Source organism: Budorcas taxicolor, chromosome 1, assembly GCF_023091745.1.
Source record: "Budorcas taxicolor isolate Tak-1 chromosome 1, Takin1.1, whole genome shotgun sequence".
In the NCBI taxonomy this organism is placed as follows: domain Eukaryota; kingdom Metazoa; phylum Chordata; class Mammalia; order Artiodactyla; family Bovidae; genus Budorcas; species Budorcas taxicolor.
This window is the reverse complement of record NC_068910.1, coordinates 182887533-182945726: the sequence shown is the minus strand read 5'-3', so window position 1 is coordinate 182945726 and position 58194 is coordinate 182887533. Positions and strand designations below refer to the sequence as shown.

Sequence of the window (58194 nt, the reverse complement as noted above, 5' to 3'; positions counted from 1 at the left end):
TGAAGTAACTGCTGTTCTGCACAGGTGCAAATGGCCGTGCTTCCTCGTGGGACACGAGTTCTGAAAATGTTGGCATTAGTATGTTCTGAGGGTGAGGGTTTTGGCCCTCTGATCTCAAAAGGTCACCCATCAGATACTTGAGCAGGCCCAGTGGAGGGCTCAGTGGTGTCAGTGGATTTGAACTGGATGAGAGGTGATTCTGAGTTCCTGAAACACAACTTGAGCACACATACTAAGGTGCCTATGTTGGAGATACTATTTGTAGGAGGTGGTGAAGGGAGTCTTTGTTTTTCGATTAATTACTTTTGGCTGTGCTGGGTCTTTGCTGCACATGGGCTTCTCACTGCGGTGGCTTTTCTTGCTGAGGAATGCGGGCCCAGGAGCTGTGTTTCTTGAGCTTAGTTGTCCCTGGTCATGGGGGATCTTCCTGGCCCAGTGTCCTGTACATTGGCAGGTAGATTCTTAACCACTGGACCACAGTGAAGCCCCTTTATTTATTTTTTAATAATACACAAGATCAAAGTATTTTTTTTCTGGCTGTTTATATAGATAAATACACATACTTAAAGACATAACAAACTAAATACAGTTCTGAGAGGAAGAGAGAGGATTATTATATTAAAAATGTTTTTTTATGAGAAGAGTACATTTCCATATTACTTGATTTTAAAAATCAACAAAATACTTGCAATTTTAAACCCTTTTTTTCATTGAAAAATAATGAGAATATAAGTATCTTCCTTATAAGCAGCAATTACTAAATTCTACAAAGGCTAAGACATCTAGGCTGTCATATTACTAAGTTTTTCACATTTGTGAATGCTCTGGTTAGCTTTAAGAGGAAGCTAGGAAAACAGACCACTGCTTTGGGAGATTTATATGTCACCAGCAGATACTGGAAGAAATTCAGAAAAGCTAGGCCTGGAGGAACCATGGTGGGTGGAGAAATCAGCCCCAGGAAAGCAAGCGTCCTTTGGGAAGCAGCTGAACAGGGTTACGGGAGGACCCAGGTCATGTACGACGGGTTTCATGAAAGAGGAGCTAGGGATGGGCTCTCTGGCCTCAGTAAGGAGATTCAACTTGGTTGGAGCAGTTGGATGCTGCAGTCACTCATATTCCTCTGTGTATGGAAAAACCTTACAACCTTCCCTGCCACTGTGTCTTAGACTAGCTGTCATAGAAGGGTCTACCCATCAGACAGGGGGCAAGATGCCCTTAAAAGGACTTTCAGATGTTCCTTTATCTTCTATAACTTCTTTTCTCTTTCTTTTAGGCACATTAATTTAAGTCTGGAATACAGATAATAGAAGAGCCATTGAGCTGGCATAGTTTTCCCTCAGTAAGTTACCCCAGTAAGTTCAAAGACATCTACTGTATTCACTTCAAACAGATCTATCTCCAGTTCTCACTCTGCCATTCACTAGATGTGTGATTGGGAATGAGTTGCACACTCTTTCTGAACTCCCATCTTTCCTACTTGTAATATGAAGGTTATAATAATTAAATTTCAGGGCTCCTCTTCCAGCCTGACACAGTGTAGGCATTTAAAGAAAGTTAGCATCCTCTCCTGAGACAATGAAAACGGTGTTAGTAAAATGTCCATTGTTTCTTTGTTTTCTTCTCAACAAATGACTAGAACTGACTTCCATTTTGGGAGTTGGGGTGGGGAACATTTTGTCTTGGGTAATATACTCTATGGCTCATCCATAGGGGGAGAAGGCAATGGCACCCCACTCTAGTACTCTAGTCTGGAAAATTCCATGGACGGAGGAGCCTGGTAAGCTGCAGTCCATGGGGTCTCTAAGAGTCGGACCTGACTGAGCAACTTCACTTTCACTTTCCACTTTCATGCATTGGAGAAGGAAATGGCAACCCACTCCAGTGTTCTTGCCTGGAGAATCCCAGGGACGGAGAAGCCTGGTGGGCTGTCATCTATGCGGTCACACAGAGTCGGACACGACTGAAGTGACTTAGCAGCAGCAGCAGCATCCATAAGGAAATCTGGCTTCCCAGGTGGTGCTAGTAGTAAAGAACCTACGTGCCAATGCAGGAGACATAAGAGACGCAAGTTCAATCCCTGGGTCGGGAAGATCCCCTGGAAGTGAGCATGGCAACCCATTCCAGTATTCTTGCCTGGAGAATCCTATGGACCGAGGAGCCTGGCTGGCTATAGTCCACAGGGTCACAAAGAGTCGGACATGACTGACGCACACATAGGCAAATTATGTTTGCAGTCCTGTCCTTCTTTTCCTGCTTAACCCTCAGTGGGTTAGTTTTTTGGCACAGCAGAATTTGATGTTGGTCATCATTATTTGACTATATTCTTGGTTGGTAGCCCAGAAACATAATGTGACAGATTTAGAGAAGCTTCGTTGAATTTTGTCCCAAGATGTGAGCACAAACACCTTGGACAGAATTTGAATTCTCCTCTGGTTTTCCTCTTTCATAGCTGAAAATAAGTTGAAGAAATAAACTGAGCACATAAAACTATGCATAAAGACCCAATGATAATGGAACTTTATGTTTGTAAAAAGCTTTACAATATTTAAAATACCTTATAGAAAAAAAAAATTTACCCAATGTAATCTTCAAAACACTGTCCCCTAACTTCCACCCCTCATACTTGTTTCACAGTTGAGGTGTGGACAGCTCAAAAGGTCAGGTAAGTAGCTGCAGGATGTAAACTCCCCAGTTATGAAGCCAAGATTCAAATATAAATCACTGGACTCCAAGTCAAATGTTTCTTTCAAGTGACCTTACTTGTCCCCATAATTTAGCTCAGTTGGTAAGGAATCTGCCTGCAATGCAGAAGACCCCAGCTCACTTCCTGGGTTGGGAAGATCTGCTGGAGAAGGGATAGGCTACCCACTCCAGTATTCTTGGGCTTCCCTTGTGGCTCAGCTGGTAAAGAATCTGCCTGCAATGAGGGAGACCTGGGTTCAATCCCTGGGTTGGGAAGATCTCCTGGAGAAGGGAAAGGCTACCACTCCAATATTCTGGCCTGGAGAATTCCATGGACTATTTAAGTCCATGGGGTCTCAAAGAGTCTGACACGACTAAGTGACTTTCACTTTCACATACTTCTGTATATCCACAAATGTTAAATTTTGCTCAGAATGTATGATGCTAACCATATCTTCCAACAAGGCAAACAAATGGAATATAAATGGTGTGGGGACAAGACAAGGAGTTTAAAAACAAGAGGAATGTGCCAGCAACTTTCACACCCATTTCTATTTTTTCTATTACATTTACCAATAATCACTGTTTGTTGAAACAGCCATCAGATTTTCCTTAGCTGCCTTCTAAATGCTGGTTCTAATTGTGTCGGCCAATCTGGAAAGGGAAGTTTACTAAGCTGTTTTTCTAGAGGAGGAAACTGAAACTTGAGTGCTTTAAACAACTTTCCAAAGCAAGTAGGTTTTGGGTTAGCCAAAAGGCTCATTTGGGTTTTTCCATAAGATGTTTCTGAACAAACTTTTTGGCCAGCTCGATATTAAAGCTAGAATTTAAATGAAGGCCTTAAAGGCTGGTGGATGGTCTTACTACTAAATGTTCTGCCTTGTAATCTAGATTACTCTGTAGCAAACTATCAACTAGGATATTGATACTAGAGGAAATTCAGTAAGTAGAAGAGTTAGGAGCCAGGACAAATGGGTGCACTTGAGATAAAGCCCTGTGTCCTTTTTGGGTTAAGACTACAGAAATTGCCAGCTTCCACAATATGGTCTAGACTTCATGAAGGACCAGATGTCCACAAAACAAGGCATAGAAGGGCATAGAGGTAAGATATGGAGGGCCAATGAGAAAGAGAAAAGCAGCCCCTGACTCAGAATTGGCCTGGCATTCACAGGTAGGCCTGGTGTTCTGTTGAACATAATTTCTAGAACACCAACATCAGACAACACCACTGGTGACCAGGATAGATCAAGATGAAAACAGGACCATTCCATAATCATGTCTGAACACACACGAGGGAGCATGAACACTGTCCAGACCTTTATAGTAACCAAGCATTCCCTTATTCTGGCCAGAACTGACAGCTACTTCTTTACCAATTACACCTTTGGTTTTAACCCTCTTGCTTAATAGACGAGATTATGAAGACATCCAATGGTAGAATTATCCCTACTTCCTTACTGCATTCAATCCAGGGCAAGGCCTTGTTTCCTTCCACACCCTCTTAAATCACTTAATGCAAGTCTTAATCCTGTAACCTCCCGAGGGCAGAGGGTCCTATCTTGCTCATTTCCCAGGCTTATTTCTAGTTTTGTTTTTTTTTTTACTCCCCTGGATCTTTCGATAATAACTTTTTGTGCCCCGAGGCCAAGAGAACTCAGTAGTATTCAATGAGTAGGTTTCTGTATTCTTCATCTACAGAAAAAAACTCTCAATTCCCAGCCTTAAAGATCTCCAACTTCAATGAGTACCTTCTGCTGTACCCAACGTTAAATGCTGTGGTTCTGCAAGTGGAAAACCAGAGTCTCATGAAGATAAAAGGGTGGAGGGAGAGTTCAGAAGTTGCTTTCTGAAGCTCTCAGGCCTCCAAATTGGTCTACAGATAAAAATAAATTTCTCCAAACATGTCTCTGTGTGGATTTAGTTGCTTCAGTCCTGTCTGACTCTGCGATCCCATGGAATGAAGACCCGCCAGGTTCCTCTGTCCATGGGATTTTTCAGGCAAGACTACGGAGTGGGTTGCTGTTTCCTTCTCCAGAGGATCTGCTCAACTCAGGGACTGAACCCATGTCTCCTGTGTCTCCTGCATTGCAGGCAGACTCATTACCCACTAAGCCATGGGGGAAGAGCATTGCTCAAATATATAAACCCCAGTGCCTAGAGTGACAAGTTATAAACTCTTCTACCACCAGAGCTCCAATATCTGAAGCCACATGGAGAGAACTATAGGACTAGATCTGGGTTACACAGAAGCTGGCTGACAAATTTTGGAGACTATGAGATAAAGATCTCAATATTATTGTGAATCTCTGGATGCTGTACTTGGGGGTTTCCTTGAACTAGAATTTCCCAAGACTTTCAGTGAAATGTTTTTTTTTTTTGCTTTGTAATCAGTATATTAAAGAGACATTCATACATTTCAAGAATTGCTTAAATTCTGATACCATATTTAAGCTTGTGAACATATGACTTTAAACATACAATTAAAGCTATTCATCATAATTTGCTATACTACCAACATTAAGTTACAGTTGCTCTGGAGCATAAGTTAAATGGTATAAAGTAAGCCTGCAACATACCTACAAAAACACCGTCCTATCTTATATATACAAATTACTTCTCCATGTAAAGTTCTCATCACTCTAACCTCTAAGTTTCCCTGCTCCAGAAGTCACTACTCTAAGGCTTACTGTGGTCCAAAGAGAAAAGGTGGGTGGGAAGTAACCAGGACCGATAGTTTTATATTAATAAAAGATGACACAGCAGAGAGAATGCAATTCTACAAGTGCAAGCCCTCAAGAAGCAGCATATTATGATAAACCCTTTCTTTAGAAAGGTATCATTTCTATCACTGATACCACAGGCTAAATTAAATTATACAGCAGCCATCTTCAGGTAACAGTTGAGGCAACAGAATAAATGCAGAAGCATTATACTGAATCCCACTTAATACAACTATACAGACCAACACTTCTCTGCAAATTAAGTTCTTTGTTTGACTGCCAGTTAAATACAGTTTTAATTTCATAGCTTAATAATTAAGGGTCATACACTGAAGTCAATACATATACCTGGCATTTCAGTCTAAGCTATTCCATGTACATAGCTGAAATCAATTACAAAGTATGGCCTGACAAATGCTATGGGAAATTTTTTAAAGTTGTTTTCACAAGTATTAAACTTATCTTGCACACTGAAGTCATCATACATACAGGGCAAAATCAGAGCTTTTATATTCGAGTTTATTCTTCATTTAACTTTTAAACACTGCTAAAGTTGAATATTAAAACAAAAGCAGGTAGTGAGCATATTATGATTATAGTCCTTCACTCAGTCAGTACTGCAAATAAAACACCAGCAGTGAGTGTTATTCACAGGCCCTACCAGGAGGTCTGACACTGAACGCCACCCTGAGGATGCTGTTCATCATCCTCATATACTTCTCCATTGTAATGGCGCTGTCTGTCCTGATTTGGATCAAAGTCCACTAATTCTACCTGGTCTATTTCATCAATATCTTCTACTTCCTTCCTCTCAGGCAGAAGTTTTTCCAGCAAAGAGAGTTTATCAGGAGAGAAAAAGCCATTCTCAGGAAAGTTTACCTTAAATTCAATGATTAGGTGACCCTTTTCATATGGCCTACAATAAATTGGCATGCCTTCATTTAGCACACACTTGATATTTTCATGCTTGACAATCTGACCTGGATGAGAAGTGATGACTATGGTTCGATTGTGAAGAGTAGATATTGGCTTCTGGAAGCCACACAATACCTCAACCAGCTGTATCTCCATACACATGAAAAGGTCTTCTCCTCCAGTAAAAACAGCATGGTCCTTCTGATCTAAAACAATGAGAATATCTCCTGGCTCCAGTCCTGGTTCTTGGTCTCTTTCACCAAGGAATTTTATTGTCTGGTCATCTTTCATGCCTCTGTCAATATGAACTTTTTCTTTTCTAGAACTATCTTCCTTCCGTTGCAGCTTTTACATCTATCTTTAGGACTGATCCGCTCCCCTGGCCTCGGCACTCCATGCAGACAGACTGAATTTGCTGAACCATTCCAGGTCCTGTCTGATGAATCCTCATTTGCATTCCAGTACTTCGACAGTTGGGACTCATTCTACTGCTCCTTTTACCACCTCGGCCTTCACATTTGTCACAAATCATATTCTTTTGCAAGGCTAGTTTTCTTGCTGCTCCACTATATAAATTTTCTAAGGTTATTATAGGTTGATGTACAACGTTTTTACCTCTTCTCTCTCTCTGCATCCTGCCTCCTCCTCCAAAAAAACATAGCAAAGATGTCCATGGGGGAGCCAAAACCACCTCCTGCTCCACCTTCTTTAATTGCCTGTTCTCTTCCTTTGTTATCATATAATCCCCTTTTCTTCGCATTAGAGAGCACTTGGTAAGCTTGAGAAATCTGTTTAAACTTCTCGCCTTCATTTGGATTCTTATCAGGGTGGTACTTCAAGGCCAGTTTCCTGTAAGCCTTTTTCAGTTCTTCTTGGGTGGCATTGGGTTTGACCTCCCAAATCATCATAGTAAGTGGTTTCTTTCACCATTTTATACAGGCAGTGTGCGGCCGATGCCGGTGTCGGGGACACGAAGGAGCGCGTTGCTGTGCGCAGCTTGGGAAGTCGCCGCTCCTCTGCCTCTCACCGAAAAGTTCCGTCAATGAAACATTTTGTATGAAAGCCACAAATGATAGTTAAAGATCCAGGAATTGTGAGAATCTACCTTGGTGAACACAGCTCATACCCTGGAAAGTAAATTTTTCTATTCTGTATCATTTTAAGATTTTACCAGGATGCTCCAGTATTCTTGCCTGGAAAATCCCATGGGTGGAAGAGCCTGGCAAGCTACACGACTGAGCGACTTCACTTTCACTTTCATGCATGCATGCTAAGTCGCTTCAGTAGCGTCCAAATCTGTGTGGCCCAATGGACTGTAGCCCATGTTATTCTCCGGGCAAGAATACTGGAGCGGGTTGCCAAGCCCTCCTCTAGGTTATCGTCCCAACCCAGGGTTTGAACCCACATCTCTTACATCTGCATTTGTGGGTGGGTTCTTTACTGATAACACCACCTGGGAAGCCCTTTCACTAGGATATCTATCCTTAAACAATATGTTGTTTATTTTTGAAGAAAAAATAATAGCAAACATAAACCTGTTTGTGTTCGGAAAGGGCAACAGCGCCACTATTTTTCCTGAGAGAAGATAAGCTGAAAGTCTCTGGGTCACAGTCTGGTTCCACTCCAGCTCTCAGGAGTGGAGTGCCCTTAGGAGATCCAAACCATGAACAGAAAGAGCAGGAACATTAGCAGCATATGGTTAAGCCAAACCAAATACAGATAGAAATTGCAGCCAGGCTTACTGGCCTGAGGTCAAAACAGTAGGATATTGGCATCAGAGTTCTTGGTGATGACTGTCCTGGGCATTTCTGTCTCTCAAGGCATACTATTCCAGTGGGCTGGTTCCTTTACATGTGGTGAACAAGTTTTATTCTAGAACGTTCTTTCCCTTCTTTCAGGGGCTTCCCCTGACCTCTCTCCTATGCTTTGTCTTTTGTTTCCTGAACCCTATCTTTTCCTCTTCTTGGAGGAAGAATAATTCTTTCATTTTGGTGAAGTGCATTCTCTCCTGGGGGGCTTCCCGTGGCTCAGATAGTAAAGAATCTGCCTGCAATACAGGAGACCCCGATTTGATTCTTGTGTCAGGGAAGATCCCCTGGAAAGGAAATGGCTACCCACCCCAGTATTCTTTCCTGGAGAATTCCATGGATGGAGGAGCCTGGCAGGCTACAGTCTGTGTGGTTGCAAAGTCAGACATGACTGAACGACTAACACACACATATCATAGGAATAATTTCCTTCAGAATTTAAAAGGCACTGCTCCACAGTCTTTATCTAATAGAGCTGTTCAGAAGCTTAAAGCCAATATTCCCTACATTTTCTATGTTTCTATGTGACTTGTTCTTTTCTCTCTGGAAGCATATAATCTATCCTCTTTCAGTTGGGGAGAGGGTAGTTTAAACTTCATTTGGTCTATTCTTTCCATCTGGATACTCATGCTCTTCAGTTTCATGGAATTTTCTTGAATTATAATGATTTCTGCCCTCCATTTTTTCTGTTGTAGAAATTCCTGTTATTTAGTATTCAACTTCTCAGACTGACTGGTTCTCTATTTTTCTTAGTTCTCACACCATTAAAAATATATTTTTTTCTTTCTGCTCTAATGTCTGAATAATACCTTGACTTAATTTTCCCAGTCTTCTACTGAGATTTTGTTTATGCTATCTTATTTTTAATTCCCCAGAGCTCTTCTTTTGTCCTATGAATATTCCTGCTAAAACAGCTTTCTTCTTATTTTTTTTTTTCATGAGCACAGAATCTTCTCTTATCTTTCTAAGGAATGAGTGATAATTGTTTTTTTTTTTTTCTTTTAGGCTTTCTTTTCTGCAAGTTGGTTGCCTCCAAATTGGTGTTTATTTAAATTTGTTTTGATCTCTGTCTTTGCTGTAGGAGGCTTTCATCAGATATCTGGGGATCCTTGTCTGTCTGCTGATGGCAATGAATGGAGGAAACAGCTGACTAGAATTGAGTGTGTGTGTATGTATCTGTGCGTGTGTGTGTGTGTGTGTGGTGGGGGCGGGGGGAGCTTATAGGCTCTGAACTTCTCTTCTGGGTGAACTGGTCGAGCCATTTATTGAGAAATTTCAAATATCATTATAACATTGAGTTCGCCAAAAATTATTTCTGGTTTTCCCATACCAGCTTATGGAAAAACCCAAATGAACTTTGGAGCCAACAAAATGCTGTCCTATGTCTACTGTGACAAATAACCATGAACTTAGTGACATAAAACATACATTTCCTGTCTTACAGTTTTGGAGAGCAGAGAGTCCAAAATCAGTGTCTCTGGACTAAAATCAAAACTTCAGCAGGCCCGGATTCCTTCTGGGATCTCTAGGCAAGAAGTCATTTCCTTGGCTTTTCCAACTTCTCCAGGCTGGCTGCATTCCTTGACTGACCCCCTTCCGTCCTCAAAGCCAGCAGTGCAGCAACTTCTCTCCTCTCCAATTCCCATTTCTGTTCTTTCTGAATCTGCCACTCTTGCCTCCCTTGTGGCTACATCGGACACATCTGCATAATCCAGGATAATCTCCCCATTTTAATGTTCTTAATTTGATCACATCCACAAAGTCCATTTCAAGGTAACATATTCAAGTGCATGCATAGCCGCTCAGCCATGTCCAACTCTTCGTGACCCCCACGGACTGCAGCCCACCAGGCTCCTCTGTCCATGGGGATTCTCCAGGCAAGAATACTGGAGTGGGTTTCCATGCCCTCTTTCAGAGGATCTTCTCAACCCAGATATTGAACCCAGGTATCCTGCATTGCAGACAGATTTTTACAGCCTGAGCCACCAGGGAAGCCAAAAATTGCCATATTCACAAGCATAACGATTAGGAGGTGGACATTGCAGGGGTGGGGATATTATTCAGCCTATCAGGCTTCCCTGGTGGCTCAGACAGTAAAGAATCTGCCTGTATTGCACAAGACCTGAGTTCTATCCCTGGGTTGGGAAGATCCCCTGGAGAAGGGAATGGCTATCCACTCCAGTATTCTTGCCTGGAGAATCCCATGGGCATTGGTGGGCTACAGTGCAAGGAGTGGCAAAGAATTGGACATGATTGAATGACTAACACTTTCACTTTTCACTTATTCAGTCTATCACAGTAAGTATCTATATTTTCCTCTTGTACTGGCCAGACTCCTGGGAAAGAGACTCCAGCTTGGAAAGTACAATAATGGCTGCTGTTGTGAGATCTTAGTGGGATGAGAGGGCTTGGAGATGGGTGTGCCTGTATAGTCATCACTAAGGATGTACCAGTCCCTTAATCTCTGGTTTTGGTGTAGCAGCCCTATCTTGGGTGAACCTGGTTCTCCAGTTCAGAGACCCTCTATTTGACCATTTCCAGAGAAGATACTTTCAGATGTCTACTCCTTCCCAATGGCTTGCGGTGCAGAGGGGACATAGGGATGCACCCAAATCTTCTTGTTTTAGAGGTCTTCTTCTACTTCCAGTTCCAGAGGAATCTGGTGCTATCCACTTGGGAGTATTTTGAAGATTTCAAGATATAAATCAGGTTTTCTCAGTTTCCCCAGTGATAGTTTGGGATTTTCATGTTTTTTGAGTTGTTTTTTTCAGTTACATCTCATCAGTATGCTTCACAGCTTCCAAAATTATATTGCTGTTGTCTCCTCCCATAATTTCCCCATATTTGTTGGCTTATGTCTTAAAAAAGAAAAAACTTCTTTATTGTAAATCTAATGTAATATTAGGCAGGCATGAAATTAAATGTGTGTGTACATGTGTGCACTTGTATGCATGTGTGTGTTTTCATATTAACCCAGAAAAATCTTTTATTTTGAATTGCTTATGTTCCTTGGGTCAGGCATGGGTTGGCTCTTACTTGAGTGGCCAGGTTTGCAAAACCTTCCCACATGCCCCATTACACACCCTCAAGCTTGACTCTGTGCTTAGGTTTCCTGCCAAGACTGGAATCTTGTCCCTAATTCCCATTTTCATCTCACAAAGCAGGAAGCAGAACTGGCTGGAGTCTTGCTGAATATAAGTAGTGTTTTCATAATACTAAACTTGAATTGCTTCTACTCCTTTTAGTTATTCTTGTGTTGTTGGAAGACGGTATTTGCTATGACCATTGTGTTCTCTTGGCAAAACTCTGTTAGCCTTTGCCCTGCTTCATTTTTTTACTCCAAGGCCAAATTTGCCTGTTACTCCAGGTATCTCTTGACTTCCTACTTTTGCATTCCAGTCCCCTATAATGACAAGGACATCTTTTTTGGGTGTTAGTTCTAGAAGGTCTTGTAGGTCTTCATAGAACCATTTAACTTCAGCTTTTTCAGTGTTACTGGTCGAGGCATAGACTTGGACTACGGTGATATTGAATGGTTTGCCTTGGAAACGAACAGAGATCATTCTGTTGCTTTTGAGATTGCATCCAAGTACTGCATTTCAGACTCCTTTTTTGCCTATGACAGCTACTCCATTTCTTCCAAGGGATTCTTGCCCACAGTAGTAGATATAATGGTTGTCTAAGTTAAATTCACCCATTTCAGTCCATTTTTGTTTACTGATTCCTAAAATGTCGATGCTCACTCTTGTCATCTCCTGTTCGACCACTTCCAACTTGCCTTGATTCATGGACCTAACATTCCAGGTTCCTATGCAATATTGTTTTTTACAGCATTGGACCTAACTTCCATCACCAGTTGCACCTGCAACTAGGCATTATTTTTCTTTGGCTCCGTCTCTTCATTCTTTCTGGAGTTATTTCTCCACTCTTCTCCAGTAGCATATTGGGCACCTATTGACATGGGGAATTTATCTTTCAGTATTATATCTTTTTGCCTTTTCATACTGTTCATGGCGTTCTCAAGGCAAGAATACTGAAGTGGTATGCCATTCCCTTCTCCAATGGACCACATTTTGTTAGAACTCTCCACCATGACCCGTCTATCTTAGATGGCCCTATGCAGCATGGCTCATAGTTTCGTTGAGTTAGACAAGGTTGTGGTCCATGTGATCATTTTGATTAGTTTTCTGTGATTGTGGTTGTCTTCTGTCTGCCCTCTGATAAGGATAAGAGGCTTATGGAAGCTTCTTGATAGGAGAGACAGACTGCCAGGGAAACTGGGTCTTGTTCTGATGAGTGGGGCCATTCTCAGTTCAGTTCAGTTCAGTTCAGTCGCTCAGTCGTGTCCGACTCTTTGCGACCCCATGAATCGCAGCATGCCAGGCCTCCCTGTCCATCACTAACTCCCAGAGTTCACTCAGACTCACGTCCATCGAGTCAGTGATGCCATCCAGCCATCTCATCCTCTGCTGTCCCCTTCTCCTCCTGCCCCCAATCCCTCCCAGCATCAGAGTCTTTTCCAATGAGTCAACTCTTCGCATGAGGTGGCCAAAGTACTGGAGTTTCAGCTTTAGCATCATTCCTTCCAAAGAAATCCCAGGGCTGATCTCCTTCAGAATGGACTGGTTGGATCTCCTTGCAGTCCAAGGGACTCTCAAGAGTCTTCAACACCACAGTTCAAAAGCATCAATTCTTCAGCACTCAGCTTTCTTCACAGTCCAACTCTCACATCCATACATGACCACTGGAAAAACCATAGCCTTGACTAGATGGACCTTAGTTGGCAAAGTAATGTCTCTGCTTTTTAATATGCTATCTAGGTTGGTCATAACTTTTCTTGCAAGGAGTAAGGGTCTTTTAACTTCATGGCTGCAATCACCATCTGCAGTGATTTTGGAGCCACAGAAAATAAAGTCTGACACTGTTCCCACTGTTTCCCCATCTATTTCCCATAAAGTGATGGGACCAGGGGTCATTCTCAGTAAATCTTTAATCCAATTTTCTGTTGATGGGTGAGGCTGTGTTCCCTCCCTGTTTTTTGCCCTGAGACCAAACTATGGTGGAGGTAATGAAGACAATCACCCTTATGGCAGAAAGTGAAGAACTAAAGAGCTTCTTGATGAAAGTGAAAGAGGAGAGTGAAAAAGTTGGTTTAAAGCTCAACATTCAGAAAACTAAGATCATGACATCCAGTCCCATCACTTCATGGCAAATAGATGGGGAAACAGTGGCTGACTTTATTTTTCTGGGCTCCAAAATCACTGCAGATGGTGATTGCAGCCATGAAATTAAAAGACTCTTACTCCTTGGAAGGAAAGTTATGACCAACCTAGATAGCATATTTAAAAGCAGAGACAGTACTTTGCCAACAAAGGTCCGTCTAGTCAAGGCTATGGTTTTTCCAGTGGTCATGTATGGATGTGAGAGTTGGACTACTGAGTGCCGAAGAATTGATGCTTTTGAACTGTGGTGTTGGAGAAGACTCTTGAGAGTCCCTTGGACTGCAAGGAGATCCAACCAGTCCATACTAAAGGAGATCAGTCCTGGGTGTTCATTGGAAAGATTGATGTTGAAGCTGAAACTCCAATCCTTTGGCCACATGATGTGAAGAGCTGACTCAATTGAAAAGACCCTGATGTTGGAAAAGATTGAGGGCAGGAGGAGAAGTGCATGACAGAGGATGAGATGGTCGGATGGCATCACTGACTCGATGGACATGGGTTTGGGTGGACTCCGGGAGTTGGTGAGGGACAGAGAGGCCTGGCATGCTGCAGTTCATGGGGTCACAAAGAGTCGGACAAGACTGAACGACTGAAATGAACTGAACTGAATGAAGACACCGGCAACCTCCTTCAAAAGGTCCTGTTTATGCACTGTCACACTCAGTTGCCTCTGACCCTGCAGCAGGCCACCGCCAACCCACGCCTCGGCTGGAGACTCCTGGACACTCACAGGCAAGTCTGGGTCAGTCTTTGTGGGGCCACTGCTCCTTTCTCCTGGGTCCTGGTATGCACAAGGTTTTGTTTGTGCCCTCCAATAGTCTGTTCCCCAGTCCTGTATAAGTTCTGGCAGCTCTATGGTAGGGTTAATGGTGACCTCCTCCAAGATTACTTATGCCACACCCAGGTCTGCTGCACCCAGAGCCCCTGCCCCTGAGGCAGGCCCCTGCTGACACTCAAACACTCAAAGGCAAGTCTGGCTCAGTCTCTGTGGGGTCTCCTGGTGTGCACAAGGTTTTCTGTGAGCCCTCCGAGTGTCTCTGGTGGGTATGGGGTTTGATTCGAAACAGGATTTCATCCCTCCTACCATCTTGCTGAGGCTTCTCCTTTGTCCTTGGATGTAAGATATCTTTTCTTGGTGGGATCCAACATTCTCCTGTGGATGGTTTTTCAGCAGTGAGTTGTAATTTTGGAGTTCTTTCAGGAGAAGATGTGCCCACATCCTTCTACTCTGCCATCTTGTAGATGTCCTCTGCACGTAGACATCACCAGATGGTCAATACAAAAATTAGATTGATTATAGTCTTTGCAGCCAAAGATGGAGAAGCTCTATACAGTCAGCAAAAACAAGACCGGGTGCTGACTATGGCTTACATTATTGCCAAATTCAGACTTAAATTGAAGAAAGTAGGGAAAACCACTAGACCATTTAGGTATGACCTAAATCAAATCCCTTATGACTATAGAGTGGAAGTGTCAAATAGATTTAAGGGATTAGAGCTGATAGAGTGCCTGAAGAACTGTGGACGGAGGTTGGTAACATCATACAGGAGGCAGTGATCAAGACCATCCCCAAGAAAAAGAAATGCAAAAATGCAAAATGGTTGTCTGAGGAGGGCTTACAGATAGCTGAGAAAAGAAGAGAAGCTAAAGGCAAAGGAGAAAGAGAAAGACATATCCATTTGAATTCAGAGTTCCAAAGAATAGCAAGGATGGATAAGAAAGCCTTCCTCAGTGATCAATGCAAAGAAATAGAGGAAAACAATAGAATGGGAAAGACTAGAGATCTCTTCAAGAAAATTAGAGCTACCAAGGGAACACTTCATGCAAAGATGGGCACAATAAAGGACAGAAATGATATGGACCTAACAGAAGCAGAAGATATTAAGAAGAGGTGGCAAGAATACACAGAAGAACTGCACAAAAAGCATCTTCATGATCCAGATAACCACGATGGTGTGATCACTCACCTAGAGCTAGCCATCCTGGGGTGCAAAGTTAAATGGGCCTTAGGAAGCATCACTAGAAACAAAGCTAGTGGAGGTGATGGAATTCCAGTTGAGCTATTTCAAATCCTAAAAGATGATGCTGTGAAAGTGCTGCACTCAATATGCCAGCAAATTTGAAAAATTCAGCAGTGACCACAGGAGTGGAAAAGGTCAGTTTTCATTCCAATCCCAAAGAAAGACAATGCCAAGAATGTTCAAACTACCACACAATTGTACTCATCTCACATGCTAGCAAAGTAATGCTCAAAATTCTCCAAGCCAGGCTTCAACAGTGTGTGAACTGTGACCTTCCAGATGTTCAAGTTGGATTTAAAAAAGGCAGAGGAACCAGAGATCAAATTGCCAACATTTGTTGGACATCGAAAAAGCAAGAGTTCTAATAAAACATCTACTTCTACTTTATTGACTACCCCAAAGCCTTTGACTGTGCAAATCACAACAAACTGTGGAAATTTCTTCAAGAGATGGGAATTCCAAACCACCTTACCTGCCTCCAGAGGAATCTGTATGCAGGTCAAGAAGCAATAGTTAGAACTGGACATGGAACAACAGACTGGTTCCAAATCGGGAAAGGAGTAGGTCAAAGTTGTATATTGTCACCTTGCTTATTTAACTTATATGCAGAGTATATCATGCAAAATGTCGGGCTGATGAAGCACAAGCTGGAATCAAGGAGAAATATCAATAACCTCAGATACACAGATGACACCACCCTTATGGCAGAAAGCAAAGAACTAAAGAGCCTCTTGATGAAAGTGAAAGAGGAGAGTGAAAAAGTTGGTATAAAACTCAACATTTGGAAAACTGAGATCATGGCATCCAGTCCCATCACTCATGGCAAATAGATGGGAAACAGTGGAAACAGTGACAGACTTAATTTTCTTGAGCTTCAAAATCACTGCAGATGGTGACTGCAGCCATGAAATTAAAAGATGCTTGTTCCCTGGAAGAAAAGCTATGACCAATCTAGACATCATATTAAAAAGGAGAGACATTACTTTGCCAACAAAATTCTGTCTAGTTAAAGCTATGGTTTTTCTAGTAGTCACATGAAGGGGTAATAGGCAGGAAGGCCAAGGGTCTCCAAATGGAGGAAATAGGCTGCAAGTGTCTCTTAAAATTCTATGTTTTCTGTATTCCTCTTAAAATTCATGGTTCTGTGGAACCATGATGACACCTGGTTCCACCAGAACTTAACTTTTCTCAAACCTTGGGCTGATAATAGCTCAACAAACCAGTATTCATATCAATTGTTTTATGGCTGGGGGATGACAAACCTCATGCCATCCTATCTCAAAAATGCATATTGTGGGAGAAGGGCCTAGTGAAACTCCATCAGCCTTGAGGTGTCTCTTATCTGATTAATAGCTTTTTAACAGATATAAAACATCTGGCTAAAGACTAGCAGAGGGGCACTCTCCATCCCCCTTCTGATGTCTATGTCAGAAACTTTCTCTGCCCTCTTTTCACTTTAATAAAACTGCTATACAAAAGCTCTTGAGTGATCAAGCCTGGTCCCTGGTCCCGAAGCTAAATCTTCTTCAGAGATCACAAATCCAACATCGTTTACCATAAGCTATCACATGTTTGGATGTGAGAGTTGGACCATAAAGAAAGCTGAGCACCAAAGAATCGATGCTTTTGAACTGTGGTGTTGGAGAAAACTCTTGAGAGTCCCTTGGACTGCGAGGAGATCAAACCAGTCCATCCTAAAGGATATCAGTTCTGAATATTCATTGGAAGGACTGGTGCTGAAGCTGAAACTCCAATACTTTGGCCACCTGATGAAAATTGACTCATTGGACAAGATGCTGATGCTGGGAAAGATTGAAGGCAGGAGAAGAAGGGGACGACAGAGAATGAGATGGTTGGATGGCATTGCCAACTTGATGGATATGAGTTCGAGCAAGCTCTGAGAGTTGGTGATGGACAGGGAAGCCTTGGCATGCTGCAGTCCCTGGGGTCACAAAGAGTTAGACATAACTGAGCAACTGAACTAAACTTAGTTTTTCAGTGAGATGGAAGTGTATTGGCCAGAGGCTGGGGTTTTAGGAACCTGAGTATGACGGCTATTATGTTCACAGTCTCAGAGCGGGCGAGAAAAGCTGGTCTCTCCTGCACTCTGTCTAGCCTAGCAATGCCTTCTCTTACCTTTACCTGCATTCTCTCCCCAAACCCTGTACCCTGTGCGGTTCCTATGACTCTGTAACGTGACTTCCTTCTGCTGTCTGTCCTTTCTGCTGTATTTGTGGCATTTCCAAGTCCAGCCATTTCAAGTCTTCTCTAACTGCACTTGGATTCAGCTTTAAGTCACCATGGTTCTAAGAGCTTTATATGTACTAACTCAGTCTTTGCAACAACCCTATTATTATTCCTGTTTTACAGATTCAGAACCTGACACGCAGAGAGGTTAAGTACACTTGACCAGGGTCACCCATCAAATAAGGCAGAGCCCAGATTTGAATCTGAGCAATCTGACTCCAGAGTACATCTTTAAACCACGATGTTTAGGCCACTTATAAATCTCATCCATGTGTCAGACACCATTTTATATATATATATGTATGTATAAGTATTTATGATATAATTATATATATAAATACATCTTATATATTATATAATAGAAACATATATATAATAGATAAAGTTACTACACCCAGACACACACACACACACACACACACACACACACACACACACTCATTTAACCCTCATAGAAACTCTAGATCAAGAAAACGAAAGGAAAGATATTGAAGATATGAACAACAAAATTAGCAGCTTACCTGATGGACACTTATAGAATCCTATTCCCAGTACTTAAAGAAGACAAGATATTTAAGTACATAGAACACTTATAAATTTCAGCCAGAAAACAAGCCTTAAAATGTTCATAGTATCAGAATCATATATGCCACATTCTATGATCAAAATACATATAAAGTGGAAATCTCAAAAAATAACAAAAACTCATATATTTGGGAATTTTAAAGTACATTCATAGCTTGAGCAAGAAATTATAAAGAAAATTAGAAAATATTTATAACTTAATAACAAGTTAAAGACATTTCAAAGCTTGTGAGATGCAGCCAAAGTAGTACTTAAATAAAAATGAATAAACTAGTCCCACCCTTGCCCATGGTTTCACCTTCTCATTTTCAACTGAGGTTTGAAAATATTAAGTGGAAAATTCAAAAATTTAATTAAATACGCTTTAAATTGCATGCTTTCTGATCAGTGTGACGAAATCTTATGTGGTCCTACTCTGTCCTGCTCGAGATCCCCAACCATTGACATCATCCACTCCCTACATCTGATCATTATTGATATTATCATGGCTCAATGATCCAGATAACTGGAAACAGATGATCTGCCTTCAGAAGATCAATAGTAGCCTAACTCTATGTCACAATCCCTTCATCATTCACCTTATCACATCACGTGGTCATTTTATTTTCTCATAAGCAGCAGCAGCAGAAAGGTAAGTACAGTACAGTAAGGTATTTTGAGAGAGATCACATTCACAAACTTTTATTACAATCAGTTCAGTTCAATTCAGTTGTTCAGTCGTGTCTGACTCTTTGCGACCCTATGAATCGCAGCACAGAAGGCCTCCCTGTCCATCACCATCTCTCAGAGTTCACCCAAACTCACGTCCATTGAGTCGGTGATGCCATCCAGGCATCTCATCCTCTGTCGTCCCCTTTTCCTCCTGCCCCCAATCCCTCCCAGCATCAGAGTCTTTTCCAATTTATATGTTGTTATAATTGTTCTACTTTATTATTAGGCATTGCTGTTATTATTATTATTATTTTTTACTGTATGTAGTTTGTAAATTAAACTATCATAGGTTTATAGGAATAGGAAAAAAACGTAGGCTGTATAGGGTTCAGTATTACCCATGGTGTCAGGCATCCAGCGGGAGCCTTGGAGTCTATCTCCTGCAGATAAGAGGAGACCACTATATATATATATATATTTTTTTTTTAACTTGTTTTTGACCGTGCTGGGTCTTTGTTACTGTACACAGGTTTTCTCTAGTTGTGGCGAGTAGAGCTTACTCTCTAGTTGCGGTATGCAGGTTTTTCCCTGGAGTGGCCTCTCTTGTTGCAGACCATGGGCTCTAAAGCATGTGGGCCTCAGTAGTTGTAGCACACAGGCTCAATAGTTGTGGTGCACGGGCTTAGTTGCCTCACAAAATCTTCCTGGACCAAGGATTGAATCCATTTCCTCTGCTTTGGCAGGTGAATTCCCAACCACTGGATCATCAGGAAGTCCTGGGGCCACTTACATGCTTAAAAAAAGAAGAAAAATAAAAAATTAATAAACTAGGCTTTCAATTTAAGTCAGAGAAAGTACAATGAGAAAGAAGCAAGGAAAATAAGAGAGAGATAATAAATATAAGAGCGTAAATGAACAAAATAGAAATCATTCTCCATTAGGATTAATTGGTGATACTCAACCTCCCTGAGACTTAAAAAATGAAATAAATCCCTTCTTAAAAGTGTAAGGAAAAGGTTATCATACACAGTTTCATGTCTAGTTCTTTCCTATTTTAAGGTCCTCAAACGGATTTTTCAGAAAGGATTAGAGGATACTTGTTTTTTTTTAAATGACATTTATTTTTTCTAATTCTTCAAGTAATGAGCAATATGAAGAAAAGAAATACAACCCATAGTTGTCATTAGGTGATAATTATTACTCATTAACATTTAAGTATTTTTTCTGTGTGTCTGAATGCTTGTACATGTCCACATGTAGTTACATGGTGATTTGAAAATTTGGGTTTAAACTGCATAGAAAGATTTGTATACAGATGTTTTACTTAAAGTCACATCATCAGCATATACTCATTTTTGGCCATACTGCCTGGCTTGTGGGATCTTAGTTCTCTGACCAGGGCTTGAACTCGGGCTAGGGAGTGAAACTGTGGAGACCTAGTCACTGGACCACTAGGGAATTCCTAGCATATACTCTTTAAATATAAAAAAAATTTGTATGGCTGGTTAATATTGGATTTACTGATAGATATACTGTACTGACTGTGCCCTTCTTGTGGATTACCTGATGGTTCAGTGGGTAAAGAATCAGCCTGCAATGCAGGAGACACAGGAGAAGTGGGTTTGATCCCTGGGTTGGGAAGATCTCCTAGAGGAGGAAATGGCAATCCACTCCAGTATTCTTGCCTGGAAAATCCCATGGACAGAGGAACCTGGTGGGCTACAGTCCATGGGTCGCAAAGGGTTGGACATGACTGAGCAACTAACACGTTCTACTTTCTTTCTTCTCTTGTTGTTAGAGAATATTCCCAATTGGGAATATTGGGAAGTCACTCAGCTGACATCGATTTGTCACGTGAGTGTGTGTTCCTCGATTCTTTGTCTCGTCACAACAAAGACTGGGAGTGACGGACATTAAAGCCCCCTCGGCGAGTCACAGCTCTCAGGTCTTGGATAGACCATGTTATAGCTCTCAGGTCTCAAATGGACCGTGTTATAGCTCTTAGGTAAATCAGTGTTACAGCTCAGTGTTACAGCTCTATTTTATTTAGAAGATAGCAGGAAAATCCATCTTCGAGGAGTGAGGGCGCGTCGATCTAAAGACACGAGAAGAAGAGCGCCCCAGCGCGTGGGAGAGAGAGAGATGGCTCTGGCTCCTCTATTTATATGTTTATCTCTCCCTGGGCCTGTCCTATGTAAACTGGGCCAGCCAGGAGCATTGTTTGTTTTACCTGAGGTCCCCACTCCGGTCCTCGGACCTTCTTTTGCTTCATTTTCGTGGGCTTTTCCCTTCCTTGTCTGTGGCCACCGCCATTTTGGACTCCTTTTCCCTGTTCCACCTACCTAACAGATGCATGGCCCACTCCATGTGTGGTGCCATACTGGATCTAAACGCGACTCAGAGAGTCTTAATGACAAAACTGGTGGTGCTGGCCTGCTAGAAGTTCACTTCTAAGAGGAGTCTTTCAGAGACCTGAAAAACGAGACTGCTGGATATGATGAGCTTGTGGGCATGATAAAGTAATCAGAGACACTCTCTGATGTTGGCTTCCTTCCTTACCTTTAATTATTTTCCTGATGGCATTGTCTGCATTGCTTCATTTTTGGTTTTGCAATTCAAATTTTCACGGGAGAATAACCACCAATCTCATTTGGACAGTTGCCGGGAGCCAGGGTGAGGAATCCCACCAGTGACAAGGTCATGTGGCAGAGATCTGATGGGAGGCGAGTCAGATCTCAGGTTTTCCCCCTGGTATTTCCTGAGCACGTACCCAAAAAAACCAAAGTCTGCCTGCCTTTGTACTCTGCTTTTCCACTCTTCTGACACACTCTGGAAAAAGTCAACTCAGAGCTTTAGTCTTCTGCATTTGAAAGGGTGTTTCAATCCAAAAACCCCTCTGATGACGTTCTAGCCTGCCTGCAGGACTTGTACAGCTGCGCATGTGATTGTTTGAGGCCTCCGGACTGCGGGAGGCACAGGAAGCTCAAAACATCCTAGGAATGTAGGGGCTTCTGAGGAATCAAAATCATTAGAATAGGACTGATTAAAGGTTTCATTTTTTGAGCCAATACTTGCTGCCAAATTTTCATATCTTTCATTTGTAGAGATAGTTGGTATATAGAAAAACAGGTAGTAGACCTTGTATTAGCAACATTAGATCTTTGAGTTAAGTACTTTCTTTGTTATAACCCACTGCACCTTTGTTCTACAGGAAAGTAGCTTTATTTAGTACTTTGAGGGTGATGCAGAGTAAAGAAAAAACACTTGTAGGGAAAAGGAGTTTTCTGGTTGATAGACAATTATCCAGGAAGAGAGCCATAAAAATGTTAACAGGTCTCTTGGACAGAAGATATGTAAACCACCTGAGACCTTTTGTATACGGGAGGGTATGCAAAAAGAAAGCCTGGTCTCAATGAGGGTCAGGACTGCTGCCCCTGCATAACTCTGCATATTCCACTATTTCTTTATGTACAACTTGGGGTATATAAGCTGATTTTGCAAGTGGAGTTTTTAGAGTCTTGCACCAATGCTGGGCTTCCCCATGTCGTTCTTTTCTCCCCTTTTTCGGCTGAATTCCCATCTGGAGCGGGGAGGCTCACCACGTCTACTTACTTGCCCTAGCTTCTAAGACCCACGCGAAAGGGAGCCTAAGGCGGGGCACCCTTTGATATTCAAGTGGGCGCTGGTGGCCTAATGTAGATGGTGCAAACCTCTTGTCTCGAGGTTTTATTGATTTTCCCCGTAAACCAAGTTATTCAGCATCTTTTTCTCCACCTAATTTCCTACTATACTATTTCTTCCTAATCTAATCTTATATTTCTATATTAATAAATAAATAAGTTTCTCCTTGCCTACGCCGTTCACGCTTTGAATTACCCTGGATCCACTGGGGCTGGACCCCGGCAGACAGTGTTTGCCTTTAGTCTAAATCATCTGCCACTAGAGTAACAAAAGGTTGCCTATGACTTGGGTGCTGGTCCCAGTTCTGTTAGTTAGGTCCCAGACATGGGGACCTAACACGGCTTGCTTTAGGATGCTCACTAGCTTCAGCAAAGGCTATGGACAGGGCAGCTTCTTTAAAAAAAGGTATAGGTATCCAACACGGCTTGCCTTAGGATGCTCACTAGCTTCAGCAAAGGCTGTGGACAGGGCAGCTTCTTTAAAAGAAGCTATAGGTTGAGCTATAGCTATTTCCATGGTGTCTCAAAGAGTCAGACATGACTAGGTGACTGAACAATGAACAAGAGGTTGAACAGGCACCAAGGAAAGAGCCATTCTCCAGACTGCTGGTTATTATTGCACAGCTTTGGCACAGAGTAGGTGCTGGTAGAGCAACACTGACAGTGTCTGGAGAAAGGCAATGGGGAAGCGACAGAAGTGTTAAGGCCCAGTGGACCTATGATGGAGACAGATATTCAGGGAAGCAGCCACAGAGAGCAGAAGAGCCTGGCATGACTGTGCAACGTCAAGTATCTCTTATGCCCACTTTGTGCTAGGCCCTATGGATGACGGGAAAATATAAGACATGACTACTGTCCTCCAGGAGATTATAGCAAGTATAGGTAGAAAGCTCATAAGTTTTTAAAAAACTTAAAAAAAATAAATACAGTAGTGGTAACTTCCCATGACACAGGTATCAACTAGTCAGTCGTCACTTTCTCTAAACCACTGAGCGTATCCTCAACTGCTCATATATTTCAAGTCTACCTCTTGTAGCCCACAATAGTCCCCACCAGGAGTGAGAAAATAAGGCCAAGGGCTCAGTTAGATTGTATAAGTTTATATACAACTCTTTTTCTTGGCTAATCTATCTCACTATTTTCCCCACTGAACATTGACTGAAGTGTTATTCTGTGATGTTTACAGACAGTCAGTGTTGGAAAACATTTGGAAAAGCATATTCCTTCAAAGTTTGGAAAAATAGCAAAGTTTTTACAGTAAAAATATGTTTTTTTTTAAGTATTTGAATAGTAAAAAGTAATTTAAAAAAACATGAAAAATGTAGAAGAGTAGGAAGGGTCACCTGTGACCCAAATCAACCACAGCTGACATTTTTGTGTAAATCCAGCTAGATTTAGTTCTTATCCCATATTTTGATTGTTTTGTTTGTTTTAGATAGTTATGCTTATACTGCAAATATAAATTTGTAACCTGCTTTTTCACTACTACAACTCATAATCTTTACTTATTATTTTATTTTTTTGGCTGCTCCATGCAATGTGTGGGATCCTAGTTCCCCAACCAGGCATCAAACCCTTGCCCCCTGCACTGGGAGCTTGGAGTCTTAACCACTGGACCACCAGGGAAGGCCCCAGTACTCATTATCTTTAAAACATCATTTTATATCATATTACAAAGAATGTACCATGCTTTATTTAATCCTTTCCATAAAGTTCAATTTTCTGGGTATTTCTAATTTTCCAGAATATTAAATAACATTCAAATATATGTGTTTGCATAAAATTTAATCTTGTATTCTTATTTATTTTCAGAGTGAAGTTTATTAAAGTTGGATTTATTTGATTTTATTTGATCAAAAAGATATGAACATTTCAGAAGATCCTGACACATATAGCTTTGAAAAAACTTTTAAAAGGAAGGACAGCATTCCAGTGAGGACAGCAAACACCATCTGGAGGGGAAAAAAACATTATTTGAATATGACCCTCAAGTCCATTCAGAAGACATAGGTCGATGGCCATATCTTGATGAAGAAAAACATTCTTGTCCTTATTCAAATGATTCCAGGCTATAAAAAATAAAGAAAAACAAAGTGAGTAAAGTTGACTTGATTAATGATCCATAATCCAGGTAGCAACTTAAACTTATAGTTTGCATTCTAAATGTGATAGAACAGGAAAATATCTATTTGAAATTACTAGAAAAGGTATTAACCATTATATGTTGTTAAACAAGATGCAAGTTGTCTCATTCCTGATTTCTCTTTAGTCTGAACTTGCTGAATAGTTTTAGCAGTTTCAACCGTAACTAAATTAACATTAATATTTTCGCAGATGAAACAGAAGTATTGTCAATTCAATAGGATAAAGACATTTTTCCCTTCTTCAAAACCACTCACTAATAACTCCATAATAAAGAAAGATTATTATGAATAGCTGAATGTAGCAGCATTCAAAAGAGAAACTTCTTCACTGGGATTAGTTTGTGAGCCTTCGACAATTTTATGAACAGGGACATTCTTAATGAATGGTCGGATTTCTTTGAGCTTTGAGTTATTTCTACATAGAAATGTTGCTCATTCAAAACATTTGTGTTGTTTTCACCACGGAACACAGAAGATGATTTTACAGTTATTCCTTTGGTTCAGTCCATTTAGACAAGCCAACAGACACACTGGAATATAAGAAAAAATTGAGATATTAGAGGCTGAGTAAAGATGAGGACAGTAGGAATGGAAGGAAAACGATGCCATTCCAAAAAGTCTTCCAGCAAGACACACTGCATCCTGGACAGCGGCGGTAAAGGAGGAGGTACAGGTGCCAGTGGGGGTCTGTTACCTGGATGATGACTGAATAGGTTCCACAGAGAGTCTTGGACAGCTGAATGACCACTCTGATGAGGCAGACAATCACTTGAAGTCCACTGAGAGCTATGAGAATAGAAAATAAGATGATGTTCCATTCCACTACGTGCGCGGGTTCCAGGCACTGAACCCATTCTCTGGAATCTGTAAGGAAACTGAGAGAGAAGAAGGAGTTGGTCAACACGACGCGTGGCCAAGCTTAAAGACTTGATCCAAGGAAGAAGGATGTAAGTTTTCATACGTTTGGGAAATTAATGTATATGATTAAAATATAATTATTAATAATTAAAAATAATATTATTCAATATTAATTAATCAAATTATTCAAATATAAATATTGAACATGTGGTATGCACAGCACTGGGCTATGTTTATTGTGAACATGCTTGCCTCAGACAATTCTAATTCACTTAGGAGGCAAGATGCTGACTGAAGAATTCAACAGCAATGAGAAGCTGCACATGTCAACACCAAGAGAGGCAGAGATTGACTATTTCCTAGGAGCCCGAAGTTAGCCTGGGCTCTCAGGGACAGGGCTGAGCTAGCATTGCATATAAAGTAACAAGTGGTAAAACAACAAAGAGAAATGACGTTATTTATTCCTATACTCTGTCCCAAAGCCCTTTATAACAGCAGTTCTTAAATTTGAGCATGCATGCATATGTGCTCAGTTGTGTCCGACTCTTTGTGACCCCATGGACTGTATCCTGCCAGGCTCCTCTGTCCATGGGATTTCCCAGGCAAAAATACTGGAGTGGATGCCATTTCCTTCTCAACCCAGGGACTGAACCCGAGTCTCTTGTGTCTCCTGCTTTACAGGCAGGTTCTTGCTGAGCCACTGGAAAAGCGTGAATTTGAGCATACATCGATTGTCTGGAAGGCTTGTGAAAATGCAGATTCCTGGGCCCCAGCCCAGAACTTCAGATCCAGAAGGTCTGGATGGGACTAGAGGCTGTGTTTCTAAATTCTCAGGTGATGCTGCTGGTCTGGGGTCCACTGTATGTTCTGCAGCTTTTAAGAAAATTGAGCGTATGAAGGGAAAATGCAAAAGACCCAGTAGTTTGATTCTTCTAGCTAAGCACAGGATTCTGAGGATTAAACCACCTTCACTTTAAGATAATCTTTAAACCATGCTAAATTATCCTGACTGAGTTTTGCCCACTTCCAGGTCAGTTATGGCCATTAGCATTTCTCCAAATGTGACACTCTCTTTGTTGAACTAAATTGAAGTAAAAACTGATCGCTTAAAAAAAAAAATCCCCTGAAGAAAAGCAATTAAGTCCAATTACAGGGCAGAGTTGTTTGTAAATATCTTGTTAATAAGCAAGATGATTTTTCCCAAAGCAGCCATTCAGGCAACCTTGGTGCCAGCCAAGTGGCACGTAACTCTCCTTCTTCCCTTTCTTCATTTCCTTTTCTCTATGTTCTGGGACATTCAGAGGCACTCTTGAAAATTTCTTAATATTGCTAGTGGGTGTCTCAAGTGGTAAACAGTAGTGAATATGGACTCACAACTCCTGAATCTGTAGGATCTAGGGTGAGGAACTTTACCTCTTGGATCTGGACAATGGGTGTAAAATACCTAACCCTAGGATTATTGTGAATATTTGAGGAGAAGAATGTAGAAATGCTTTGGAATCTATAAAGCATGATGCAGATGTAATTTCCTGTGATCATTTCCCAAGAGCCACTTCATACACCCTCTTAATCCTAGTTCAGTCTCAGCCACTAGGAAAGATAATCACTTCAAGATCCTTTCTCTAGACTGTTCCCAGTCTATCCTTTGCACAGATCATCCAACACCTTAAAGGAAGATGACTTGCAAGATTTCTATTTTCAAACTAGGATACGGTCCTGTTTATTTTCCTTGTATAAATAGAATGAGGCATGAGTGCACTAGCAGGGTCTGGGAAGCAACAGAGAAGTTTGCCCTGATATTCATTCTCTCCACAATCTCTATACACAGTTTAACACAGCATTTACTTCATTATGTTATAAATATATCCATAGCTTTATCTGTGTATCTTGTTCCTCACTAAATAGTGTACTGTGAGAACACTGTAATGATTTATCCGTCTCTGAACAGGCGCATCTAAGGCCTAAGGCAGTGCCTGGCACATTGCAAAGATCAACAAATGCTTGTTGAATGAGACTGATTCCAGATCCTCACTGGTCAGGATGCCAGAGGCTGAGCCAATGGCTGAACTTGCCCGCCACTTAGCAAATGGAAGATGTCACATGATAAAGAAGATTATGCAAAGCCACGACTTTAATAATAAAACTTGGCATGTTGAGAGATTATTACATTTAATTTGTGCTTTACTTCTGTTTAATTTTCAATTGTGAAATGATGATTACATCCAGTTTACAGAGTCTCAGAGATATCCCACAGCTTTTGTCTAAGCCCATACAGTTTGCAAGTAGGAGATGGGAAGGCTTGAACCCAGATTCACAAGCATAGAAGCCCTATGCTCCAAGGGAAATGTACATTCTAATGCTGTCATCTCAGCAGAATGTTCTCTTAGGTTTGTGTGAGTTTCTAGAGGGAAGTGAACCTGTGTGATTTATTTTTGATTCTCTAGCACCTAATCCAAGGCCTGGACATAGCAGGTGCTTAATAAATATTTGCTGAATAAATGTACATATGAATAACCAGTCTGGGGGGAACTTCCCTTGTGGTCCTAAGACTCCGAGCTCCTAATTCAGGGGACCCAGTTGTGATGCCACATGCCATGACGAAGATCAAGGATCCTGCGAGGTGCAACTAAGACCTGGCACAACCAAAAAATACATAAAGTAAAAATAAATATTAAAAAAAGAACTGATTTGGGCAACTTTTGCATTGAAATTGGAGCCTTATTTGGTTTGGTGGTGGGGAAAAGTTTAAGGGTTGATGGCATAAAAAATGACTCTTTGTACCCAGTGGGACTTTCTACATTAAGGTCCCCTTTCCTGAGCCCCTTCAGTCCCAAAGGAGTGTCTCCTTCAAGTGTTCAGAAAAAACCTGAAATAATTTTCTATGTTCTCAGTGGAGGAGAGCTCTGCTCACAGCATGCGGCGTCTTGAGGAAGCTTTAGAATAAAAGCAACTATGGGCACAGAAGAAGTTGTGCTGTCCAGCTGGATGAGGTGAGTATATAAGGCCTGAAATGGATGTGAGCTTTGTTTTCCTTTTTAAAATATTTATTTATCTACTTTTATTTTTGGCTGCACTGGCTCAGTAGTTTGTCAGTTAGTTGTCCCAGGGCATGTGGGATCTTGGGCTTCCCAGATGGCTCAGTAGTAAAGAAGCCACCTGCCAATGCAGGAGATGCAAGAAACTTGGGTTTGATCCCTGGGTCAGGAAGATCCCCTGGAGAAGGGCATGGCAATACACTCCAGTATTCTTGACTGGAGAATCTCATGGACATAGGAGACTGGTGGGCATGAGATTGCAGAGAATCAGACATGACTCAGGATGTACCCATGTGGGCTCTTAGTTCCTAGACCAGATATCCAACCTATGTCCTCTGCATTGAAAGTTCGCTTCAGTCGCTCAGTTGCATCCAACTCTTTGTGACCCCATGGACTACAGCTCTCCAGGCCTCCCTGTCCATCACCAACTCTTGGAGTTTGTTCAAACTCATGTTCATCGAGTCAGTGATGCCATCCACTCATCTCATCCTCTGTTGTCCCCTTCTCCTCCTGACTTCAATCTTTCCCAGCATCATGGTCTTTTCCAATGAGTCAGTTCTTTCCATCAGGTGGCAAAAATATTGGAATTTCAGCTTCTGCCTCAGTCCTTCCAATGAATATTCAGGACTGATTTCCTTTAGGATCAACTGGTTTGATCTCCTTGCAGTCCAAGGGACGCTCAAGAGTCTTCTTGAACACCACAGTTCAAAAGTATCAATTCTTCATCACTCAGCTTTCTTTTTGGTCCATCTGTCATATCCATACATAACTACTGGAAAAACCATAGCTTTGACTAGACAGACCTTTGTCAGAAAAGTAATGTCTCTGCTTTTTAATATGCTGTCTAGGTTGGTCATAGCTTTTCTTCCAAGGAGCAAGCATCTTTTAATTTCATGGCTGCAGTCACCAACTGCAATGATTTTGGAGCCCAAGAAAATAAAGTCTGTCACTGTTTCCATTGTTTCCCCATCTGTTTGCCGTAAAGTGCTGGGACCAGATGCCATGATCTTCGTCTTATGAATGTTGAGTTTTAGGCCTTCTTTCACTTTCATCAGGAGGCTCTTTAGTTCTTGCCATTGGAAGGCTCTTCCTGCATTGGAAGTTGAATTCTTAATCACTGGACCACCAGGGCAGTCCCATGGATGAGACTGAACAATAGAACCAGTCATGGGGAAGAAGGTGTAACTTCCGCAAGGAAAGGTACATACCCTCCCTCATTTATTCTGTTAGAATTCTGAGCACAGAATGAGACAGGGAGAGATTCAGTGGATCTCTCTTGTATCTCTGTCCAGGCCCTTCTTCTTCTCGAGCTGAAGGGCCTATGAGTCCAGTACAATGCCAGTGTGAGGCATTCTGTAATCCAGGCTTGGGTCCCTCAGCACCTGACTGAACTACCAGCCTTCAGAGCAAGACCACCCCTTGGAGTCTTCTTTGTGACACACTCAGTAAGCTCCTGGCTGCTTCCACAAACTCTTGCACCTACTCTGTCCTTGGATCTCAACCGCACTTCACTGCCCATCCTGCCTGGTTCTATCTCTGTGTGGCTCCAGATGGTATAGCCCCAGATGGCACCATTTGAGGGCACTGTGATGCTATCCCAGCCAAGCCATTTTACATCTGTAAGAGTCTACATGTCCAATGTGCTTTGGCCACAAAACAAAACTGACTTCTCAGAACAACTTAGATCCTCAAAGCTCCAGCAATTGCCAGACCACAATAACAATTAATTAGTTCTGCAGTAGAGCAGAAACATGGCTTTCATCTGGAAATGCTAATGACAGCGTCAACATGCTGTCATGCATGTGGCATTAAAAGACTGGAGGAAAAAAAAAAAATATATATATATATATAAACAATGACTATGTAGGAACAAATTGATCAGGATATCACTAAACTATTAAGAAAATTCTGGACTAAGGTAGATGCACAGAACCACAAAGTGATCATGGAAAGTGAGTCTGAGCATGAAGTCAGGTGTTTCTGACTTTCAGATATCCTCCCAAATCAGGGAATTATTCCTTACCGTCCTGCAGTGCCTTCAAAGGCATACTCCCAGCCATCAAGAGTACGGCAATACGGACCTTGAAGAAGGCCCAGAGCAGATATGACCAGGCAGTATCCAGAGAAAGCAATTCCAAGAGCAGAAAAGATCATCGACAGCAGTGTCTAAATTAAACATAGAAGGAGGTTAGTGCCGTAGAATGAGATAAGAGGATATTGTAAGCAAACGATCAGATAGGTAACCTTCCCCTACTCATCCAAGCCTATTGCAGTCTGTGCAATACCAATGTCCACAGAAAAATAGAAACATTTAATCCAAACCCACTTGATCTGAAAAATAAGTTTTTAAATGATTTTTTTCCTTGGTAGTTCACAGAGAAAATTAGTTAATTTACTGAATTTCTTCCTTTTTTTTCTGGAAGTTTGATATCAAAATAATGATAAACTCATACATGAATACAATGAAAGGATGTGTATCAATCAATCTATGCTTGTTTATCGAAGATGTTATTTCCTAGGTAGGGTGGATTCGCTAAGAATCAAAAGTTATGATCCTTGTATTTCTCTTAAGATCATAATTGAACATTTTCACGTACAGGAATATGCAGGGAAATAGCAGATGTTAGCCTATATGGTCATATTTATACTCAAGTGAGAATGGATTGATTCTCATTTGAGTAGAAAGAATGAGCAATGTTTACTGATAGATCTATACAAGCTAAGTTGTGAGATTAAGTAGATTGGTCTGATCTAAATGGGAATTTCACATCTCTACAAATGATCTAATTGTGTTCCTTTTTATGGCTGCGTAATATTCCATATATAAAATAGATAGCTAGTGGGAACATGCTATAAAGCACAGGGAGCTCAGCTTGGTACTCTGTGATGACCTAGAGGGTGGGATGGGGGTGCTGAGAGGGTCTCAAGAAGGAGGGGATATATGTATATATATACACAGCTGATTCACTTCATTGTATAGCAGAAACCAACACAACATTGTGAAGCAATTTTACTCCAGTAAAAAGAATAAGAAGGAATTCCTGCAGAGGAGTAGAGGGGAGTTTATTAAGACCTTATGGGCATGGTGCTGATACTGAGAAAACAGGGTCGACAGGATACGATCCAGCTTATAAAGTGAATGCAGCTTAGGAGATCCAGGCAAAAGATAGCCTTGGATGCTGGATCAAGGAGATCAGATGTCATCCTTCTGGGCAAGTGGCTTCTCTCCTCCCACAACCTTTCATTAAAAAATTTTCAAGTTTACACAGATGTTGAAAGTATACTACGCTTTACTTAGACTCACCTCTTGTGACGTCTACCACTTCTGCTTGCTCTTCCTCCCTCCTTCTCTGTATGTATATGTACATCTATACACACATCAATTTATTTATCTAAATATACATCTATTACATTTTTGTTGCTTAACCATTTGAAAATAGCTTGCAGGTATTGGGATATCTCATCCCTAAACACCAGTACTTATCTTCCAAGAAGAAATATATTCTATTACTCTGCAATTGGTTTTCACTTTTTTTGTATAGGAGCCAAGGAAGGTTTATGCACAAGGCTACATCTCTTTAATTTCCTTTAAACTATACTGTTCATACCGACTTTTTTTCTTTTAGGATATTGAATTATTTTTTAAGAGTCCCAGCCAGTTTTCTTGTAGAAAATCTCACATTTAGGGATTTTCTGACTGTTTCTCACAACTGGACCTGGATGAAACATTTTGGCAAGAACACTTGATCTGTGTGTGTCCATTATGGGCCTCTCACTGCTACTGATGATGCTAAATTTGATCTCTTGATTAAAGTGGTGTCCTTTGGATCTATAAATGGTATTTTCTACTTTGCAATTAGAAAGTAATTTGTAAGCTAGTACTTAGATACTGTCATATCTTGTTCCCAAAAGACATTTCAATGGGTGGATTTGGCATCTACTGATCCTCATACTCACCGATCACCAATCATCATAACCAGTGGTTGTATTATGTGCTGTACTTCGTCGCTCAGTTGTGTCTGACTCTTTGTGACCCCATGGACTATAGCCCACCAGGCTTCTCTGTCCATGGGGATTTTCCAGGCAAGAATCCTGGAGTGGGTTGCCATGCCCTCCTCCAGGGGACTTTACCAACCCAGGAATCAAACCCAGGTCTCCCGCACTGCAGACAGATTCTTTATTGTCTGAGCCACCAGGGAAGCCCAATGCTGCTTTCTAATTCTATCATTTTTCCTACATTTGTAAGTTATCCTTTTTCTGCACAGAAGAACTTCTATTTCTTGTTCCTCTTCTCTGCCTCTCTCTTTCTGCTTTATTGTGGACTAATGGATTTTCTAATTCATTGTGTTATAACTCATAATTGTTATTATTTTCGGTGCTCAAATGGCCCAAATATGACCAGTGAGAACATCCCTTCAAGTCAATCCCTGTGCCCTTAGACATATGCCTGTCATTCTTGACCCCATCCTTGCTTTCTGACACAAGGTATCCCTAGATCTGGAAGGTGGCACTAGTGGTGCATGGGGATGATCCAGAGAGATGATATGGGGTGGGAGGTGGGAGGGGGTTTCAGGATTGGGAACTCATGTACACCCGGGGTGGATTCATGTCAATGTATGGCAAAACCAATACAGTATTGTAAAGTAAAATAAAGTAAAAATAAAAATTAAAAAAAAATGTACAGTGTGAAAAAAGAAAAAAAAGAATCCACGTGCCAATGCAGGAGATGTGAGTTTGATCCCTGGGTTTGGATCTATAAATGGTATTTTCTACTTGGAACATTCCCTGGAGAAAGGGAATGGCTACCCACTCCAGTATTCTTGCCTGGAGAATCCCATGGACAGAGGAACATGGTGGGCTATAGATCATGGGGCCACAAAGGGTCAGACACAACTGAAGCAACTTAGAATGTAGACCTGGAATAGCCCTTTTCCCAACAAGACATAGGATTAGCTTGGGCAAGGAAGTGACATGAGCCAATAAATTATTTTGGAAACGTCTTATAACAAGGGTAGCCTAACAACCAGAAGTGTGTGAGACCCAAAGAAGAATTCCAAGTAGAGAAAACTTCAAGTCGTGTTGACAAAGACATGCACTGGATGGAAAGACATTAAAGAGGCAATGAGTAGCTAGAGATGGGCTGAAAAAAATTCTAAAGTTTGGGACTTGAATGAAAAAGAGACAGAAACTGGGGTGTCAAGAAATGTAGTTTGGTTAGGGAGAAAATTTAATTTAGTTTTAAAAATGTTGATTTCAAGTGAGAGTAGGATGGTGAAACAAAAACATGCAGAAGCCAGTTGATAAATTCAAAAGATGAGATAATTAAAAATGAGAAGAAAAAACCTGTGATTTGTGGAACAAAAGTTATCTCAAATTATATTTCTTCGTTTAGAATTATTTGATGAATGTAACATTGATATCAGATATGCAGATGACACCACCCTTATGGCAGAAAGTGAACAAGAACTTAAGAGCCTTTTGATGAAAGTGAAAGAGGAAAGTGAAAAAGTTGGCTTAAAGCTCAACATTCAGAAAACTAAGCTCATGGCATCTGGTCCCATCACTTCATGGCAAATAGATGGGGAAACAGTGGAAACAGTGGCTGACTTTATTTTTCTGGACTCCAAAATCACTGCAGATGGTGACTGCAGCCATGAAATTAAAAGACGCTTACTCCTTGGAAGAAATGTTATGACCAACCTAGATAGCATATTCAAAAGCAGAGACATTACTTTGCCAACAAAGGTCTGTCTAGTCAAGGTTTTTCCAGTAGTCATGTATAGATGTGAGAGTTGGACTATAAAGAAAGCTGAGTGCTGAAGAATTGATGCTTTTGAACTGTGGTGTTGGAGAAGACTCTTGAGAGTCCCTTGGACTGCAAGGAAATCCAACCAGTCCATCCTAAAGGAGATCAGTCCTGGGTGTTCATTGGAAGGACTGATGTTGAAGCTGAAACTCCAATACTTTGGCCACCTGATGCGAAGAACTGACTCATTTGAAAAGACCCTAATGCTGGGAAAGATTGAGGGCAAGAGGAGTAGGGGACAACAGAGGATGAGATGGTTGGATAGCATCACTGACTCAATGGACATGAGTTTGGGTAAACTCCAGCAGTGATGGACAGGGAGGCCTGGCATGCTGCGGTCCATGGGGTCGCAGAGTCGAGCACGACTGAGTGACTGAACTGAACTGAACTGACATTGATACATGGTAATTATGCAAAATCAGAAAAAAGTATTTTAAAAATGAAAGAAAGAAAAAAACAATTATGCTTTGTTTTCCTATTTGATATTAGTGATCTCCTTGGTAGCTTCACATAGGATGAAAGCTCTTGTAAATTATGTTTCTCATATTGATTATAATAGAGTTTTGCCTCCTTATAGGATGAAATAAATGGTTATTTTTGCAGTATATTTCTGTTATACTTTGTAAAAAATATTACCTATTCATCAAAGCCATCTTTGAAAAAGGAAGAAGTATGTTTTCAAAAGACTGAGTTTCTTATTTACCAAATACAGCCTTAAGCAGTTTGCTAAAAGGATAAGTGGAGAATTTTCTCATTTGGGGAAGTCGCAGACATAGCATAATACATATATATGTATACATATATAGATTACACTCTAATGAGAGGATACAATTGCACAGTCAAACCAAGTAGCTTCAAAATAAAGTGGGAATAAGACTCTCTCTGAGTCACAGTTTCATTTTCTATAAAGTGTAGATGACGCAGATGGTTAGAGCATCTAGGATTAGTTCAAAAATTAAAGGATAGAATGTATATAAAAATTATTTGAAAAGTGAACAATATAATCAAAATATTATCTATTACTTCAAGTGTTCTTATTTGGCCAACATTTGTTTTCCAAAGATAATGGCGCACAGAATGTTGGCAGAAAATGACACTCCCCAGAGGAAATGATAGCAACCAAGAAGTTCACGGGGTTCAAGTCATGCTGCTCCAATAGATGGCATCTTGGCATATTAATATCTTATGCTGAAGGAGTTTGAGGAAACGGCAGAAGCAAGAGGTTCACTCTATCTGACACCCCCTAACTTTTCACCCATCTTCCTTGAAACGGGTCATAAAACTCCCATGTGAAAAGTACCCTCCCTGCACCAGGAGGAAGGAAGACATTCCTACCACCAGACTGGAGATTTGGGGCCAAGAAATCTGCATAAACCTTGCTAAACTAAACTTATCTTCTGAGTTACTTTTTCACCATTTAGTACTCCTAGCCCAAACCCCTCTGACTTGCCAATTCTTTGCAAGTTAATTGTTGTTTCTTTGTTTAAAAGGTACAGAAGCTTCCTACTCTGGTCTTATCTTTGGGTCTTCATTCTTTTGTGTAGACTCCTGTGGAAGTCTCACCAAAACATGGAAATATTCTATAAAATCTGTATGCTTTTCTCAACTCGTCTTTGTCAGTTTAATTTTCAGACCTAGTTAGGGACCCTAAAAAGGTGGAGGAAAACTTCTTTTCTTTCTTACAGTTTCTGTCACCCACCATGGAGCGCCGTCTCCTGAGGACACCCTGCTCAATCCTGAGGTTGCAGTCAGAGACCCTAGACCTCTGACATAAGCTGGCAGAAGAATTCTTGCTGAGTTAGTTTCTTAACTCTCTACCTGGGTGGGCCAGTTGGACAAAGGTGATAAAGATCCATTCCTTTCCAGATTCAGACTGGCAGGAGAAAAGCATTGGTAAGAATTAGTTTTTGAGATTATGACTCTGATTACAATTTGGTTTTGGGGTACTCACTGGTTATTTTTTTAATATTTATTAATTATTTATTTATTTAGCCATGCTGGGTATTAGTTGTGGCACATGAGATCCTTGCTCTTCATTGCAGCTTGTGGGATCTAGTTCCCCGACCAGGGATGAAACCCAGGCTCCCCGCATCTGGGACCTCAAAGTCTTAGCCACTGTACTAACAGCGAAGTCCCTGAATTGGTTATTGATACTTTCATTCCCAAAAATAGGTATTGCTTTCCTGATTGTCTCTTGTTTGTGTGTCCTCAAAACTTGGCTTGGCTTTCTGCCCATCAGGGCATGTAAATGTCAGTTCTTGCTTTAGCAAACAGCCAAATATCAGATTGTAAGCCCTGTAAGGATGACTATACAGAAATGTGATCATGCCCCATTTGGGGCTAGCATCCTCCCAACTGCTCTTTGGAGAGATTGTCTCAATCTTTTTCCTTTTGGCTATTGTATAGTTAGGCCCCTCAAGATGGCCTCTCTTTTGCTGTCTGTACATATCTCGCTCAACCAGTGCCTACTTCACCTACACCTTACTCAAAAGACTGACCTTCCTATTTACTTGCCTCAGGCCTCAGTTAATGATTCTGCTTATTAAAGAACCAGTGAGAGGTGTGCCCTTCTGATGGTTTTCCTGGTAACTAATGAGCCAACTGACGTAAATTCCACTATAGCTGGCAATCTTCCCCCACCACCACCCCAGGGAGTGAAGACTGCCACCATATCCTGCCTGCCATCCACTGCACATGGATGAGGGTGGGGGTTGTCACTCCAGGACCTCGCTTCAAGTGTGTAAGAGCCCCCATCCATTAAATCTCTAATGTCTCAGTTGCTGACTCCAGGAGCTTTCCTCTGTTTTGAAGCTTGTAGGCCTGTGGGGTGTAGCCAAACAGCTATCTTTGGAAGAGGTTTTGGATCTTAAGAAGCCTATATGTCTTATACCTTATTTAGGGACATCTTTTATGCCTTTGGGCTTCCCTGGTGGCTCAAATGATAAAGAATCTGCCTGCAATGCTTGAGACTGGGGTTCGATCCCTGGGTTGGAAAGATCCCCTAGACAAGGGAATGGTTACCCACTGCAGTATTCTGACCTGGAGAATTAGTTCATGGGGTCACAAAGAGTCGGACACGACTGAGCAACTTTCACATTTGTGCCCATGGTTAGGTGCTGATTTTGAGTCACTTGATAAGTATACCTTTGGTTTAAATCCTTGAAACAGTTTTTAAAGAGTTGTATGGTTAGAAGTTGCCTGAATTGGAGGTTGATATTCAGAGAGTGATAGAAACTTTTTTAAAAAAAGCTTTCTCTCCTAAGTGGCAATAACGCTGTGTACTCACAGGAAAGAAAACATGCAGAAGGCTTTGTAGAATGATTTATGAAAATGTTCCAAACACACGCAGATCTAAATTTAGAACATGGAGCTGTTTCCATTTGCATCATAGCTGGAAATCTTCTCCCTGATATACGGAAACAACTTGAGGAGGATGTAGTCTAACGGGCAGGTCAGCCTTTTGCTATCATTCAGGCTACAACTCAATTCTTCAAGGAATGAAAATACAATTGTCCTTGTCTTACAAACTGAGTCTTTACAAAACCAGAAAAGCAGCTGTAAAACCAAAAGTCCACCAAACTTTACCAATCCCCAAACCTCTTCTAACACAAAATGTTGGCAGAAATTATAAAAAATAAGAAACAGTTATAAAAGACATTATAAAAGATTGGAAACAGAGCAGTTCTGCACTTAAGAAAAAGAAGAAAAAATTTAAGCAGGGTTACCCCAGTCCTCTGATAATGGACAAATCATTTGAGCTTGTTAGTGAACATGTCTTGTGCCACACTGAAAAACTGTATTAATATTATGAGGAAATGTATACTTCCAGAAATTATAAAATAATATGATATATTCATAAACTTTCCAATTATAGAATGTTGATATGTAACAGTTCATAATTGCTTACTTCTTAAAGTTTACGCTAGAAATTAAAATTTCTAAAGGTTAAGAATTCTAATTAACATATATGATTAAAGTTCGGTTCAGTCACTCAGTTGTGTCTGACTCTTTGCGACCTCATGGACTTCCTGAGGCTTCCCTGTCCATCATCAACTCCCAGAGCCTATTCAGTCAAAGTTACTAGAAGTAATTATGGAATGACTCTGTATGGAAGGAAAGTAAGATGTGCTTTGCATTAAAGGTATGAGCTATAGAGATGACTTTTTGCTAAGGGAAAAGAGTAATTCCAAATAAAATAACTGGTTGTTTCAGAAAGCGAAAGAGGAGAAAAAAGGACAAATTGGCTGAATATAGAGAGTTGAAAAAAGAGAGAGAGAGGAAATCTTATGCGGTCAATCTGGCTTTAACATGAAAAGTTGTTATTGTTTTACTAAGTCGTGTCTGACTGTTTGCAATCCCACAAACAGTAGCCCACAAGGCTCCCCTGTCTATGGGATTTCCCAGGCAAGAATACTGAAGTGGGTTGCCATTGCCTTCTCCAAAGGGTCTTCCCAAGGGTCTTCCTGATCCCAGAGATCAGGAACCTGTGTCTCCTGCTTGGCAGACAGATTCTTCACCAATGAGCCACCTGGGAAGCCCCCAATGTCAAAAGTACATGGATGAAAAGCTAGAATGGGGTCTTATCACAAATTTTATTGGACTGTTGGTATCCTCTTGATAAGAAATCATGAAAGGTGTTTAACCTTTTGTGTAATCTACCCAGAAGCAAAGATTTTGTGTTTCATCAAAATAATTTCCTGGGCTTCATGTTATTTTTGCCACATCTTTGATTATTTAAGACAATACAGTCTTCATTACTTAGAGTCAAAGGTTTTTGCTTGTCTATTTTGTCTTACAGTTATGTAACTTTCTGTATTTACCTTTGAAATTGTCTATCTTTAGTGAAATGGATCACAAGTATTGTTTCACAGTGACTTGTGATCCTATTAATATTTGATATTTTTGACAAAGTTACCCCCAAATCAAATTCTAAAGTCTTTTTGACCTCCAACTAAATTTGGGATTTTCCAGAGGACCAGTGAAACGTCTCTGTAATATTTTCTCTTTCCTTAAAAAGTGAGAGAGAAAGAGAGAATAATTAGGTTTACTTGATATATTAAATTACATGGGAAGCTTTGTCAAATAAGAAGTGATTTTTAACCTTTATAGGTTATATTTGTAGGGTGCATGTTACTAATATAAATGTTCCACAAATTATATGGCATTCCTAGAAAAGTATGTCCTAAGATAATGTTGTGTGTGTGTAATCAGTTATATCTGACTCATTGTGATCGCGTGGACTCTAGCCTGCCAGGCTCCTCTGTCCATGGGATTTCCCAGGTAAGAATATAACAGTGGATAACCATTTCCTCCTCCAAGGGATCTTCCAGACCCAGGGATCAAACCTGAATCTCCTGCATTGCCAGGCATCTTCTTATACCACTAGTGCCGCCTGGGAAGCCCCAGTATAATGTTATCAGTCATAATTCTAGCTATTGTCTTAAAATGTTGTATGTCTCAGAAATAATCAAAGGTTATTGTCTTTTGTATTATATTAAACTCTCATTAGGGCTTCCCTGATGGCTCAATGGGTAAAGAATTCATCTGCAATGCAGGAGACACAGGAGACATGGGCTCAATCCTTGGCCAGAAAGATTCCCTGAAGGAGAAAATGAGAACCCACTCCAGTATTCTTGCCCCAAAAGTTCCACGGACGGAGGAAGCTGGCAGGCTACAGGCCAAAGGGTCCCAAAGAGTCGGACAAGACTGAGTAACTAAGCACACAAAAGCTCTCATCAGGTCTTTAACCATGGCCATTTTAAAGTCTTTTGTCATTAACAGAGAGTCATTGTTTTATTCTGATGCTTTTGCAGAAGTGTTTATTTTCAAGGAGATTCATAGAAAGAATGCTAACAAGTACAGGTTTGTGATAACTTTAACAGCATATCACTGAACTGAGTGAAACTTTCCAAAACTTTTATAGAGAAACTGATGGATTCATAAAATGGTTAACACAAGATCATGCAGGAGAAAAATTAAGTACATGGAACTGATGAGTTATAATTCTTTATTACTTTCTCTTTAAAACACTGCTGGTTCCTTAATATTTTGCTTTTCATATTTAAGGAAACTGTTTTCTCTTTTCTCTTCAGCTATCTATATTTTAGAGCAATTTTGTAAAGTATACCTTTATGAACAAAGATGAAATAATTACTTTATCTTCCTACCTGATCCCTCCAAAATTTGAAAACTCTTAGTGATTATTTTTATTTTTCTGGCAATATAATTATTTGCATAAGTTCAATAAGAATCTGCTCTTCTTTAACATGACACAACTGGAAACATTGGTTATATTACCAAGGCTTTGACTAGAATGTTGGATTTGAGATTATGCAAGGAATTATATATGACCAGACAACTTTCAGGAACTAAGGTTGACTTTATGGAGCCAATGAAGTCCCTTGGAAAAAGTGGCCTGGTACCTTGCTTACAGGATTCCCAGCGGCTTTACCAGGTGGGTAACGAAAGTCACTTCCTGGCAGGTGCAGAAATCTCAGGATATTTGGGGGACCTAAAGAAGAAAGAAATTAACTGAAATCTATGAGAATTTTCCTTGGCTTGTCTTCCTAGCCTGGGGAGAGGATTAGAAAAGTCTCATCTGAGATTCTTTATGAAAATTTCCAGCAAAGAGGACATTAAAAGAGCCTATATGGTCATCACTATTCTTGCTGAACTTATGTAAATAACTTATGTAAATTAAGGCCAAGTTTAATGCAACTAGACTTATTTCATAAATGAATTAGTCTTTGACTATCTCTGATAGAAATGAGGGTGATTGTATAGGAAAAAAATATGGAAAATCATTGGAAAATCATAACATACTTTGTGGATATCAGATTCTAGTCTTATTCATTGTCTTTGAGTTTTCGTTATCCACCTATACACTGGACTGGATCCTAAATTCTTTTAGTTTCTTTCAATACCTGGCTACAATTCCCCAGATTAATGTTTCCAATTTTTCTTCCACCCTTCTTCTGAATTGGAATCATTAAGAACTAAAACTTCCCTTTTTCTGAAGCCGGACAAGCTAAAGCTAGGCAACTTGATATAAATTTTAGAAAAAACGCCACTATAGCTCATATTAGACAATCTGTTCCTGTTTCTGTGTGAGCCTCTCAGAAAGTTCAGCAGAATACTTGAAGCAGAAAACTTGGTCAGATTACCTTTCTCTGCTCTCACTCCATCTGACTTGGAGTTTCAACAACTAGAAGACTTCTCAGTTAGAGACCTTCTCAACTAGCCACCCTCGGGACTCAAAACTTGAGTTTATAGTTCATTCTAGCTATTAACTTTTTGCTTGTTTGTTTTCATGCAAATGACCAGGACTGAGAGACTGATTCATTGGGTTATTGGACAATTTATGCCCTCAGTTTCTTGACTGTGAACCTTCTTCAAGGAAGTTTCAGACAGAAGAATAATGGGATTGAGGACACACTACCCCAAAATATGGCACCTTGGCACATTACTATCTTAAGCTGAAGGAGTTTGAGGAAACCACAGAAGCAGAATGTTCACTCTGACCTCCCCTACCCTCTCACCCCTCTCCCCTGAATCAAGTCATAAAACACTCAGGTGAGAGGTACCATCCCTGAACCAGGAGGAAATAAGACATTCTTATTACCAGAGTCTGAAATTTGGGGTCAAGAAATCTGTATTAATAAATGTTTCTCTTCCTAGTTACTTCTTCACCTTTCTCTATCCTAACCCAAATCTCTCTGTCTTAGTCATTCTTCACAATTTTATTACTTCTTTGTCTAAAAAGTTTGGAAGCTTGCTGTTCTAGGGACATGTTCGGGTCTTCATTCTCTTATGAAAATCACCATATACATGTAAAAACTCAATATAATTTGTATGCTTTTCTCATGTTAATATGTCATCAGTTTAATTCTCATACCCAACCAGGGATCTTAAGAGGGTGGAGGAAAACTTCTTTCTCCTCTACAAAATAAATCTTGGCTGACCTAAATTTCCACTCTAGAGCTTCAGAAGTTACAAACTAGTGCAGGCCCAAATTTGGCCTGCAAGGTGTGCTTAAATGAGAATTAATTGCCAACATTTTATAATTGTAAAGTGTTACTTAAGAACTCCATATTTCTACTTCCTATTGAAAGCTGAGAATTATATGGCTACCAATATAGTGGCAGCCATTGGTTGGATCTGAGTAGCAGTTCCCTCACCTCCTTAAATAGAAAATTTGCTCTAATGTCTACAGCCTCATGTATTTCATTGCTATCAAATATTTGGCATCTGGGAGTACATCAGTTGGGACCCCTATTCTAGATCATACTTTGAAAGAACCAAGCAGGGAATCCAAGGAATTCTTTCTGCCTTCCTCCTGCTCTTTTCACTGAGATGCCAGTCGTCTCATGCAATGTCAATTATAAGACAGTATCAAAATGCTACACTATTTCTAGCATCAATTTGTGCAGGAAATGCTAATAGTGAGTTAAGGCAAACTGAACACATGGATTTTTATTAGATACTTAATGGTACAAACATTTATTTTCTAGAAATTTCCTGAGTATCATAAGTTAAAATTTACTTGAATCCATTGTTTCACCTAAACAATTTTGAAAACTTTTCTGTAGTATCATACCAGCAATTACTGAGGGCTGGTTGAGTCAACTGGTTAAAAAAATAGACACACAGAGGGAACATATTTCAATCTTCTAACTCTTTCCCCACAAGAGGCACAGTGGTAAATTAAACAACTAATTCAATCTTTCAAAAGCAACAGTCAAGGAAAGCAAGCCACACAATCCTGGCTGCACATTTAAATTTGATTGCATCTGGGACCAACTAAGTCAGGGTCTCTGGGGGTGGGATTCTAACAACAAGCTCCCAGATCATTGTAGTGTACAGCCATTGGGTAGAACCACTGTTGCAAAGAATGCTCCAAGACCTCTGGTAAAGCTCCTCCTAGTTAATGAATCATATTCTCTTTGAGTCACAGGGGACTCATCTATAAAACAGGAATAGCAATAATATAATTCACTGAGTAAATGTGAACGAACTGTGAAGTGTTATGCAAATATGAATAAGTAATGATGATCATGAGAAGGGGAAGTTGGATAATGATGGAAATACAGGAGCCCAACACCTACTTGTTGAGCATAAGCTTAGAAAATGTGGTTGTATTATTCTCTCTTGATTCTATTTTAATTATTTTTAAAGTTCCAATTTAAAAATGTACATAATATATACAGGGATAAATCTCACACTGCTTCGAAGGAACCAGACACAGAAGATGAATTCTCTGTGATTTCATTTATATAGAATACAAACTAATCTATAACGATAAAAAGCAGATCAAAGATTAATCTTTTTAGGATGATGGAAATGTTCCATCTCTTGACTATGATGGTAGTTTCATGGGTGGAGTTCACTGTCAAAACTCATGGAATTTTGCACTTTTAATTGAAGCCATTTACTGTTTGTCGGACTTCCCTGGTGGCTCAGAAGGTAAAGCGTCTGCCTACAGCGCGGGAGACCTGGGTTCAATCCCTGGGTCAGGAAGATCCCCTGGAGGAGGAAATGGCAACCCACTCCAGTACTCTTGCCTGGAAAATCCCATGGACGGAGGAGCATAGTAGGCTACAGCCCATGGGGTCTCAAAGAGTCGGACACGATTGAGTGACTTTATTTCACTTCACTGTAAATTAGCCTCTGTAAACTTGATAAGGGAAAAAATAGACTCACAGAAACCCAGTTAAGAAGAGGTAGTGTTATATTCTAATTCATGCATCTTTAAATCTTGAATTTCTAGAAGAATATAAGCAGAACAAAAGTGGAGGAAAACTGTATGCAAAGTGGAAGAGAATTTTTGTGAAAGTAAATTCTTGGACTCTGAAATGACAGGATCAAGGAAAGGGTACAATAGTGTCAGTATTTTCGTGTTTCTGAGTGAGAGGAAAGAAAGCCAGAGCCCACTCAACCATCCTCAAAATACTATTTGCTCTTACCATGTATTTTTTGCTGCAGTTTTCACTCTGGCAACACTTATAGTTGTTGTCATTCTCCAATACAAGAAGAACTGCTGCTACTACAAGCATCTATTGTAAGGAAGAGAAAAAATATAAGAAATGGAACCCTAGTTTGCATTCAAGCTCATAACCAGAATTTGGTGTTTCAGCGCATAGACTCTAGGATCTGGTAGATCTGGGTTCAAATCCCAGCTCTTCCACATAACAGCTGGGTAAACTTGAGAGTCCTTTCCTATAAAATGGTGCTGAGAACTCACTTCTTTAGGTTATTATAAGGTATTATATGTAAAATCTTGAATAGAGTGCTTGATTTATAACAAGTGACTGATAAATACTAGCTATTATTATCATAGTTATCAACTATGAAAGGCTAATGATTGGCCTGCCCTGGTAGTCTAATGGTTGGGAATCTGTCTGCCAATGCAGGAAACATGGGTTTTATCCTGGCTTTAGGAAGATTCCACATCACCCAGGACAACTAAGGCCATGGGTCTCAAGTGAGAAGCCATTACTATAAGAAGACTATGCACTTGCCACAAGTAGAGAAAGCATGCATGTAGCAAGAAGACCCAGCACAGTAAAAAATAAATAACTAAAATTTAAAAAATAAATAAATAAAAATTTAAAGAAATAATGATTAAGTAGGAATAAATAGTATGGACATGAGATTACCATTCTCTATAGCAAACCTACACTTCTTACTGACTTGGTTGTAGAACAAAGGAAAACCATCCTCCAGATCTTGGCATTTTCCATCCTCTTTCCACTTTCTGCCCTCTGAGAAGGCAGGTGAAAGGTATAGTTAATCTGAAACTAAATCTCTTAATCCAAAGGAAAGAACATTCAGATCATCTCAGATTCAAATTTTCCAACGTGTTTTGCCTGTATCAACAAACTGGGAGAATTCAGTGTATTCTACTTCCCTCTCTTGGTATCTTAGGCAAAAGATTTAAGTTCTGGAAAGAACATGGATTTCTTTATATTACAGTTGTGGTTTGGCGAAGTATGAGTCCTGAATTATTTCTGGCAAATTCTCCACCTATCCTTTTCTCCTACTGTTCAGTACTGAATCTTGCAGTGGAGTTAGCCCATTGTTATTTTACTGCTTGGAGTGAGCATTCCCAGTTTCCAAATTCCTTCAGCCCATCATTTATTAACCTATGTATTTAATTATTTATCTATATTCCTCTCTTTTCTCCTAAAAGGATTTGCTCTTGAAAGAGTATTTTTCAAGAAGTCCTAAACAGTGAAAAATAGGGAATACGTTCTTTTCACAGTTTTAAATTTTACATGGACTATAAGCAAAAGTTAGTCCTACATTCCCCTCCTTTCAACACCGTTAATTATCACAGTTTCAAGAGATTCTGGTTTAACTTTAATAATGCCTTGCAAATCTCCTGTTTATTACAATTATATATTGAGAGAAAGAATAGAAAGATAGCACAGTAAACTAAGTGCCGAAATCAGCCTCATTACAATACTGTTAGAAATAATTAAACCTCAACCCTAGAGTCCTGTGTCAAAGGAGATACACAGGCATGTTCTGTGTTGAAAGAGAAACTGCTTTCTCGTTTTGTTGTAAAGTATAACTGCAGGACAGAGGGCTCAAGAATAATGGAGGAAAATTACCAAAAATTCCACTATTTTCTCATGTTTTGACTATTTACTCCTACATGTGTGTATTTTACATAGCTGCAACCATAATGTATTCACAATTTTGTTATATCTGTTTTCCTTAACACAAAATAATATGCACGCACTTGTCCATGTTGTTTCACGTTCATAATCATAACTTTCATCAGTTATGAAATTAATAGACCATAATTTATTTGGCCATGTCTATACTGTGATGCTTCTTGCTTTATGCTATTATAAATAATGCTGAAGGGGCTACAGTCCATGGGGTCACAAAGAGTCGGACACAATTGAGGTGACTGAGCACACGCATGCAGATAGTGCTGCCACAAACATCTGTGTATACATTTCTTTCCTTATTTTGGATTATTTCCTCAGAATGAATTCTCAGATTTAGGATCACCGAGTCAAAACACATAAGTATTTTCATAGGTCTTAATATATCATATCAAAAATTTCTCCCAAAGGCTTACATTTATTGATAGTATCACCATCAACATTGTTTATATACCTAGCATATAGCGTGTGCAGTAGCACTGGGTATTAATAATTCAAAGTTTATTAATTTAATGTGAAAGCGTTATAACTAAATGAAACCATTTTTCAACATAGCTATCCAAATATTACAAAATTCAGTTCAGTTCAGTCGCTCAGTCGTGTCCGACCCTTTGCGACCCCATGAATCACCCACAAAGGTGTAGAGATACACTACAGTGGATTTTCTTTTCTGCTATTATTAGCATAGGAAAGTTACAGCACACAATGTGGGATTTTTTAGAAATGATACGACCGGAAAAAATGTCTTTTTCACTGAATTGCAAACATGATTTATTATCAGTTTGTTTTTAAACAGCACAAAGTCATCAGGAAAACGTTCATTCATGGATTCTTACTGTAGATACCTTGATTTAGTTTTCAAAAACACCACTATCATTAAGGGTATAATGTCAGACAATTTCATGATGGTATGGCCCATCCTTCACTCAGTATTAATAATCACAATAGTCACTGGCTACCTACAACATGTCAGTCTCTATCCTGGGCACTTCGTAAATGAGATTTTATTTAATCCCCACAATTTCCCTCAAAAGTAAATGTCATCATTCACATTCTTCAAATGAGGACACAGAGGCCCAAAGACACTGAGTAGCTTGCTTTAAAGTCTCATGACACAAATAACAGCGCTTAGGCTGGAACTCAAGTTTGTCTGAATCTTCAAGTTTATGCCTTTTCTGTTGTCTTAATACCCCTCCAAGCTAGAGAAATCATGAGTGTAAATAGAAAATCCATTCTGGAAAAGGGCAATTCTACTGGAGATTAAATAGCATAAGTTCACATACAACTTTCATGAGGACATAATATTTCTACATCCCATCAACTTTTAATAGGACTAACTTCCTGCATTGCTGAAGCTATATAAATAAGCAGGTTATTGAAAACAAAGCTACCCTCCAAGTCCTCACAGACTTCCTGCCTTTTTATCCCCATCCATCTTCCAAATCCCAAACCCAGGACTCGTAGAATGATTTTTCCATGATTCATCATTTTCACTAGGAACAAGTCAATTCTTAGTAAAAACTCCCCTTCGGCAATCCCAGCTTCTCCAAAGTTACACTTACCATGATACCTGAGAAACAGATTCCTTCAAAATACCAGACGTAGTTGGTGAGTTTATTGCTGGATGCATAGGAAGCTTGCCCATTGGGGAAATACAATAATATGTTCACAATTATACTCCAAAGTGCAAGAGGAATCAGCAAACTACTCAGGCAGCTTCCACACTTCCGAGACCCCATTTTACCCTGCTCAGAACCTGCAGGAGATTTCAAGAGTGTAGAATTACATCAAGCCTGTTTGGTTTTGTTTGTTTTCCCCCCTACCTGTCTTTCTTTTTTCTTTCTTGAGATTACCTACCACTTTCTGGGTCAGAGCCCTTCAGTTCATATTCATGAGGAGCCAGGACTCGGACAGAAATGCAGCCCAGGATCTTGTCGATGTGGAAATAGTGGTTTACTGTTTGGAGAACAATAGACAAAGATCGACTGGCTGAAGAGCTGAGCTGGTCTTCATCCTGTGCCAAAGGAATGCGGTGCTTTTACCACTTTTTAAAATAAGTCATTTTCCTCTGAGTTAGAGCACTCAAGACGGAACCCTGAGCGTGTTTGCAGAAGGAAGTTGGGGTGGGGGTTGGAATTGAGTCTGGCAAGTTTCATACCAAGCAAAGGACAGGGCTTAATGAGGAAATGACCAAGGGATCTTATACTGGCATGGGAGGTGCAATTTGCTCAAATATTCTGACTCTATGTATCTGTCTTTTATTTAGTCCTCTTTTTGTTTCTCTATGCTCACTATTCACCAAGCACTGTTTAAACTACAGGGGACACAAAAAGGACAAAGAAAGGGGCAAATTGGTGGCTGAAAAAAACATCACAGGTGATCAGTTTATTGGTAGAAGACTGGAACAGCTTTCCTCGTAAGAGTTCACATGTTTGTCTCTGCTTCTCTGAGAAATAATAACAGGAATAAATTCATATCTCTTACTGTCTAGGAAAAGGAGGTTAAAAAAAAAGTTGGGTAATTTGATTATCATTTTATGAATAATAAGACTGAAGTGAATTGAGGAATGCTCCCTTCCAAATTATTGCCCTAAAGAGCACAGACTTTAATGAGCCACAGACTCCTCTAATTCTGATGAGATAAGGAGAAGGTTATGGGAAGGAACCTTGGCTCTAAAATGTTAAATATAATGTAAACAGTGGTTTAAAGAATTCAAGGTTTGGTAATTCCCCAGTGGTCCAATTGTTAGGACTCTGCCAAGGGCTTGGGTTCAATCCCTAGTTGAGGAACTAAGATTTCACAAGCTGCATGGTGCAGCCAAACAAAATGAAACAAAAGAACTCAAGGGTTGCCTGACCTCATTGCCACTGTTTCTACTGGTAACCTCAGAACACTGCTTGACAACTTTCTTAAGTCTCAACTTCTAACCTGTGAGATGGGAATTAAAAAATGGTACATTTCCCACAAAGATAAATGTGTGGGTTAAACAAGATTGTGTGTGCAAAATGGTGTCAGATGATAGAGAAGCAGCAAACAATAAATGGAAGTTACTGTGAATAATAAAAACAGGAGTTATAGGAACATAATGGGGAAAATGGTACAGAAATCAGAAGTCTGTTTATTTATTTTTCTGGATACCCAAAGTGTTTTTTATCGTGAAACCTTAAAATGTTGATCCCAGAAGTATTTATGTTTAATTTATTATCGTTTGGAAAGTATTAATACTCTATAACATGTTTGCTTTTAATTCAAGAGAAAAAAACCTTATTTTATATAAATATTTAAAATTTTACTGTACTTATACTTTTAAAAAAAGTCGAGCTACATGGAGCTACATTTGGATTCAAACAAAACAAACCCAGAAACTAGTTGTCTTAAACTATAATATTGTTGTTGTTTCCTTAAGTCATGTCTGATTATTTTACAACCCCATGGACTGTAGCCGACCAGGCACCTCTGTCCATGGGATTTCCCAGGCGAGAATACTGGAATGGGTTTCCATTTCCTTCTCCAGGGGATCTTCTCAACCCAGGGATGAAACTCAAGTCTCCTGCTTGGCAGGCAGATTCTTTACCGCTGAGCCACCAGGGAAGCCCCCAGTATCAAAATTGCATCCAAGCTAAGTTGCTTCAGTTGTATCCAATTCTTTCAACCCTATGGACTGTAACCCTCCAGGCTCCTCTGTCAATTTTCAACATTAATAATATTTATTCTATAGACATTATTAAGTCATTGGCAATTGGTTGATATGTCAGTCTCCAGCCCCTTTCCCCTCCCCAGAGGTTGCAGGGTGGGGTTGAAATTTCTGACCCTCTAACCAGGTCTCTGAGATTAGCTTTGAATAGAAAAATGACTTGACTTGACACGTTAAAATGCTCGCTCTAGCTGTTGCGTCGTGATTAGGTTATAAAGGGTGTGGGTGAAAGAAAGAGATGAATTCTGAAGCCATTTCATCAATCTAGTGTTCCCACCAATGCCAGTGGTTCAAGCAATGATAGTAGTAGCCGAGATGGTGATAAAAGGCTGGGTTCTGTCTATATTTTGAAGATAGAGCCAACAGTATTTGGTGACACACTGGCTGGAAGAGAAAGAGAGGAGTCTAAGATGACTATGTGGTTTGGGGCCAGATAAACAGGAAGAATGAAGCTGTCATTTACTGAAATGAGCAAAACAGCAGGTTGAGCAGGTTTAAGAGGGGAAGAGAAGATGGTTAGTTTCAGACTTCTCAAGTTTTGAGACACTTCTTAGAATCCAAGTGGAGATGCCAATCAGGCTATCAGATACACAAACATGAAGTTCAAGGAATAGGTCTGGGTGGAGTATGAGAGTTGTCAGTGTATGGATAGTATCTAAAGGCACAAAACTCTGGGGGTGAATGTAGATTAGAAAAGAGGTTCAAGGACTAGGTCTTTGGGAGTCCAGAGAATTGAGTTTGGGGATGTGAAGGGGGAGTCAGCAAAGGAGACTGAGAGGTGCCCAGTGAGTTAGAAGAACCAGGAACTTATCCTGGAAGTTGAATTCCTAAATTGAGAAAGAAGTAGTCAGTTAGAGTTAAGACTGCCTATAGAGCAAGTAATGTGGGAGGACTGAGAAATGGAGATTGAATTTAGCAATATGGAGGTCATCAATGAGCTTGATAAGAGGAGCTTTAGTGGTAGGACAGACATTGAGTCCAAATGGAATGGGTTCATCAGGGAATAAGAAAGGAGAAACTGGAAACAGAGAGAAGAGATAACACTTTTTGGAGAGTTTAGCTAAAGGGAAAGTGGGAGTTAAGGGAAAAAGTTTAAAGGGAAAAATTATAGCACATTTGTATACTAATAGGAATTTTTTGTTGGGAGTGGTGGAGGGGAGGGGAGTGCAAGAGAAAAACGGGAGAATTGATAGAGTGGTGTTTATTTTTTAAATTTATTTATTTGGCTGTATCAGGTCTCAGTCATGGAAGACAGGCTCTCTGTTGCCTCATGTGAGATCTTTCACTGAGGTGCATAGACTCTCCAGATGCAGCGAGTGGACTCAGTAGTTGGGGTGCATGGGCTTAGCTGTTCCACGGCATGTAGGATCTTAGTTCCCTGACTAGGGGTTGAACTGTGTCCCCTGCACTGCAAGACAGATTCATCATCACTGGACCACCAGGGAAGTCCCTGGAGCGGTGTTCTTGAGTCAATGGGAGGCAGCAGGAGTGTATGCACAAATGGAGGAACTGGCCTAAGCTAGCAGCCCGGGTAGGTCATTCTTGGTAACAGAAGTAAGATGGAACACATGGGATTGGAAGTGTGGGAACTTCTGAGGGCTCCTGTTTTTTCAGTGAAACTAGAAGCAGGTTTATTGGCTGAGAATAAAGATGGAGAGAGGGCATTACAGGTTTCTAGAGAGAGAAGAAGGTATGAAACTGTTGCCTTGGAAAGCAAGATAGTGAAAGGTCTAGAGGGAGGTGGCAGATGCCAGCAGGCACGGATGGCCTGCTTAAGGTCAAGAGTTTATAGTGAGACTAGAAGCATGGTCAAGTGCTTTTCCCAGGGCAGTGCAACTGCAAAAGCATGGGCAGAGAGTAGTAAGAAAGCTGGAATCAGCCAGGATTTGGACTTTACCAAGCAAACATCATAAAGAGAGAGAGAAATGGGGGAAAGGAATCAAGAAAATATATGAGAGTGATTATAGTGATCAACTATGGAATCTAATCCAAGAAAGAAGGGAAGTAAGGACATGAAGAATCTGAGCGACAGTTTGAAAAAAAAAAAGAGGGCTGGATTTTTGTGTCTTAGTGGAGTTGAATTATTGGTTTGGGATAGCAACGAGATAAAGAGCTGAAAAGATAGAAGGTAGAGATTGAGATGAAGAGATGCTGGAATTTGAAATTAAGATGTTTCAGTCTTCAGTAATAAGAATGTATTTATTACTACCAAATTATATAGTTAGACATGGTTAAAATAGTATGTTTTATATTATGTGAATTTTACCATAAAGAAAAGCTTAAAAAAAAAAAAAAGATGTTTCAGTAATTGGTGAAGACAAAGTCTAGAGGTGTATTTTGGGTGGAACTGTGTTCCCTTGAAATTCATATGTTGGTGTCCCATAACCTTAGAACGTGACTATATTTGGAGAGAAGGTGTTAGTTAGAATGAGGCTGGTAGCGTGGACCTTAATCCAATCTGACTGATGTCCTTGTAAGAAGAAATTTGAACACACAGAGAGATACCAGAAGTGCCTGTGCCCAGAGAAAAGACCATAGGAGGACTCAGCAAGAGGACAGTCTCCTGCAAGCCAAGGAGAGAGGTCTCAGGAGAAGCCAAGCCTGCCCAGATCTTGATGTTGGACTTCTAGTCTCCATTACTGTGAGAAAATGCACTTCTATTGTTTAAGCCACCTATTCTGTGGCATTTTGTCATGGCATCTCTAGCAGACGAGTACAAGGTGTGACCAAGGGAGTGACTAGCTCAAGTAGGGTGGCTACTTTACCCAAAGCAAGAGAATTGTAAGAAAGCAGTGGAGACGGTTGGATATTGCACGAATGCCTTGAAATGAATATTAAAATCAATGATTATGGCAATGGCAGTCTGGGAGAGAATGACTGTGAGCCAGGTACTAAAATCTTCAAGGAACAAAAGAAAGTAACTTTGATGGGAAGTGAACTGAGGTGGGACAGAAGACTGCAGTGTCATGTAGCATTGAAATGTACAGTCTCTCCAGCCAATAGTCAACCATCTCTCTCCCATCAACCTTTAAGCAAAAATGTTTTAAAAAATGGAAAATGCTTGATTTGGCTTTTAGTTTTTCTCATTTTGAGAATTCTGTCTTAGAGATTCTAACAGGCACTGAAATAAGGTGAACATGAAGGGGAGAACAGGATTATCTCTAAAGAGGGTAACTGGTTACCAAGAAACCCAGAAAGAATGGTGTTTTACCAGACTTATTTGTGAGGCTTTAAAGGGTTTAGTTGAAACTTCATAAAAGTTCTTATTTGCCAATATTTTGCACTGGGGAGGAGTGACTAAGAAGACCTTTTGATAAAATTTATGGAGAGTGGAATCCTTGAGCAATTCCTACCTTGTATCAGCGCTGTGGCTTCCAGGAATTTTTAGTGTCAGCAAGGTGAGCTCCCAATCAGAGCCCCCCTCAAAATTATCGTAATGAATTGACATCCATTGAGTATCTTTATCCTAGGCATTGTGCTAAAAGCTTTCACATACACTAAAAACAATCACAAAATGAATTCTCACAGTTATACTGAGGTGAGGGCCTTAACTCCATTTTGCATGTAAAACAATGGCTCTAAGAAAAATTTTAAAAACTTTGCCCAGGAACTAGAAGTTAAGCCCAAGACTTAAGACATAATCTGTGGACTCTTCCACCATGTTCACCTGATACACCTCTATATATTAAACTGCCTCTTCTTCATTGCAAATTATTTTCTTCTTTTTTAAAAAATGATTTTATTCAAGTTTATTTGTTTATTTTTGGCTGCACTGGGTTTTCATTGCTGTGTGCAGCCTTTCTCCAGTTGTGGTGTGCCAGCTTCTCATTGCAGTGGCTTTTCTTGTTGCTGAGCACAGGCTCTAGGCACGTGATGTGTTTAATTGTGGAGCAAGGGCTTAGTTGCCCCACAGCATGTGGAATCTTCCCAGACCAGGGATCGAATCAATGTCCCCTGCATTGGCAGGCAGATTCTTAACCACCAGGGAAGTCTACAAATAGATTTCAAGTTTGGATATTTGGTTTCCTCGATAATGGCTGCCTACATTGCTATTTTAAACACGTTGGTTTCAATGGGAGAAACATACAGGCCAGATAGTTTAGCTAGATAGATTGCTGATGTCTGCTGTGGACATGGGGTCAAGGAAAAGCAATGTGCCTAGCTTCTATTTCCCAGTCTTAGTCAAGCCCCAAAAGATGTCTCTAATGATGCTTCCATGTCACAGACAGCTATAGATATTTTGGGGGAGTGGTGTAGGATCCATCACCATTTGGAAGACTGACAGGAGTGAATGAAGAGGATACGAAAAACTTGATAAAATTGTGAAAAGGGGAGATGCGTAAGCTCCTTGTCTTTGGTTATCTCATTAATGAGAGCATCTAATGAAGTCTCCCTGCACAATTTTAAAAGTTATTTCATTTCATTCCTGAGAGTTCATTCTTAACCTGTCTCCTTAAAAAAATATATCTGGACTTATTTTAAAAAAACCTTCCTAAAGCCATGTGTCTCCAGCAAAATCCCAATTTTCTTGCCAAGGAACTCTTCCTAAATCAGGATTTTCTTGCTGGTCCTCCAGGAACCAGGAAACATCACTGGTTTGCTGTGCTTACTGGCTACTTCTGGCTTTGGCTTCCTGTTCTCAACAGCGGAGCTGAGGAAATCCGCAGGATGTCTGCTATGAAGGGATGGGGTGACTCAGGAGGAAACACTCCACCTAAAATAGTCTTGGTGTACAGTCTCTGAGTCACTCTGGAATCAGAATTAATATATGATCCTGGAATTAATCCCACAGGTGGTGGGAAGTGGAGAAGAAGGAAGTATCTGAAAGAAGTTTATCAAAAAGAAAAATCTGCCACCAAGATAAAAGCTGAACTGCAGAAAAGGCTGATTTCAGAAAGAAAGTTCATTCTGGAAGTTCAGAGTAGATGCATTGGGATTTCCCTCACTCACCATGGGCACAAAGTTCTGGTCCCAGTCCAGTACAGGGACCCACTGGGAATGGATATTTCCTTAAAAGCACAGCAGGAAAGCAGCAGTTGAATAGCTGTGTAAACAGAAATGGACCACTGGGATGCAGTCCCTTTGATTTTGGTGTTTATAATTCTTTCTCTAGAATTATCTGGCCCAAAATGTCTATAGGGCTGCTAGATTCTAGATTTATCATCAACTAATGATAAATATCTAGCCAATTGCCTCCTGAGAGACAGGAAGGCATATATTAATGCAATTTTTATCCACAGCTCCCCAAGCAATATTCTGTATTTGGAATGACCTCTCAGAACCTTGTTGTACTTCCCTTTACCCTCTTCTCCCTGGCTCCCAGCCCTGAGTCCATTTATTTATCCCAGCTCTTCACAGTGAAGAGAAACCATATTCCGTCATTTATTCTCTTTTTTTTTTTTCCATATTTTTAAAAGTCTTTTTTAAAGACCATTTAAAAAATGGACCATTTTAAAAGTCTTTATTGAATTTGTTATAATTTGTTGCTTCTGTTTTATGTTTTGATTTTTTGGTTGTGAGGCATGTGGGATCTTAGCTCCCCAATCAAGGATCAAACACTCATCCTCTGTTTTGGAAGGTGAAGTCTTAACCACTGGACTGCCAAGGAAGTCCCAGGCCCTCATTTATTCTTCAAATAGGTATTGAGCAACTACTACACAGCTGGGAGACTACCAAGGCAAAGAACACTTGTCCTTGCCCTCAAGATGCTCTGCCCAGAGTCTGGTAGAAAAAATAGAAAAGCTCGACAAAACCTTTGTAATACAAAATCTTGGCTCTTCAACAGATTTAAGCATAAGCTTCTCGAAAGTATAGAAATTCACAGGAACCTGCCTGAATGGAGCTGGGAGTTCACAGAAGATCCCTTGGAAGGGCAGGGACAGAACTGAGTCATCTAGCTCAACAGAAGCAGATAGCAGGGCAAACTGATACCCAGTCCAAGATAAATGTTCACTGGTGGATAAATGCTTTGTATAAAGCTCGATGCGATCTTGATTTGGACAACAAACGTGATGAAATACATTTTGGGGACAATTGGGAAAATATCAATGTAAATAATGTTGGACGATATTAGAAGTGGTTTTAAGCTTTTTTGGGACATAGTGGTGGTGTAGTTATAAAGTAGGTTCTTCTAATTTTTAGGAGACAGATATGCCTGAAACATATTTAGCAAGTGGTTTAGTAAAAATCTGAAATCTGAAATGGCTTTGCAGAAGAAAGGGGAGAAGAAGAATGGATGGAATGCAGACAGACAAATGAAGCAAATGTAACAAAATGACAACAATTGTTGAACTGAATTTGGATGTTCAGTTCAGTTCAGTCGCTCAGTCGTGTCTGAGTCTTTGCGACCCCATGAATCGCAGCACGCCAGGCCTCCCTGTCCATCACCATCTCCCGGAGTTCACTCAGACTCACGTCCATCGAGTCCGTGATGCCATCCAGCCATCTCATCCTGAGTCGTCCCCTTCTCCTCCTGCCCCCAATCCCTCCCAGCATCAAAGTCTTTTCCAATGAGTCAGCTCTTATCATGAGGTGACCAAAGTACTGGAGCCTCAGCTTTAGCATCATTCCTTCCAAAGAAATCCCAGGGCTGATCTCCTTCAGAATGGACTGGTTGGATCTCCTTGCAGTCCAAGGGACTCTCAAGAGTCTTCTCCAACACCACAGTTCAAACGCATCAATTCTTTGGCACTCAGCCTTCTTCACAGTCCAACTCTCACATCCATACATGACCACAGGAAAAACAAGAGCCTTGACTAGGTGGACCTTAGTCGGCAAAGTAATGTCTCTGCTTTTGAATATGCTATCTAGGTTGGTCATAACATTTCTTCCAAGGAGTAAGCGTCTTTTAATTTCATGGCTGCAGTCACCATCTGCAGTGATTTTGGAGCCCCAAAAAATAAAGTCTGACACTGTTTCCCTATCTATTTCCCATGAAGTGATGGGACCAGATGCCATGATCTTCGTTTTCTGAATGTTGAGCTTTAAGCCAACATTTTCACTCTCCTCTTTCACTTTCATCAAGAGGCTCCTTAGCTCCTCTTCACTTTCTGCCATAAGGGTGGTGTCATCTGCATATCTGAGGTTATTTATATTTCTCCCAGCAATCTTGACTCCAGCTGGTGCTTCTTCCAGTCCAGCATTTCTCATGATGTACTCTGCATAGAAGTTAAATAAGGAGGGTGACAATATACAGCCTTGACGTACTCCTTTTCCTATTTCGAACCAGTCTGTTGTTCCATGTCCAGTTCTAACTGTTGCTTCCTGACCTGCATACAGATTTCTCAAGAGGCAGGTCAGGTGGTCTGGTATTCCCATCTCTTTCAGAATTTTCCACAGTATATTGTGATCCACACAGTCAAAGGCTTTGGCATAGTCAATAGTCTTGGATGTTCATTGTACTAGTTTTTAACTCTTCTGAATTTGTGAAAGCTTTCATGAAAAATAGTTGAAAAAAATAGTTCCCTGGTAGACAGTTGAGTAAATACCAACACTACCCAAAATTCAGAGGGTACTTTCATCTTGGGAATACAAAGTAGAGAAAATGCTCTGCCCAAACAATTGCCTTTGGCTGCACAGAAGCACTGAATCGGGAGAGAGCATGGTCCCCGCTGTAACTTGGAGTCAGTAGAGCTTGGGTGTGTCCAGCTGCCCAGGTAAGACACAATGGATGTTGTTGGTGGAGGGGGTTGGCGAGAAGGAACTCAGAGCTAGAAAAGTCTGAGTTGTATGTCAGGCTGGAGAGCCTGAGAAAGTTGTCAGTCTGACTTTGACTTATCCTGAGAAAATCAAAGTCACCAAAAAGTGAAGGACATTTTAGAGACTGGTTCTGGTTTCAATTTGAAGGATAAATCAGAGTTTGGAAGGCATGGAACCAAGAGATCATTCCAGAAACTACTGTAGCAATTTCATCAGAAATAAAGAAGGCCAAATGCTGGTGAGGATGCAGAGCAGCAGAAATTCTCATTTGTTGCCGATGGGAATTCAAAATGGTACAACCACTTCGGAAAACAGTTTGGCAGAATCTTACAAAATTAAATGTACACATACCATATAACCCCAACAATCTCACTCTGAAATATTTATTCAAGGAAAGTGAAAATATGTCTAGGAATGTTTCAGTTCAGTTCAGTTCAGTCGCTCAGTCGTGTCCAACTCTTTGCAATCCCATGAATTGCAGCACGCCAGGCCTCCCTGTCCATCACCATCTCCCGGAGTTCACTCAGACTCATGTCCATCGAGTCCGTGATGCCATCCAGCCATCTCATCCTCTGTCGTCCCCTTCTCCTCCTGCCCCCAATCTCCCAGCATCAAAGTCTTTTCCAATGAGTCAACTCTTCCCATGAGGTGGCCAAAGCACTGGAGCTTCAGCTTTAGCATCATTCCTTCCAAAGAAATCCCAGGGCTAATCTCCTTCAGAATGGACTGGTTGGATCTCCTTACAGTCCAAGG

General features: G+C 40.5%; 1 protein-coding gene and 1 pseudogene across 1 annotated transcript; both read right to left on the bottom strand.

Moving 5' to 3' along the window:
* Nucleotides 1-6009: 6009 nt before the first annotated feature.
* LOC128051384 (dnaJ homolog subfamily A member 1-like) lies at nucleotides 6010-7247 on the bottom strand (annotated as a pseudogene).
* A 17209-nt stretch (nucleotides 7248-24456) lies between these two features.
* On the bottom strand, nucleotides 24457-48019 carry TM4SF18 (transmembrane 4 L six family member 18). Its single transcript, XM_052648301.1, has 6 exons — nucleotides 47907-48019; nucleotides 47612-47805; nucleotides 44337-44426; nucleotides 30592-30734; nucleotides 25370-25550; nucleotides 24457-24600 (listed from the first exon to the last, which is right to left on the bottom strand). The coding sequence occupies exons 2-6, from the start codon at nucleotides 47786-47788 to the stop codon at nucleotides 24586-24588; spliced, it is 606 nt and encodes a 201-aa protein (XP_052504261.1). The 5' UTR covers nucleotides 47789-47805; nucleotides 47907-48019; the 3' UTR covers nucleotides 24457-24585.
* Between the last annotated feature and the right edge of the window lie 10175 nt (nucleotides 48020-58194).

Bases quoted from the DNA above. Each gene is read 5' to 3' on its own strand.
- TM4SF18 (XM_052648301.1), bottom strand. From the start codon at position 47,788: ATGGGGTCTCGGAAGTGTGGAAGCTGCCTGAGTAGTTTGCTGATTCCT. The intron at 44,427-47,611 runs GTAAGTGTAACT...TCCTTACAATAG, and splicing joins TCTGTTTCTCAGGTATCATG to ATGCTTGTAGTAGCAGCAGT. The intron at 25,551-30,591 runs GTAAGGAATAAT...CTTCTCTCTCAG, and splicing joins TTTGAAGGCACTGCAGGACG to TTTCCTTACAGATTCCAGAG.